This window comes from Haliotis rubra, unplaced genomic scaffold, assembly GCF_003918875.1.
Source record: "Haliotis rubra isolate DU_JTF1 unplaced genomic scaffold, ASM391887v1 Scf371, whole genome shotgun sequence".
NCBI classification, from domain to species: domain Eukaryota; kingdom Metazoa; phylum Mollusca; class Gastropoda; order Lepetellida; family Haliotidae; genus Haliotis; species Haliotis rubra.
The window spans coordinates 757,063-829,151 of record NW_025767048.1 but is presented as its reverse complement, the minus strand read 5'-3'; the positions used below and the strand labels follow the sequence as shown (position 1 = coordinate 829,151).

General features: G+C 39.2%; 1 protein-coding gene across 1 annotated transcript; it reads left to right on the top strand.

Moving 5' to 3' along the window:
* Positions 1 to 32,455: 32,455 nt before the first annotated feature.
* LOC124285961 (homeobox protein SIX6-like) lies at positions 32,456 to 42,713 on the top strand. The gene is given in 3 exon segments (XM_046722260.1): positions 32,456 to 33,004; positions 33,006 to 33,277; positions 41,568 to 42,713. Coding segments are annotated over 3 exon segments (837 nt in total). The 5' UTR covers positions 32,456 to 32,662; the 3' UTR covers positions 41,791 to 42,713.
* The last annotated feature ends 29,376 nt before the right edge of the window (positions 42,714 to 72,089 follow it).

The window sequence follows — 72,089 nt, the reverse complement described above, 5'->3', positions numbered from 1 at the left end:
GTGACTGTGTATCCTTGTCCAGCGATTAATACTATGTCCCATGAAAACATTATCCCACCCTGTGGTCTCGTTTAATCAGCGTGAAAGTGTGCCCTCACAACGACTGTTCTCCGAGTCGTTTACCATGAGTGTGGACCCTGACAATATATGTCCTCCAAGTAGACGGACTTGATCAGTGAGCATTTGCACCCTGAAAACGTATGTCCTTCCAGTGGACAGGCTTGATCAGAAAGAAGGAGTTCTGTGACAATGTGTGTGCTCCAGAGATAGTCTTGATCAGTACGGGTGTGTACCTTCAAAACACTTGTCCACCAAGCAGTCCTGCTTGAAAAGTGTAAATACGAACCCTGATAACGCGGGTCCACCCAACAGTCTTTGTTTAATCAGTGAATATACGCAGTTGACTACCCAAAACAGAAACTACCGTTATGACAGTTGTCTTTCTCACACAATAACTAGTGGAAACATTAGTCAATGGTCAGCGCATTGTTACAGAACATCTTATTGAAGCATAGTTCGAAGTTGTACGGCCATACGTGCATTTGGACGAGATTAATGATTCAAGGCGAGATGAAGAAGTCTGCAGAACATCCTCGAGTACTGACAGAAAATGATACAAAACAATGACCGGATAAGCGAATTCGATAACATCGGCTACTCTGGTGATTTGTTCCCAACAAAAATTACAACCTGACCAAGGCAACTGCCACAAAGATGCCAATACAGCAATACAATGAAACAACCGAGTTTCTTGGTCTTCCCAAATACCCCGGGTGTATGTTCCGAATGATGACACGCAACGAAGGCGTCAACAACTAAACTGCGGCTAATGGCATATTTCAGTGTAATAACAGATATGAGTGATGGGGCGGGTGAGGAATAGAATTCTCAACGCCTGTCACAAACACGACCAGCACCTCAATGGGAATTATACAGGTGCTCAGTAGGGAAAGAAGTGTCAGTGCTATAACGATAACAACGAGATGTCAAGATATTATGGAGAATAGATATTGTCAACACCGACCGGTGTCTCAACGTGTGGACAACTTGATATGTATGATTACTTCATAGGAAACGGGTGTCATCGCTTCGTTACCTCATTTGCATAAAAAGGAAAAGAAAATCACACCTCATTGACCCTGAAGAGTTCCATTCACGCCTTGAATTGCCTCCCCTTGAGTGTGTCAATAACCATTGTCCGTGTTATTGGGAAATAATTACGCTTCAGTCATAACTACAACCATACCGACATGACGGGCTGTTCCCATACACTTCCCACCATGGTATAACAAGCGTTGGTGCCTGCTGAGAACCTGCTGGAGTCATTATATCTCGCCCTGTTGGTTCCCACTGACCACACCGAGTCCAGACAAAATGTTTTGACTGGGCGCAGTTGCTTCGCATCAGCACTGAGCCGTGAAACTATCTTGGCTTCGAAGTGCTAACGAGCAAATGACATATTTGTTTACTCTAGATTGATATTAAGGTTGGGTTTCATAAGACAGGGGGATCGGCCTTATCGGTGTCTAAGCAGGATGGGAAAGGCTGGGATCTTAAAAGGGGTAAATTGAGCATCTTTCGATACCAAATTGCTTTTATTCCGAGCATAACCGATTTATGTGCCCCGGTGGCGATCTGACGGGAAGTTATGAATTGTTACAGGATTTGTGTTGCAGCCAGCCACATCAAAAGAGGAGAAATGGTCATTTTATTTTGGTTTTGATTGTCAAAACACCACAGTGCCCATAGGGGTCTCTGCATCTCTGCTAGAATCAATTTCCTTCCATATCAAAGTAGTCGGCCTGAAAATTGGTTATGACAAAGATAATCTAATCTTGTCTGTTCTCCATTCGCCGAATCATTTCCAGGAATATATCACGAATCAATGCACAGAACTAGGAACTTTACAAGATACAGGTGTCTTTGGCCTAACGAACTTTACATGGTAAAGAATATGTTTATCCTCAAATAAATTGTCAAACAGTAATCATTTTTATACAGATCTTTAAACTGTTCGTCGTAAAGTTACGTCGATTCCTATTTCTATGAGAGTATGGGTTAATTTCAAATGTAAATGCTGTTATAAAGGGTGGAATTACTGAATAGCTCAGTAAATTACCATTATGCTGTATACTTGTAAACCAACGGGCTCGGAATAAATTTTCAATGTCAATATTACACTGAGAAACAATACGAATTATCCCAATTTCAAATTAACTCAAAAGGTAAAAAACATGAATATCAAACTTAATATATGTCTGTCTGTCTGTCTGTCTGTCTCTGTCTCTGTCTGTCTGTCTCTGTCTGTCTCTGTCTGTCTCTCTCTCTCTCTCTCTCTCTCTCTCTCTCTGTCTGTGCGTGTGTGTGTGTGTGCGTGTGTGTGGACAGAATATATTGTCTTTGCACACGGTTGTGTCGAATTTCCGTTTGTATCGAAATGATTGTCAGGTCCATGCCAGTTCCTCAAATTATAATCGTAAATCTATTATATAATACATTTTTGTTAACCCGTTTTATCTATCATTTAAACTATAATGCAAGGGTTGCGTCACAGCATTGTATACGTGATGTACTATTGGCCTTTGTGCCATAAACCACTTTATATGTTACCACGTTATATATTTGTTGTGGAATGTTACTAACACTAATAGTATTGTATTTATGTATGCCTTGTTAATGGAAATCTTGCCTGTTGTTTAACGCCGAACGGATCTTCTGATCCATTTAGTCGCCTCCAACGACAAACATTGAGTGTCAGTTTTACCAGATTCTCCTGGGATTTGTTAATGAGCCCAATGTTTTCTTTAAAGGAAATTCACATGTTACATTGAAAGATATTTCTCTTCAGCTATTACAACTCATTACATTCCTATACATTAATTTAACAAACGTTTACATACAAATCAGCGAGGAAAGAATGTTAAAGTTTTCAGTAACAGAAACTAAAGTGCATCGTACAACACCAAGATGTGTCAAGAACATGAACAGACAAAATATTTCATTCAACCCACACAAGGATAAATCAGCCGAAACCACGTGTCATGCAGAAAAGCGATGACACGACGTTATATTATCATATAATTTCAGAGTTAACGCGCGGCAAATCGCTCTTGTACACACCAATATCCGCTTCGGGCGATGAAGTTTCAACGAATAAATGTAACACATTTCTGTTTGTTCACACCAGTCGGGTAAAATGGCCGCCAAGTAACGTGATGCTCTACGTCTAAATTTTTCTATTTACAGAGAAAACAAAAATGTTGACAACAAGACGTGTAACCATATTGAAAAGCTCGAGTCGTATTTCTTCATTCTGATCCCTTCTCCTCGAGGTGTAGCCCACCCGGGGCACAGAAGATATGCCATGTTGTGTTAATGAAGCGATTTAAGTAGCGCAGCCCTAAACTTTCAATAATCAGACGGATCGGGGAGATATGACCTTCACCTTTGACCTGCTGAAGGCGCGCGCGCGCTCGGCGGCAAGATGCTGTTTTCTTTACAACTATTAAAATACAAATAGACCAAACTGACACGGCCAGATTATAAACTTCTCATTAGTGACTGGGGAGCAGGAAAACAGAACCTCAAGTTGTCTGAGTAAAGAAAACAGCAAATTGGCCTGAAAATGATTCCCGAAATGACGTGCTTAACTAAAAAGGCAAAGGAAAATTTGTAACGGGTGTTTGAATCTGTCTGAAGAGGGGTCATGCTTTGGCCAGTGTACACCGACTCCAAACATAACCCGAACTTGTATTTCTTTCATCTTCTATGTTGAAAGGAACGATCATAATGTGTGAAAATATGCTTTTTGTATAATTGTTTTCTTTGCCTTAGATTACCTCCTATCACACAAAAAACACGTTTCTCTGTGTCAAATGACTTGTCACATCTGCTTATACAAAGGGACCGACCACAAATATTCCTTCCAATTGTTCTCTTGAATAGGAACCAAAAATAGTCCTTTCTTACCACCAAAGCATATATTTCAATCCACTCACTACAAACATTTCATTACAATTATAATTTCTGGATAATATCAATAGTTGCATCAATCTTTAGACTAGATGATGACTCAAAAGTAGTTCACAAGGAAACTTTGAATTGACGCATTAATTTTGCGGTGAAGCAATCTTTGTACGTCATAATATAAGATATTTCCCTCATTCTTTAATCAACAGAGACATGTACATAACAACATGAACAATCTTGAACGGTTTCAGTTTATTCCTTTCTATATCCTTAACTACTCTGCGATTACCTGGTTTACATAGTGAATTAGACTTTTGAAAATATTGGATTTTGATTTTGACGCATTCAAATGCATTATTCGTTTCGTTTACTAGTTCCACATTTATGTGTTTCACTAATCTTTGGCTTAAAATCACTTAAACGAACCAACAAAGAGATTTACTGCATAGGAAATATAAATGTAAATTATGCAGTATATGTGTACCCCAACATGCTCAGAATAAATTACCATATCATTATTACACTGAGAAACAATAAAAAAATTCTCGATATCAAATTAAATGTAACTAAAAAAGTAGGGGTTTTTTTTAAATGTGAGTATTGGCATTGTTCCTCCTCTACGGCATCTCACGTGCAATGTATTTGTATGTATTCCTTCGTGGAGTCATTTTGTAATCAACACCGGTGTTTTTCCCCACCGACCCCCGGGCAGCAGAACTAGAGGCAGGTAATGATTTCAGGTTGTAAAAAGATACCCCGCCTCTGTGTTTAAGTCTTGGCCACAGGGGAAAAAGTCCCACAGTCTGTATTAAAGTTTTGCATTTCGCGTGGATGTATTTAAATCATTGGGTTTGTAATTAAAGATAATTGACATATTATTCTATTCCACTATTAATCATCTTCCGCAAATAACCATTGGATATTGTGTTTTAGCTTGTGGCGGAAAGCTCCTGAAGATGGCACGTCACTCGATGCCTTAGTGCTGCATTCTGATGACCCTACTAGGAAGTGATGACCATTTGCCTTCTAATCACACCTCATTATATCTTCAAAGTAGACCTCAGTGCCAGGAGACACAGCTTTATATAAACTTTACACTCGACGTTGAATTAAATTACTTTGGTGGTAGTTGCTTCAGCTTTGTAAAAAAATATATTTCTCAATTTGATTCACCTTCAAAATGATATAAATAAAATGTTTTGTGTTAACGTATATATTTCCCTAGGAATGCAAGTTCAATAGAGAATGGTGCTACGAAACCTTCAACAATGTTGCAGCAGAGGAAGTCAGAAATGGGCTCCACCCATTCCTTCCATGAAGAGCCTCTGACCCCGGGGTCCATGCGGGACAAGGCTACCCCGATGTTCTGCGAAATATAATAACGTTTACATACACAGCTGTGATAAATTTGATTGGTTGATTTATGGAATTTGTTCAATTTTCCAAACTAACGTAGTCGATGAAATAAAGTCATATAAACGTCTTATCGACATAACTGACAATGAACTTTCTTGGGGCTGAGATGGTAATGAGAATGAGATGGTGGAGATTACTGTCAAAACGCATTATGATACAAATATGCTCTAAGATGTGTGACAACTAATCTCGTAACACTACTACTAACAATAATTCGTCACGATATGGCTGAGATATTGCCGATGCGGCGTTAAATATCATCTCACTCACTCAATAACAATAATAGGGAATGCCAGTTTTAAAAAAACAGCTTCTTTTTGATGATACGATTGAATTTGGACTCAACAAATGCAATACACTTCATTTTAAACTTCACCAGGTAGTGAATGATGATGTATCGTCACGTAACAAGGGTGAGGAGTAATTGAGCATCTTTTGGACGATCAGGCCAACACCTGTCTTGGAAGCTCCAGAATGCCCAAAATTCAAGACAAACTCCTGGCTGAATATTCATCTCGCTCAAAGAAACTCTGGAATTCAGATCTAAATGCTCGAAACAAGATCAAAGACACAAATATTTTTCCTCTGCCATTCCCTCCTGATACCTTTGGAGAAACTGACTGGCCAAAGCAAGAAATCCAGAATCTGCCAACCTTCCAAACATTAATATGCAAAGTCCGTGATTATCATAATAATACTAAATGTGCAGCTGAAATGTCAAATAGAGTTGATATGGGTTTTTTCAAATTCTGGTGTTCTTGTCATTCTCTGTTCATGTAAATGTATTCTGTGATTCATACCTGTATTTTACTTTGAAATAAAAGTTTAAATAAGAAAAAGACATCCAGAATCTTGAAGGATCAAGTCTGACATCAGAGCCCACCACGCTCGTTACCTTCTCAATCATTTACATATGCTAGTCAATTCGGGTAGTTGGTGGTTGATTAATGTGGAGGCTCTTCATGGTAGAATTATTTTGTGAACCTTTCCATGTATATATTCATCTAATGATCCTCTTGTCAGGTATGTGAAGACCAGTGATGAAAGCAAGAGCTTAAACAGGTATTTTAAGCGCACCAGGGTTGTTGGACAGGATATAAATGTTGAAGTTTCATCTGAGTCAGTTGTCTGATGAGACGCTTTCTGGAAACCATTTCATCGTGTATATATGAACTGTGTGGAACAGAATAGCAATCCAAACGACTCCTTCGCCTGTGAGGTTTTTCATTTTGTTGATCGAAATCAGTCACTTCTCATTCGAAATGTCGACTGTGTCATGAATTAGCGGAGACTGTCAGAGACCTTGTGACTGGTTATCCCTTCTCGGCATGCATGTGACACCATGAGTTGTACCCGCGTTGCGATATTCAACATGTCCAGGGCGTTAAACAAAATTGTGATTTTAAACCTTTTTGGAATAGGCCCTTATACGGCCTAAGACAAATTCTTGCCAACAAACCTGATCTTGTCATTTTTATAAAGCCAGTGACATTATGTTATTGAATTGTCCCATTTGACAGCAGTATCATTGGCAAGATTAAGGAGACGAATGATAAATATGCAGAACTGGCCCTTGAATGTCTCACTTATATCTCAAGTACACTGTCGTCAGGCTTCCCATTGTTCTCAGTGTCCCTGCTCTTGATGCAGATCAAAATTGTGCCCGGGTTCTCCACCGGGATCAGAGCTCCCCGAATACTCGACTAGCTCTGAAGGCTGCAGAGTTTGGGAGTCTCCACATACTACAGAAAGTTGTTGGTGAGTTCGACAAGGCAACTCTTCCTGGGAGAAGTCCCATTCCCTGTCTGGATGGGCTGCGTATAAAGGGGGCAAGGGCCCTGAGCTGATGATGAGCTTAACAAGCCTGACTGTGCCAAGACTACACGAATTCTCTTTGTTGCATCCGGTTATTTAAATCTGTAAAATATAATAATTAAACCAACGACAATGCTGCTGCTGCTGCTGCTGCTGCTGCTGATGATGATGATGGTGAAGATGAAGATAATGCCCGGATGACGCCATGAAACGCGCAACTATGACCGTGTGTCTTTACTTTGCATTGCGCTCCTTGTCAAAAAAGAGGAAAGAAATAACGCTCATTAGGAAAGCTAGCCAATTGTATATGCATATTCTTTTCACGGTATCCTTTGAAGACATAACATCCTCTGTGATTGACGGATAATTTCAAATTATTATTTTCGACAATGCAATTCGCATTAAAACTGTTGCATTATTTATATCTTGAGTATACACGATCAACGTGATTAAAGCGTATTCAAAATTCATGAACATGTAATATTCCATAAGACAGTTTCAAACAATAATATTTATACAAGACAATAACTTTTGGATTCCAAGATTGCCCTGAGATGATTAGTAATAGTTATAGTGTCAGCACGAACAATTCCCAGTCGGAAATCATTACCTGAATCCATGGTCTTGCCCTCTGGTCCTTCCTCTTGGTGGCGGGAGTTTGTTTGACTTCTATGATGTCCTTAACGGTAAACATACATCAACAAACAACATGTTTCCACCCTTTTATGATGTTTTAGGGAATAATGTTATCAACCTAACATTGAATGGAAAGCAATTAAGTGCCATCCTGCGGACATTCGAGGGCGAGAAAGAAATTGAAGGCATCGATAATTTGACCTACAATTATATATAATCATATCATTTATACCCATATCCTCAGTGATAGATCGTGATAGATCAGACATTTGTGGTATTGTACTATTTCGCTGTCTGAAAGTGGATATTGGATCAAATCAATGTTTTCAATATATATCAAATAATTAAGAATGAAGGTATATTCCACATAACAGAAATATTCGTAGGAACGTTTGAGTTATTGTTTGGCTGCAAGCAAATGGTTAGTGCCTTCGTAGAAATATACCTACACTGATTCTAAACAATATATTTGCCAGACGAAACTGCAAGGCAGTGTGTTCAAAAAATTCTTTTACGAAGTTTCTATTACAATATATCGGACAATAATAATGGTGTTCAATCATTGTAGGGAATCGAACCAGGGCGTAGTGAGCGAACGCTCAACCATTAGGCTACTGACACAGGATGGTGGTATATAGGCACCGACCACGGCGGACATCATTGGAAGTGATACTGTAAAGCCTTTCTTCAATCACTGAACGGGGCACTGGTTGCCAGGTCACCTTAGCTGGAGTTTACAGTTGTCCCCTCAGTCGTACCACAAACCTATCATAGTAAGTTCGAATCCCAGATTCGCTCTTATGTTTCTAAGTTGGTTAGCACTCACGACATGCGCTAAAATGGTAAACGCCTGATCAATTGCTTGATAACGAACGGTGTTAGCGTCCATGTCAAAACGTCGCATTCAGTGCAATAAAGACGTTGTGTATCCATAACAATTGTTCCTTTTCATCATACGAGCTTCTGAATGGCAGTTAGAAGTCTAAGGCCTGCATCTCTTCGGGTTTTGTTCCCAGATTAGAGTACACCCGTTGATATAATTGGAATGGCGTAAAAGAAAACTCACTCATTAATTGTCTCGATGCCATTATCGTGGTGGTGTGTTTGATAATAGCTTCCACTTCGGTCCATCTTCAGCAGGTTTTTAGGATCCGAGAAAGCAAGGTTAAGAAAGTGAAATAGCGCCACGACAGCAAGTTCTGTAATATATACTTCAATATCACATACCATGATCTGTGTTGAGCTATTAAACTATACGATTTCTCCCTTCACGTGTCACGTATTACTTTTAATGTCGAGCAGATAATCGCCTGTGTGATCTAACCCAAATAAATGCTTCACAATGAGATCGTTTCGACTCCCAAGATGGCCGACCTTCGCCTCCTGGCTTGACATTTTCCCCGTGTAGTGTTTGTTTGGCCGCTATGTAACACTACTGCGAGATCCCGCCCTTCCTATCACACACCACTTCGCGGACAAACATCAGCTGGGTAAGGTTTCAGTCCCCCATGGTGAAGCCCCTCGGGTCGGAGCTGTTCGCTGTACCCCAGGTAGACACGTAGTCTGTCTCACAGTCCCTGAACCATATTATTTTCCCCAATGCTTAGCACTCCCTGCAATGCTAAAGCCCTAGATAAAGCAAGTCTAGATTCTGAATCTGAATCTCTGGTCTCACTGGGGCTCCTTTTCAATTTAAAAGGGGTTTATTTGCTACTGTCAAATTTATATGTATTCAGGGACAAAACGTTAGTCTAGTAGACACGTTACCCCAGATCTGCGCACGTGTACAATAAAGGGGGAGCATTGTTATGAGCTTGTAGTTCACAGGCATGCAGGAAATCGTACCGGAGACTAGTTTCTAGACTTGGCTACTGTCTACTATATTTGAAAATGCGGCAAGATTTGCCACATATTCTAGACTTGCATGGGCGTTCTTTAGATTCTGCATGGACTCTATCAAGAAGTATGGATTGGATTCGTAAGGTTTGTTCTGATGATGAAGTCTGATTTGGCATTTATACTCATGCCAATAATGGTTGTCACCCCCTTCAATTTTTTTAATTGGAGAGGGGTTGGGGCGGGGAGGGGGGGGTGTGACAACCATTATTGGCATGAGTATATTATAGAACGCTGCTGTTGGTGTGAGAAACGGGTGGTGTTTGTTCTTACAACTTGATTGGTTTATTCTGCTGGTTAACTGCTCAGGCTTGTTAGTGGCGACAGAACGCTGAAATTGGAATGAGTTTTATTCTGCTAATTCAGGCCTTAGACATGTCACTGACAGTAAAACGATTCGATCTCAATGGTACTGCATCGTGTAAGGATATGGCTCATTGGTTAGTGTTTCACTCCGCACTCGGCAATATTCCAGCTATATGGCGGCAGTTTGTAAATAATCGAGTCTGGACTAGACAATCCAGTGATCAACATCACGAGCATCGATCTACTCAATTGGGATGGGATGACATGTCAAAGAATTCAGCGAGCGTGACCACCCGATCCTGTTAGTCGCCTCTTCCGACAAGCATGAGTTGCTGAAGACCAGTTCTAACCCGGATATTCACGGGTAGCATCGTGTACGGTGTGATGTTTCGGTGATTCAAACATTGCGTGTACCCATTGCGTCAGACGGGTTAAAAATGTTATCTGCCCGAGAACGCATCCTTTTTATTTAATGAATTAGATAAGCTGCCGTTTAAAAACGAGTATTTTGTGTATATATTCCAGGTGACTGGGAAATGTAATTCTTGCCCTATGCATGAATATCTTTGCAATATATTTTTTTCAAACATTATCAAATTATTCAAGAGCATCATTGACGTCGTTGCCTAATGTGAATTAGGTCATTAGCACCACAGAGCCCATGGGAGCAACTTCCGTTCGTTTATACACAGATACACGTCAGTAATAACTGCCAGGAATTCTATTAGATGATAGGGAGTAAGAATACCATTTTTTTGCTTGAATTTCTTTCTTTCCTTTTTTGCAGTGTAAAATTACTGTCTGACGTCTGTATATTTAAGTTAGTTTTTGCATCTCGGATGTGAAAAAAATACTCTAGATTTTTATCTTTCCCTGCTAATAGCCTGTTAACGTTCGATAAACTCTAAGGGACATCTGACATAAAAGTAACACGTTTCTTGAAGAATTTATTGTTCTTCTGATACGAGTGAGGTAACAATGTAGGCTGTGGGAGTAGTATCTGGACATATCTGCCTTGGCGATGCCATTAAGCATCTCTTCACGGAAAGCTCTGCACAAGATGCCGAAAGAACTCAAATAAAAATTAGATAATACGGTTGGGCAAATGAATGTGGTGCGGGTTGCTTTGCATGAGTACGAAACTGCTGAAGTCCAATGTTGGCAAAAGCGCAGGAAACGTATCCCTATGGAGTCATCTACTCCTATGAGTTAATGATATAAGTCGTTATTTCAGTAATAAATGACGGTCAAAGAAAGACCTTTAGTTGAAATCCACAAATTACGGGTGCTGAAGGACCATACACGCAGTGTATCGTTCGACGCTTGTGTTTAAGTTCTTTCTGCTGCCTGCACAAATACCACTGTAGAACAACTACGATTGGTCCGGACCTTCATCCAGAGTGAGTGAGTGAGTTTAGTTTTACGCCGCTTTTGGCAATATTCCAGCAATATCACGGCGGGGACACCAGAAATGGGCTTCACACATAGTGCCCATGTGGGGAATCGAACCCGGGTCTTCATCGTGACGAGCGAACGCCTTAACCACGAGGCTACCCCACCGCCCCCTTTCATCCAGAGCAATTAAGACTGGTTCAAAGCCTCCAATGGCTTTCAGAGCAACTGGTTCAGCCATTCTTTCCTCCAGAGAAACAACCTCCAGACCTTCATCCGGAGCAATTCTTCCTCGCGAGAAACTATGACTAACCCCGGCATCTATTTCATGTACATTTAAACGTACTGTTATGCTCTGGAGATTGGTACCTATCAACTACGCACCGTAAATTCTTCTTCTACGCATTGTACATTCCACCCGTACAATTTCGCAATTGTATACACCGCGCATGTATACACTGGACATTTTATTTCAGTTCTGTTAAAGCAACTGCAACGTGTCCAGAACGTCTTCCAAAGAATTTGTCACTGATCCAGACCTTCCTCGGGTGCCATCTTCACCCATCCTGGCCTTCCTCGAGATTAGCCTTCAGTGATTCAAACCTTTCTTCAGAGCAATTACAACTGGCCAAGACCTTCCTCAATGGACATTGTCACTGATCTCGACCTGCCTTCGGAGCAATTAGCACTTCTCTGGTCCTTCCTCCAGAGCAACTCAACTGATACGGGCCTTCCTCCAGAGCATGTATTACTGATCCAGTTCTTCCCTGTGAGAAAACATGACTGATCAACCAATGAATCAACTTAGACTTACGCAGACTAGGCACGGTAGATTCATCGTACAGCTACGTCCTGCAGATTACATCCACAGAATTACCCACTGCGTATTCTTATCTTACAGTTCTACACTCTTGATTCCGATACGCCTACAATTACGAACTTTTATTACTGTCCTTTATACATTCCACCCCTACAATTTATTCACTGCAACTTTAAACCTCACAATATCTCACTGTGGATTCCAACCATACAATTATGCACTGTAGATTTGGTCGTAACAACAACGCATTGTAATTTCTACCCGAACAATTCCAATCCGTATAGTCTGTCTTCACAATTACCCACTGTTAATTCTACCCACGTGTCGGAACGGTAGACCTTCATCCAAACTAACACTATCTTCTTCAGTACACAAAAGTCTATCCTAAGCGGTACAATTCCAGCAACAATACCAACCACTTCACTCTCACTTATACCAGTGTTATCCAACATGTCAGTATTCTTGTCTCATCTAGGACCCCTTAACACCGGCTGAGCGACATTCATCACAGTGCAAGAAATTACAAGTGACAAATTATTCCAACTGGGCGACCTTGGATTTAATGATTAAAGAACACTTTAGGAAAACAAGCACGCACCCCTCGTCCAGCCTAAGAGATAGGGAGACGTGCTTCAGTAATTAATAGAATTCCTCAAACTCATCTCTACGTCTGATGACACGACATTACGAAAACTCCCTAAGGATCTACGGGGGCTTTAAACGGTTCGGCGTCCCTGAAAGACAAGGAGGGGTATCTTTTGATCCCTGTGGTGGTGACACCCCTCCATAATGATGATAGTCGCGGTTGTGTACTCTCTGTCGAGGGTGAACGTCAAGTTTACACACTTGTACCACTGAACGAGGGTTGAAGTCGCTGGTGGGGCCACTGTCACGCAACATCTTGCCTTTTTCTTTTGCCTAGGCGTAGGAGAAAGTGAAAAATCCATTCCCCTCTACCTTTGTTCCCGAAAACAAGCGATCAATTGTACACAGGATGTTGCAAACAGGATTATGGTTGATAGTTTCTCAAGCGTCATTCACCATTGTGAGTTGTTCGACTTTTTCAATGGCAGCGCTGCACGAGAGGTCCGCCCGTGATTCGGTCGGCGCCATCTTGCCCGGTCCTGCTGTGACGTCAGAGTGACAGACACCTCCTGGACGTTATATTAACTGTGCTTAGAATAACTAAGTTAATGATTTCATTAGTGACTGATGATTGGCGAATAATGTCGTAGCTTCGTGTGTTATCCGGTCTGTTACTATGATTTCGTGTTTGACTGAGCTTCTACACATTGTGATGAATGGTAGGACATTGAATGGGCTAGGTATCATCTCGCTGTCAAGGCTTTATCCAACAACGTTTACTTCGCTAAGTATCCAGTGTTCAGCTTGGTTGATTTCGTGGTATCAGCTACCTGTCACAATGAGTGAGGACACATCACAAACCTTAGAGACTTTATATGGATACATACAAACTTATATGGGTATATAGCGAGATAGGGAATTAGGATTTGAGCCGCTTTGAACAGTTATCTTTTAGTAGGACTGGAAGAACATATTGCCTCAGGTTTCACTGAAAATTAGTTTTCGCTGGACACTCTGTTAATGATTGAAAATGGCTAATAAATATATGTTCGCATCCTCACTTCAGAGTAAAATCACTCATTTGTAACCTGCCGATGGAGATAGATACTTTGAGGTAGCCCCGAGTCCCGTCAAGGCCAGCCAATGGGAACATGATGGTGTCTTTGTGCATAATGTAAACACATACTTAGCATTGGATTTCTATGGTAGACATGTAGAGGATATTTCCAGATTTTCAAATTTCAGATTTCCAAATTGACAAGAATGAATACATGAATACAACTTCCTAATCTAACGTGTGCAATATGTTCCCGCTTGTTCTGCCTAGGGACACAATTGACAAGCCTTTGCATGTGTTTATTACGCGTGTCACCGATTGGCAGAGCACGCTCACTATTTCGCGAACACCTAGTATCATCACTATATGATAGCGATTCGTAAAAACCACCTCGAAGCAGACAATCCAGTGATGGACATCATGAGCATCGATCTCTGGATTGGGGATAGGATGACATGCACCAAGTCCGCCAGTCTGATCGTCCGAGCAATGATTGATCCCCATGAGGTCCTGTCCCGACATGATTAATTACAAACCGCCGTCACATAACTGGAATATTGCTGAAGTAACTTTGAACATCAAACAAAATATGACATATAACCGTACATCCAATTTTTCACGAAAATTTGGAGGAAATACACACACATACACACACACGCGCACTTAAAACGATGAATTTACTTAAGTTATTGTTGAAAAAGAAACAATTCAGTAGTTAGTATGTATTGACAATTTAGTACCAGGATCCAATGTCCAGCTTGTAAAACAATTTAATCTGATTTTATACCTGTATTTTCCACTGGGAACCATTCCCTCGCAACAATTCACGTAATCATTGTGTTTAGATGGTTTCACATGTCGAGACCTAAAACTCCAAACAGATGACACTGGGAAGAATAGGACAACTTCTTCAAATGAAGATGTCAACTTAACTCCGCCACATCACAGTTACATTCCTTGTATAATAAACACATAATCAACTAAGGCCTCGTAAACGTGTCTTATTCAGGCCGGGTGTTTTCACCGCTGCATCAAGCATATGGCTGAGATGTCAACACGAACACCATCTCAGTTACCAGCGGGTCTTTAAGGAGGCAGATTTGTGTAATATTTGGAAAATAAGAACGAATGTTGTTGATTTCTGCTCCGTGTAAATACATGTAATAAAACTTTCACATTGGATACGGAGAAGCATAACATCTTGCACGTGGTTTTAACTTGAGATGTTGCTGCAGCTCTCCTAATAAACAAGGTTATCCTCATCCTCTGACTAGAACTTTATGGGGTGCTGTGGGGTCGCATTAACGGCTTGCATATTTAAGAATGTGGAGATACTTGGTTGAGGAAATAGGACCGTCTCACCTGCGTCTCTGTCAATATTTGTTCACAAAATATCGTTTGACATTTGAATAACAAGAATGTTTCCAATTCTTAATTAAGTGAAAAAGTTGTTAGTGTGGAGTTTTTAGGAAATATTTTGTTTCGTTGTTTCTGACATACATATGATTTCAATCAGATACATAGGAGTTACATGGGGATGGTGGGAAATTTGAATTTCGTTTTATATAGATATTTGAAACATTTTACCTTTTACGTTTTATTTAAATAAAGTCAGAAGAGCTTTAAGCCAGTAACTGGGGACAATGGATTGCAATTTTATTACAAATATGTTTTCAGTGTACTTTTTGAGCATTGACAGATATTCATAAAACTACTTAAGTGCAGAAAGATGGTTAAAGTAATATATATCACTTAGCTTCCGAATCCATTGGAGCCGGGAAGTTGTTCACTCTGTCATCGGCCAAGCCATTTCGTAACTGGGATATCCCAACCACAAAACTGCCTTCCGGAATAATGGATCCAGTTCTGTACTGTTTCTCTATTTCCCGAACCAATTTGTTAATATTTACGTATGATATTTAAATAATGTTTGTGTTTGAAACATTCGCAGGATTGTACGTTACTCCAGATGATCACAAAGAAAGATAGCATTTAAGTTAAAAGGTTGTCTGTTACTATCAACTAGAGTTTTCTTAATCGGTTTCCGTTCCGTATATCACATTGTGTCTACGAACACCCACGTTTCGTTAGAACATGCATACAGGCATATGAAATGTATTTAATAAATGTGGATGAACTTTGTTGCAGTATATGCAAGTGATATGCTATGATTATTTCAAATGTTATAGTAGTCGGAACAGATGAGAGATTGTAAATAAACTAGGGAAACTACGGAAGGGTAGTAGGGCCACGGTGATTTTGTTTAGTCTCATTATTTTCTACGTAGGAGATACTAAGTCCTGCGTAGGAGATAGTAAGTCCTACGTAGGAAATAGTAAGTCCTACGTAGGAGATAGTAAGTCCTAAAATGATAAAATGTAATATCTCCTACGTAGGACTTATACTAAGGACTTAGTATTTCCTACGTAGGGATAGTAAGTCCTATATTACGTCCTGCGTAGGACTTACTATCTCCTACGTAGGAAATACTAAGTCCTGCGTAGGAGATAGTAAGTCCTACGTAGGAGATATTACATTTTATCACCGAAGCGCTACTACGCTTCCGTAGCAAACACATATGTCTGATGGTGGCTAAAAATGAAAGAAACAAGAAACATTTGTGATACATTTTATACGGGCATCTCTGTTGTGTTTTGGGACTTAAGTTTGCAGCGTTTCGGCGAGTTTTTCAGTGAACGTACTGATGACATTTTACTCTATTTGGGGCTTTGGGGTAGCCTAGTGGTCAAAGCTTTCGCTCGTCACGCCGAAGACCCGGGTTCGATTCCTCACATGGGTACAATGTGTGAAGCCCATTCTTGGTGTTCCCCGCCGCGATATGGCTGAAATATTCTTATAAAACGGCGTAAAACCACACTCACTCACTTACACTATTTGGTCAGATCCAGTTATCAAGTGAACATTTTTCTCACGTAGTGTAAAACAAAAAAATATGTATGTACGAAGTTCCTGGGAAGAGAAGACCACACGTCGATGAAATAATCGTGATTTTTACCCGGAGCAAACACTGTTTCAAAACTTGTGCCTCGTACTATTCGTTGTTTTTACGAATACCCTCTTACTAAAATATGGACAGAGAGATATGATCTCCGACCCTTTAAACTGAGTCCTGTTCGTCATTGTCATGACAAGGAACATGAACCCAAATCAATGACAGCAATCTTGCAGTAATAGGAGCCATTTTGACGAGCAATGAACACTTATTGTCCTAATCTTCTGCCGCATTGATGTGTATTCATTCAGTGTCAATACAGGGAGTTGTAGCTGATTATAATCAGTGTTGACCAATGGTCATCTAATGACCTTGAGACGACGTGACCATCGATCTTAGATACTTGTGCAATATTTCCCGGAAAAATTACACCTCAAATCTGCGCGCGCCGGTTTCGATATAACGCCAGCCGGAAGTCGTCTGCTGCAGAGTAAACAGAAGTAAAATGGCGAATAATTGGCAGTGATTATTGGCGGTAGGAGTGTAGCGTTCGGTTGTACTGGGTTGGGAGCCATTTTCAAGGCGAGTGAAAAACATGTGCACACTAGGCGAAGGAGACCGAAATTAATTAGCCACAATGTTTATTTTGAAAACACGTTTCCGTGTCGTATTTTAAGGTTCTCTCTACATCCAGACGGCGTAAATAAGACTCATTCAAATGTATTCCGTATGTTCCGGCTCAGACAATGGGGAAGTGCCGATCGTGTACGTAGCCGATAAATATTTATATGAGTTTCCATGCGTTTCTTTGATTGGTCTAAGATAACAAATTACACGTGTTTGTGAAGTAAAACGTTCATAAAATTACACATGGCCAATGCACCGTTAGAGTGATAAAAAATGCAAGCTTGTGAAATATCTGATGCATGGCCATACATACAACGGTATCCGTGCGTTACATGGGAGCAACTTAGTTTAATGTTTCCCACTTTGCTATGATTTGATCCGTTTACAAATTGATTAACACTTAAAACACTCATTTCGTCGAAAATTCACGAAAATACTTTGGCAGACCTGAATGGTTTATAAAGTATAACTGCATGAACTAATGAAGAACAAAGACAATAACACCACCAAGCACATGATCAACGTGTCAGGCATTGAACTATGTACATAATAGAATGCAAGTGCCTTAAAAACAAAAAAATAATCTCAGCCTAAATTGGACTGTCAGACACTTAATTATATTTTAAAACGACTAAAACATCGAATATTATATATTCATTAAAACGCGTGATAACTGTTATAATGTGTGCACCTTAATTATTATTCAATTAAATTATCATTTCCAGAGACGCAAAACAGAAACATTCAGTTACTGTTAGCCATTACAAAAACCCTCGTAAATATCCGATGTAATACATATGAAATAATTCAGTTAAAGCAAACTGTTTCATCTCAGTAACCTTTCCAACAACTGACAATACATATCCATAAAAGTGGGGAAACATATCTATTATCCTTAAGCATATCTACCAGAGTCTAGTTCACGATTCATACAACAGCCATATGGATATGAATCACTATCAAGCAGTGATAATACCAGATCATTTCTAAACAAGGAAGCATGTCCTGCCCTACCATAGGCACCCGTCACAAACACATGCAAGGGCATGTCAACAGTCCGCATAAATAACAAAATGTTTAACCACGTTAATTTCTGTCTTTCAACGATATATCTCGTGTTAGCTACCATTTCACTAAATCACCATATAACTGATCTAACACAACATTTAAAAAACTTCACTGTCACTTTTTTTTCGCATTGTATGAGGCAAAATAATACGTTATATCTTCCCTACGTTTTAACATATATATCTTGTACTGTTGTCAATCTGCTTGAACACGGAACAAGGAATCGGCGAGGGAAACGTCGCATTAACGAAATAAAACAAGTTAGCATCCATAAAATGTTTCGTTTTTGTAAAAGAAAGAAAACAGAAACAAACAAATACAAACGTTATCAAAAGTTCCAGTCCTACCGGTTGAGAGATGCTCACAGATATGATGCATATAATAATGGCCGTATGCCCTTATGAAATAAATTACCATCGAATAATCCTTTCTTATTTGTTTACCATCAAATATGGATGCATAATTTCTTAATCTCGGCAGCGTATAATGACAGGATACATCAGAAATTAGATGGTTGTGGTCCTCAAATACACTTCCAGTTTTCACGATGCTGACCCTCTTCCACATACAAATACCACAAAGACACTGTATTCCATTCAGGGTGAACTTAAAGCGTGGTCCATGTACCATAAATCTTAACCGTATACTCTATTCGCTTTCTGTATTACTGTATGTAGGTTACAGATGTCTATATGTCTACCAACTTTCAAAGTCAGTTTAAACTTACCAGGATTTTTTAAACGTAGTATTTTTGGGCTTTTAATTTTGGCTAAAATTTCCTACTATCGCCAGGGACTGAAGGGATGGAATAAATCCATCTAGGGTCCATGCAGGTAGCAAAGGTACTGTATATCCCCATGGTCCCTGGTATGGTGATCTACCTTCAGTTGTTCGCGATCAATAGCCTGTTCTTATATTGTATTGTCCTCTACAGTTCAACTATTTTAGATTTAAGCACTAGTTTTAAATCTATATCTGCGATACGCTAGTTGTTTTACTGTCCTTCGTTGACAGGTGTTTATAATTTATTTTTAGTCATTATAAATCTATAATTTGTTTTAGTCACGATATGGCTGAAATATTGCCGATGTGACTTAAAATCTTAACTCACTCACTCACTATGTGTCTACCGGAGAATAGTTGTAATTCTAACCGCTTTGTATCTTAAAGAGATGAAGAGCTTAGCTTGACACCAACAACTGTACCAGAGCTCACATTGAAAGAATATTGCAACTGAAATCATGCCATTTCTTTCTTCAAGAGGGAAGCTATTAATTTCTACATGATTTCTTTTAAACTCAATGCTCTCCTTGCTTTCAAGATCTGTATCAAACTATATTTTATATTCACATTTCCTATTCAGAAAGCGTATCAAAGACAATCTTCTTTCTAAACCATCGACATACGAAGAGATAGCAAAGAAATATTCTATTGTTTGAGGCCTATTAACATATGATATACTTGCAATATTCATTTCTACTTCTCAATATTTTCCGATACTTAGATTCTTCTGAACCATGTTCAATAGATCTATCGTCTGTGGGTCTATCAACAACTGGGGTGTTTTGCACCTATGAATATTTCATAATATAAAGCGTATGAAATAACATTAGTGCCACTCTTTCAAGTCAAACGAGAGCATGTCGCGTTATTTTCTATGATAACATAGCTTCTATCCCTCCGGTATCAGTACATTAGAAGTCTAAGGTTAGTTTGTTTTGACAGATGATCTAAAATTAATAACTTCATATTGCTTGGATATTTTCACTGAATAGAATATTATAGACGGAGCAAATTGAAGTCAACTTTTCTTAGTATAATTCGTATAAAAATGTTGCGAACCTCCCCGAGGTGAGACGGGAATGCTTATATTCGCTATCGGGCGGATACAGGCTCGTGCAAAATTGATATAGTCATTAGTGGCGCGTTAAAGACTCTAAAAGAACGTTCAAATGTCATCTGTTGTAATTTGATGAACCCGCCCATAAACAAATGACCTGGCATAGTCTTTAGTTGTCTCAACTTCCTCAGTGTGTGCCACTGTTAAGAAAATGATTAATTAATAACTGAGAAAGAAATCATCAGTTTGCAATTACTTTGCTGTGAATATGACAATACGTTACAGAATCGAACATATTTTACACAGAATTCAGACTTATTTCCATACAAATTTACATTGGATATTTAAATATTCTGTAAATAGTTACTTAATTTAGCTATAAAATTAATTTACCCGTTTCAAACATACGGTGAACTATTCTCAACCAAATGCTATCCAATCTTTATGGGTTATTTCACATTTATTTTCTATTATGTATATTTTCATGTTGTATATTATTTAAAAAAAACTGCTTCAATTGCAATCATGTTTTAGTACTAAAATCTTATATCATCATATATCAACCCCCTGAATAGCTACAGTTGAAATAGTTTAACTGCTTCACAGTGGCCTCTTATACAAATTTTATATAAACTTTACTTAAATCTCAAAACAACATATAATGTCGGGTTTCATGAATTATTAATTAAAATGTTACAGTAAGTTAACTGATTTCAATGATAAGAAGTTTCTTTATAATCTTCAGCAATTCACATAAAGTTTCAATTCAAATCATTTTATTAAAGGAAATATTTGCTTTTTAGTTTTCAGTCATATTTCCGATGAATTCTTTTATTCTTGTTTACGATAAACAGACTTAAACAGGAACATATAAAGGTATTTTCTTTGTTCATAAACAAAATACGGTAACATCACACAGGCGGATAAGAAACACAATAGATTTTTCAGAACCACGTGAACCGTCTGCACAAAAAGAAAATGCATTCAAAACTTCCTTAGTTTGTTAACAAAAAGACACAAAAGTAAACTTGTTATTTTACAGGAAGGAGAGCTACAAGAATGCAAAAATAAATGACCTCAGGGATCAAATGCGGGTGTCATATTTTCACACGGTCCTTGCCCCCCGCCGCTTGCCTCACCCCCCACAAACACCTGTGGTAACAGTTGTACATACATTACACCTTACAAAGCCACCCCGTCGTGTGTAAGGATCGACCGTTCAAGTATGTGTATTGGTAATTGACTTATGTTTAGCTCTTCCTGTTGCGTGGCTGGATCAGCCTGACACTCTACCACTATGAGGTCTTGTGGAGGTCTTGCAGAGGTCATGGGGTGGTGTGGACATTGCGACGTCTTCATCCCCATCTGCCGGATTTGCCACCACGATGTCTTTGATGATCTATATTCCCATTTTTACTATTTCGATAGTGTTGGGCCCCTTCTAATCCAACGTGTGATTCATTATGCTTAACGCGTGGGAAAACAATGAAACTTATCTTAAGAGTTAATCCAAAGGCACTAAGGTAACAGCTGAAGAGGCAGTGTGGAAATGCATTGTTTTTCCTTTTATTTCATTTTTACATATATCTTTGTGTGTCTGTTTGAAGTTTCTTTTTCTTTTTCTATTTTGTTATTGGTGAACGGAAGATTGGAAAATAAACGAAAGGTCTATTTACAAAGAAATATAAAATAACGCCAAGGCATAACCAGTTTTGATTATCCGCCCAAACAGATAGTAGACATAAAAGGCATAATAACAAAGACTGACTGACTGACTGACTGAGTTTGGTTTTACGCCGCTTTTAGCAATATTCCAGCAACATCACGGCGGGGGACACCAGAAGTGGGCTTCACACATTGTGCCCATGTGGGGATTCGAACCCGGGTCTTCGGCGTGACGAGCCAACGCTTTAACCATTAGGCTACCCAACCGCCCCTAATAACAAAGAAGCTTATATTCATGGATCACTGAAAATCTGCAATGATGCATGTTTATAGCGAAGTCCCGTTAATCCAAAGTGTATTATTTCAAATGGGATGATACGGATAAACAAAGATGTTGAGTTATGTACAAAGATGCCCTTTGTTAACTTAGGGTCAGATAGCGTTGTTGAGTGCATCTTGTTTTAAGATGTCACACTTACAACGAAATATGCTATACATTTACATTTTTTACGACAGTGGTTGATAGAAGGAGCAACGCTGCTTCGTTGGCACCCATAGGCAGGCAGTGAAACAACCATCTTATCTACAAGGATACGCACTGCTAACATATGGGTTGAACAAGTAGGAGCCATGTTGATATGTCAAGTAAATCATTAACATATATCAAAATAATATTATGCAAAGTGAGCGAGTCAGTACGATGCAAGCTAGATCAATGTCGATGTTCAATCCACGACCAAGAAAACCGTTGAGGGCATTCACAAGATTTATGAGTCAGTTCAAACTTTTCAAAGACCCAATCTACATTTTAGTAATTTGTTACGTGGTACTGGGAAGACTGTCTACCCAGAATCCCATAGAGCAATACTATATTCTTCAATTTAATATCAATGAGTAAAGCGCTTCATGGTTCCGCATCATACAGTTGACCTTCTCAAACCCAGCATCACAATAACTTACATCGACTATTATCATTATTATATGAATAATATAACCATTACATTAGAGAGTGTGTCGGATTGGACCATGTCCGTTGTACAGAATGGCTACATTCTACTCTAACAGCATGTATTCCTTCAACAAACAAATTTGGCTGAGTATTTATCAGGTGTACTGGCAGGGACAAGTCCCTTGTGGCTCGCTAACACTCAAAAGCTACGGGCTGTATCAGGTAGGTTCGCGTGAGATCATTCCCGGCGCTCCATTAGCGCAGCCGCGGACAGATGAAACGGAGAAAGTAAATTTCTCGTGGTCCGTTACAGGGGTGGTTGTCCCATAGGAAAACGGGACAATAGCTTGGTGATTTTACTCAGGCTGAATTAGGATAGTTTGCTTGTCCACTCGACAGGCCAGATTTAGGAAGAATAATTAGATTTACATTACCTGTCGTGGGGAGTATTGTTACAATACAACCAGAGTCGGGTTACAGATTATCTCAAATCGGTTGCAGATATGTGCATATCTGGTGTGGCGCACCAGCGCATCATATACCAATTATCTTAAAACTTGACTCCTCTCAACGCGAACAATGCTCAACTCTGATGATCAACGCTGTAATCCCCACGTTCCATCATCAGGCGGGATTAACCCACTGTAAAATATGATCCCGTTGCGGTTCTGATCTTTGTGACATTAAATCTTTTTCCACCGGGACTAGAGCTTGATTAAAGAACCTTATAATCAAACTACAGTCGAGCACGAGAGATCAAAATCCTGCCAAACAAATCCGACAGAAAATACTAAGTATCGTCTGCTAATCACAGGCTTCCCGCGCGCGCCAAAATCTGAAACGAGCAGACGATATTTGAAGTCGGATGATCGATGGAAAACCAAGGTTCAGCCGGAACGATCGCTATACGTTGAATAGGGATTTTGTATTTCAAAATGGTAATTTTAGTCTTTATCGTTATTCAAATGCTTACCGTCGATGTCAAATGACGTTCTGAAGAAGCGGCTCGAATGCCTGAAATTGCACCTTTAGGAAGTGCAAACCAATTTTACTGATGCCATGCCTCGTGAATTCTAGATATTAATTAAACTACTCGGTATTACAAAAACACTACCAATTAAAAACGAACTTGGTTCGACTGATATTGTCCGATGTAAGTGATCTATCAAAAGGCAAAATTGTACTTTTTAGCAATTGTTTTTAGTATTTGATCAGGGCGGTGGCGGATGAGGGAAATTGACGTTTGCGCCAAACATGTGTTTAAATGTAAATTAGAATTGACAAAAAGGGGTAATATTCGTCCACACGACAAAAGCCGAAAATACTAAACGCTAAGATGTATTTTGCTAACCCGATATGGCTTTCCATAACCCGTTATTATATGGTGAAGTTTTAATAATTTGACGACACCGACAATGAGATTACTTGCAGGCGTGCGATACAGATGAATAGCAACACTGTTAACTAGATACTGGTACTGCGCACTTTAAGTTCAATCAAAGTTCAATCGCTAAATGCACATGCTTTTTTCTGATGTGTAAAGCCAGGAATACGGGTATTGATGGTGCTTTCTAGTACAGGTGATGTTATTTTACGTGCAAAATTGAAATATCACTGAGAGATCATCTTCGATAATCAAGTGTAGGCTTTATCTTTGGATCCATTCGCTTGTCGTTGCTTCATTTTCGATAAATGACACGAGGATGATAACACGACGTCCAATTAAAGCACGCGAGTGAAATATTATGTAAAGAGAATGACAGCACAGATCGAGGAGACATCATCACTCTCTGAAGGAAGATGCGGTATTGAGTTTGATCCACGGCATCCACTGTAAGAAAATAGTGAGTGAGTTGGGTTTTACGCCGCTTTTAGCAATATTCCAGCAACATCACGGGTGGGGGACACCAGAAATGGGCTTCACACATTGTTCCCATTTGGAGAATCGAACCGGGTTTTCGGCGTGAGGGGCCAACGCTTTAACCACTAGACTACCCCACTGCCCTGTAAGAAAATAAGATGTTATGCCCTGGCTTACCGAGGATGCTCAGATACGTCATCTTCCATAATCGTCAGCAAGGCTACTTTATAGTCATAACTCAATGCATTCGGGGCAAAGTACACTTCCTATCATTGAGGCAGTAGCCTAGTGGCTAATGTGTCGTTCGTCACGCCAAAGGTCCCAGCACGATTCTCCATACGGGTACAAACTGTGGAACCTATTTCTGGGGTCACCAGCCAAGATGGTGCTGAATTGTTGGCGTAACACCGTAGCCACCTCGAAACGTGATGTATTTCTAAATACACATGTATATAGATCACTATATGTCCTTGTGTTGGTCAATAAATAGAGGATATTCTATGAGTACCCATGCCATACTATGTTTACGACACGAGTGCCTAAATGTTGGTATTTCCCGAGCGAGAGCGAGGGATATGCCGACATTTAGGCACGAGTGTCGTAAACATAGTATGATATGGGCACGAATATAATATTCTGTTTATTACCGAAGTCGTCAAACTGAGGAAAATAAACCCAAATCTACTTTCAAACACAGGCTGGCTATCCGCCGTCGCCGCTTGTAGAACGCAACGTCACAGAAGAAACGTGATGTCATAGCCTTGTTCATGACGTCACCATGACAAAGTGATATTTTGCCCTAGGGCATCGTATGAAAAATATGAACCCCGATATGTTCGCCCTCGTAGGTAATAATGCTAAATCATGACAGTGCGGAAGCAACGGTTTACTGCACGGATCCATACTGGCGAAATAAAACGATCGAAACATATTATAAGAACCTATACCAAACAGCTTTACACAACGTTCACAACAATGAAGGTTCGGACAAACAATTTCAAAAGTTACTTGAAATCGCTTATGGACGATATATACCATGACTGATAAGAGAGTGAAGTGTAATGCCATACGTTGTCCGCATGAGTTAGAATTCGCCCCCATTAAAGGTTGCTTGTCGTAAGAAGTGGCTTCATGCTCAGTTTCGGTGACTATTTGAGAGTATGTCATTACCGTGCACCGTTGCATACTAAATCAATCAATGGAATGGCTGGTCGAGATTCGATGATTTTCAGACCACCGTCATATAGCTGGAACAGCAGAAAAGAAACAGAATCCACTCCTGGAGCGTAGTCTCGGTCGTCTACATACCGATATTCCGTACTGACGTAATTCGTTTTGATGTGTTGAAACAATTAAAGGGCCTTTATGTTTTTTCAATGTATATTCGTGTTATACTGCTATGTTCTGTATATGCAAGTATGAACTGGCGGTGTTTTGAATCCCTCATTGCAAACTTTCGTTGTAATACCGTTGGTTGTAATGCCACATCTTTCCTAGGCAAGAGTGTCTGACATTAAGGTTCCTCGGCATTCTTGCTTCAAGAAGACGGTAATGCCAGTAAAAACTAATAGAAAACTGTTAGAAAAAGTCGCGGATGTGTTCAGCTTCTGTTTCCATAACACAGTGGAATTACATGTATATTGGAAGTGAAAGTTGAAAATTAATAGTTACTTATAGATAAGATTGATAAACAATAAAGACATTATCCAAACACACATCACCAGTTCATACGGCAAAATCTTCTCAGACTTCTAAGGCATGTTTTGGACATATTTATTATGACGTGTATCCTCTTGTGTAAACTTACATTACAATGTCAAGCATCAGAGCAAGCATACATGAATACACCACACCAGTAACACCACCGTCAGCGACATATTAACATCAGCAGGAATTCTTCTAGGTTACTAAGGGGCGGTGGGCTAGCCTTGCAGTTAAAGCGTTTGTTCGTCACGAAGAAGACCCGGGTTCGATTCCCCACATGGGTACAATGTGTGAAGCCCATTTCTGGTGTCCCCCGCCGTGATATTGCTGGAATATTGCTAAAAACGGTGTGAAATCATATTCACTCACTCTAGGTTACTTACCGTATACAGTATACACACTTTGTATAGGCACTGTCAATGTTGTTCATTGGGTGGAGGGTCTGCCGGGAGAGCGGAGGATCAGTGGATATATAACAAGAGACTGAAACAATGGCATTTGTTGTTGCCCTGGCTGGCTTTCGGCATTGAGGGATGGGTTCAGCTCGCATTCAGTATACGATGTCTGGAAAGTGTATACATTTAACTACGGCAAGGTAATCCACTGGGTTAGCACTGACAGAAGTCACGATGAGTTCAAGCATAACTACTCGTTACTCGTACTCGTTATATAAGTGAAACAATCTTGAAGCGACCCAATTTCACCTCATCACACATTGTAAAGCAAACTGGTGCGTGTGTGACATCAACTTGGCATCAAAACGCGTATATGTGCAGAATATACATCTAAATTATTCAAGTTAACCTAATTGATTAGTTGGTGGTCAGTGCTGTGTCCCCCCTCTTAGGTCAGTGAGGTCAGTCGAGGGCAGTGTTAATTATGCAGCATGAAAACTACATGAGATCTCGCAGGAGATGCAGTCAGGTCTGTTTCTAGAGCTGATGAAATATACATGGAAGTATAATGCACGAGATGATATCAGCACTTGTCTATTTCTAATCAATCAACATGTGGATTCCGGAAGTTAGACTGACGACACGACGACAGCAATGACACTCGCTGCGTTGACGGGTGTCAGTGCATCTATTACAACTAATTACATATGAATGTATTAAGCCTTGTATGAAAGGACGTATTAACATCTCTGAAAATGTATATTGATATGATCATACAACTTTTGCTTAAATATTCATTTCTTTGTCTGTTTGTTCAACGCCGTACTCAGCAATATTCCAGCGATGTGACGGGGGTCTGGACCTGACAATCCAGTGATTGACATTATGAGCATCGATCTGATATACAATGCATCAACCATGTCATCAAGACCAATTCTGAACCGGATCATTACGGGTCTTCAAATACACATACTAAATGAATATGCAACTGTGTTATGAGAATCCATTTATTGAATGTGGTCATTTCGATGTTTTAAGGTTCAAAATCATGGGGGCGGTGGGGTAGCCTTGTGGTTAAGGCGTTCGCTCGTCACGCCGAGGACCCGGGTTAGATTCCCCACATGGACACAATGTGTGAAGCCCATTCCTAGTGTCCCCGCCGTGATATTGCTGGAATATTGCTAAAAGCGGAGTAAAAGTAAACTTACTCACTCACTCAAAATCATATTTTGAAATGTCCTGGTTATGAATGTTCTGGCATCATTTTCAGATAATCACAACAAAATGGGCCAAGGGCAGTATCCCTGTTATAATCCTCACGGTGCCGCGCCTGTCACAGCTTGTCCTCTCCCCCAAAAGATTTCATCCAGAATTTAAATAAACCCACAGTGTTGAAAATATTTTATTCCTTGGATTTTTATAGAAATTCTGTCCCAATGTTCTTTGTAGTGTTCTATGTGTGTAGAGCGGTGGTTACAACTGACATAGATCTAGTTGATCCATGCATCTCTAATATACGCACAGATTACGTATACCTGTATTCGTACTGAAGCTGCTGTATTTGTGGTTTTGATAAATATACAAATCAGCAATATTTGAAACCTAAAGTACCACATATTGATAAAATTGCTAAAAGATAAACAATAAAACAGTCAGTTTTCATGCTTCGAAATTAATAATTCCACTTAACAGAAAGAGTGAACGTTGCTTCATAACGTTTGATTATTAACTGAAATGAACTTTCAGTAATATTTTTAAGGTATACATGTGTACCTACAAAGTAGATAAAACGAAATTATAATCAAAGTTCATACTTTACTTTTAGTATTTATTTTAACGCGGTACGCGGTAATATTCAAGAAATAAACCTGGCCTCTAAATCTGGACCAGACAAACAAGTGATCGATGTTATGAGTAATTAATCCATCATGCCGCCATGCAGGGCACGATGACAGGGACATCTCTTCACCACCCCCATCTATGTGGATGCCTCCTAAGGACAAGCACAGGATGTTGGGGACCTGTTATTACGAGAACGACTACATGGGGCAAATATTTTTAGCGTAATTATTTGTTGTTGATTTATTCAGTGCTGTTAACGGATACAATGATTTTGATACATTTTATAAATAAAAATATATCTATTTTACTACACAATGATTCTTGAAAACTTTTTTCAATATATGTACATGTACTTTCAGTTATATAAGATAGATTAGATAGTTATAGCTGTGTTAATAGCTGTGGCAGAGGGCATTTAGAAGCATGAAAACGTGTTGATTGTATAGTGTTGTTTGAAACCGCTGTTATCACTCATTATTCAAAACGTTCTCATATGACCTTGCGAAGTTTAAAAGAAATGAAAATAAACGTAACCAAACTGTCAGAACATAATCATTAACAGAAAGATGTCTCAGTTTGACATATCAAAATATGATATTCAAATACACACGGCCTGGCATTTATTAGTACCATAATATTTTATAAGTTCCGCAACCTACATTATTCGTTTAGTATCACGTTACGTTTGTTTGAGCGAACGTTGATGATATCATATGGTAGAATGAACCCAGTTTACAGCTTAGCGTTACAATCTGTAGAAGGAATTCAGTTTATAGTTAAAAGTCGTCTTATTTATCATCAGTTTAAAAATACGTCCAACTTAAGGTTTTTCTACCTCGAGGTTATATATGCTTGGCGTTAGCGAAATTTCTCAAATCAATGTACGAGGCGACAAAAATCTGGGAGGTTTGAAACGACAAGCTTGTGTGCTACACCACTGAACTGAACTATTGAGTTACTACCGATTGCATGGCCCGGGCAGCTTGTTAATTAGCTCCTGGTCAGTTTCGGCAAATTAAGACAAGACAAATCGCCAAATATGAGCTGTAGTGAAATAGACAGTAACATGTAAACGATTTGATTTGAAGCCCGAGGGAAGTGGTGATTAGATTTAACGATGGGCAAACTCGGGCTGCTATAGATTATTAATTTTCACAAGTGATTTTCTAAATTATCATGTTATGAGAAAGGGGTTAGCACATTTCACGAAGCCACATCGCTGTCTTAATCATCTTAATGACTTGAGTCTTTCTTTATTTCAGAGAAACTATTAAAGCAAAATGAAAGATTTCCAAAATTTTCTCTTCAACCTGTGGTAATATCGTGTGTAAAAGCTCTTAAGAATGATCATTACTTCATAACAATATAGAATATACGTACGCCTGCCTTGGTATTGACATCGTAATTGTTACAGATGACGTGAAATGAACACCATATTGAAATAAACATTCGTTATGCAATTAACATCAACAAAGATTCGTGAGGAGCTGATATTAGTTCCCTTCTTTTTCTCTCTATCAAACAGCTTGGACGGAAATATATTGCATTATACCTTTACATACTCACATTATGATTTGAGAATGATATTTAATAATTAATAATAGTTGATTGATAAGAAAACGGGAGATAACAGTCATCTCAGGGAAGCATTATCTTAATCACCGTAATCACAGAGTTAAATTAGTTGTGTAAATTACAATCCATCAACCTATAACTATGTTTATTATATGAAGATTTATAACGCACACCTGGAACACCTGCTGACCATGAGATGAAGAACAGAGCACAATTTCCGTACTTGTAATTTGCGTGGCACACTTGTGTGATGTGGATCATTGTTTTACGATGAAATTTTAGAAGCAGAAACTTTGGAATCGAGCACATTTATCATATTTTAAGATTTTAGACAATTACAATATATGTATTTACTATGAGTGAGTATGGTTTTACGACGCTTTTAGCAATATTCAAGCAATATCACGGCGGAGGACACCAGCTTCACACATTGTACCCATGTGGGGAATCGAACCCGGGTCTTCGACGTGACGAGCGAACGCTTTACCACTAGGCTACTCCACCGTCCCAATTTTCTATGTGTATATATTAATATTTACGCTTCACATTTATTTAGATCAGTTAGGATGTAGTACATTCAGTTCTTGCCACTTAAACATAATATATAAAAAAAGCTCTTGAGTGATAACGAGCTGGTGTATTTTATTCAGTTGTTGTTTGGGTAATTGTAGATAACTAAACCTTTACCGAAATACATTTTGTATCATCATGAAATATAACATCGAACACATATTGTGATATATGTAGGTGCTAGCGTGTGTGAGAACCAACATAAAATTTAATGTTAGTAATTTATAACAGCAGTCAACAGTCGATAAATGAATGCATTTTGAGTATGGGGACATTGATATATAGAGAGGGGAGGAGGAAGATATGCAGAGGAAGAACATAGAGAGATATGTGACGAGATGGGGATGCGGCTGATCAACATCAGTATAAACAACTACAGAAGGAGATCCTTAATGGTCATAACGTTGAGCCATAATTAAATAATGCTTAGTTTCAGACAATATAGTTACTAGAAAACGCCATGACATTGTATGTCTTTACATTAAATGTCACGCAAATATTACGAAAGGGGTATGTAAGTACAAGTTTAGAAGCATTTGAATAAAACCCATTCGACAAACTTTGCATTAATTCATGGCAAGAGCTGGACTAAATGATCTTAAGGATGAGTTTTGTGGGTTTCATCCATATCATCCTGTCTTATTACACGTACTAAAATATGTCGATTGTTAATATATTGTTTTTTCTTTGTGATTATGGACGAAGAGTTTCAGGATATGTGTTTCAGAAGTTGTCGGTTTTGTTTCTGGATGAAAATAGACGAAGCGTTTTAGAATACATGTCGAATGAAATATATTAAAATAATTCCAATCTAAAATTCGACATTCTAAACTTAATTTCATCGTTATATGTGTTTCTATCTATGAATGTGTGTAATCTGATTTTTCTGAAATTTGTCGCCATTTAAATGTTTTCAGTACATATGTATTTCATTCTAGCAATTTTCACTCATAGCATTGTTTGTGCGCTCAGAGATTAAATGATTTAATCAACGTTTACTTAATACACCAATATCGACATTATGGAAGAAAATCATTTAATTCCCTGTCAAAACAGACTGGAGTGGTCATTTACGAGATAATATCCTTATTAGCAATGTGACAAAACATCCAACGGTGAGAATCCGCGACAATTCAAGCGTACACTGTCCGTGCCATCTATCCCACGGTGTCAAGGGACCCAGATATCCCGAATTATAAAACGTAAATCTTTCCAGAGATCGCAATCCCTATTATTACCACTACAGACAAAACTTCAACATTGATGACGGTTACCGATCCCACCAGAAACCATGTGTTTGCTTCAGCTGAGAAGCGCAAGGCTTGTGTTTACATCCCAAAGCAGCTATCTTACCGCTAGCTAATCCGACCAACCGTACAAGCCGCACGGTGTTGGCTGCGAGCGTTTGATTGACAGCTATCAGTGATGATTGACAGTGTCTCCATGACGACTAAGTGAAGGATCTGCCCTCGCCCAATCGTTTAGAAGGCAATTGGCGATTGGGCTGCCTGATGTATGTGATTGTAAGGCCCGATTTCTGCAGCCCTTGTGATAAAAAAGTGACACATTAGGTGATGGTGACCACTCCCCAATGCTTTCTGTTTATAATAGTGTCGATGTACGATCGCGCTTAAAGAAATAACATCCTAGGAAGGGACTCGACAGTTACCAGCGTTTCTTTAGCGTCGACGGAGAGCCGTCACACCACCCGAACAGGACTCATGTTTGGACTTTGTGGAGTCGATACCCCCTTACTCCCAGCGATGTTCCCCCTCCCCACCCTACACTTCACACCGCAGCAAGTTGCTAAGGTGTGTGAGACATTGGAAGAAAGTGGAGACATTGAAAGATTAGGCCGATTTTTGTGGTCGCTACCCGTCAATCCGTCAGCATGCGAGGCACTTAACAAACACGAGTCGGTGCTCAGGGCGCGAGCTCTCGTGGCCTTCCACACGGGCAATTTCAGAGACTTGTACCACATTTTAGAAAATCAAAAATTCACGAAAGAATCCCATGCCAAACTTCAGGCGATGTGGCTCGAGGCTCACTACCAGGAAGCCGAAAAAACTCCGAGGACGACCATTAGGCCCTGTTGATAAATACCGAGTCAGGAAGAAATATCCCCTACCCAGAACAATCTGGGACGGCGAACAGAAAACCCATTGTTTTAAAGAACGCACACGGAATCTTTTGAGAGAATGGTACCTTCAAGACCCATACCCCAACCCCACGAAGAAAAGGGAGCTTGCCCAGGCCACAGGTCTAACGCCTACCCAAGTTGGGAACTGGTTTAAAAATCGAAGACAGAGAGACAGAGCGGCTGCCGCGAAAAATAGGTAAGAAAAGCTTTGAAAATATATATTTTCCGCCCATCCATTTCTGAATATCTCATGTACACATAAATGTTTAAACTCCAATTCTCCTTAAGTTATGTTCCATAAAAGACACTTTGTAGGACTGTTAAATCGATGAGTAAACTGTGTATCAATACTTCTATGTATACCCTCGTCCCGAAAACTAGATAAGAACATGTCATGTAAATATTAGTTTGTTCATTTCTTCATCATATTATTCAGTATCTTTTAGAAATATCAAAAATTAGTTTAATATTTTATGGAAGTGTATTCGTTTTGAGTGCTATTGCAGACAGTACATATCTATTGTGCAGAAAACACGATTCACGCGTGACTAGTTCATACATAATAACATATATAGAACGTTCAAGCAATACAGAATTTGTTTAATGTGTTCTGTTTGTATGGAAACGTGTCCTGTTTACTCAATAATTCAATTTTCCAAAAATATCAATTTAAGACTACAGGCGCATCAAACATCAATGTTTTCATTCGTCATACTACAACTGCTTGAAAGCGATGTATGCTTTACTCAAATATGTGAAACCCATGGCCTCAATTATTTCACATTTAGTCCGTATTTGTCTCAAAAACAAGTTTATTGTGGTGCACTTACTGTACACACAACCCATGCAACATTTCGAGAATATTAAGTAAAACTTTCTCCGCACCTGCCACGTACGAGGAAATAGCTTGACTCAAAATTCAATAAACTGCTTCAGGCAAAACTGTACAGTCTAGTAACTGTATGAACTGTAATGGCTTAAAATAATTTTATACTCCATGCACTTCGCGACATTGGAGGGTCGTATCCATATGCGGCACGTAAGACACGAGTAAGCTGTTGTGAGGATATTGATTGACATTACCTGATAATTTTGAAATCCTCTTGTTTCATTAATATTAATTTTTACTCATTCAGCATCTATAATACTTTTTCATATATAGAACTTATTACCGCACAGTTAGTAACAACGGGTGCAAGTTGAGCAATGATAGTCGTAATATTTCTTCAGGTATGTGGATGGTTTAATGCTAATAAGCGTAATTCGATATGCGTTGTAATAATGTATTAAATGTTATAAATTATTTCTGATTTTATTACAATAATTTTTAACTAAATTCCACGTTGTCGCTCATGTGACGGAATAATAAGGACTTTCAATGTCATTGCACTTGATATAAGACAGGCGTTATTTCAATATTGCCAGGCTTTCTGCCTTAGTTATATGATCAGTTTTCCTGACCTTACCGCTATACAACCAAATGCGATTCGTTCATCTAAATCACAAAACTAGTTATTGTTAATGGTAGAATCATAAATTGTTAAATTACTTTTGACTAAGAAGATATTGATACTACATGAAAGTATCAGGATACAAAATAAAATGAGGGTCGTGTTAATCATCTTGAGCAAAAGGATCGGGAGTAAGTTGTGGAAATACACATCGGGATTGACAATTGATTAACACACTTGCTCGTAAATACATCACGTTTCCAAACTCTGTGTCAATTTCGTTCACACGTTATACATTCTCAACAATCAAACGCTCTTTCGAGTAGATTACTTCATGCAATTACTTATCAGTTTCGTACCTGTCGCGTGATAAATACTACCTATGTGTTAATTATAAGAACACCTTGTTGAACAAGATCACTGCCTTCGAAGAACATGCGGATAGCAGTCTTGAAGACGGCGTGTTCGATTAGATCCTTAGGGAAGAAGGTTAACTTAGCAGCAACTGCTCGTCGCCAAATAAATTTTTCATATTTGCCCGCAGATACAATCCAATCGAATCTTAATGTTTGACCTCATCCGTACCTTACATTACATGCATGGGAGGCATGGCAAGAGATTAGGCAATATAAAAACACGGAATCAAGTCTTGCAAGTGAAGCAAGGGAATTTTAGAAGTAACCGTTACCAATATTCTCCTAAGATCATAGCTTCTTTGACTTTTTATAGGAGATATAATTTAGAAGAATACTTTCAGATCATTTCCCGTATTAGAATTTCAGCCAATCCACTTTTATACATGGTTGAAGATTATAACAAAGTAAAAATCAATTTTTCATAGTAATGATTATAAGCCTAATTTTGTCCAAGACCGTACCGTTTTCTTATAAATATGAGTTTGGTCAATAAAGCTGGAAAAAATAACAAATAAAAACAGAGTCGACCTTTGTTAAAATAAAACTCCTGTCTTATACCAAAGTGGAATAGTATTGTTATTTCTGCAGAGACAGATTATTTTATTTTATAAAATATATGTTTATGCCATGACAGGTAATGAACAGACAGGACATTTAACTTAAGTGATGAGGTATCTTTGACATCACATTGTAAATTCAGTTCAGTGTATTTGCTAAATAAACTCAGATATTTAATTCCTAAATCCTTACTCAGTGTGCTGTAACTATGAAATATCTCTGTATCTTAGATACCAATTAATGTCCTTTGTGTTATAACATACTTCCGATTTGATGGTAAATCTTTGTAAAATGCGATAGGACAATTCTAGTTTAGATATTGGAAACCGACGACAGCAACTTTCGTGCAATATCAGCATCTAGGAGACAATCAAACCTCTCCACATTGACATGTGGTTGATTGATGAGATTTCCACAATACAATTTCCATCGGAAGCAAATTTTGAAAATGACAGAACACTGTCTTGTGTTAAAATTCTCCCTGGAAGCACGAATAGTATTTATAAGACAGCCGCGTTGTCATTTCAAAGTGATAACAGCAACCGAGGGATAGACCTGTCCATTATATCCAAGTCAATTCAATTTTCTACTTTATCAAATCTGCCACTTGTTTAGTGAGTGTCTTATTGTGTGCAAATATCTTCCCCGTTAGTTCACATTGGCTCACGTGTCACACTGTAGATGGTAAATGTTCATTTATTAGAAGGTGGTCGCTGATGTTTCCAATGTAATATACAACGACACATCACACACGTGTTTATCAGGAAGGTCCCTATCTACTCGTTCCGTTAACATGTAGTTATTTAAAAAAAGATAAAATTAAACCTGTAGAAGGGTTTCCGAAAACAATAAATAGAATTCAGGTTCATAATGTGGGGCCAAATTAAAGATAATATTGTTCCACTGGATGATAACAAAATGAGTGTTTATTTCATTTTTATCATGTCTTTGACACGTGTTAGCGTTTGGCCATTGTCAATTTCACACCGTGAATGATGTACATGGCACACCTGTCTATTACTGTGCGATGTCTATACAATAACGATTACGGCTAAGATAAACACATCCCCGTTTCCCCACCTTACTATTTACTTTAGCCACCCGATAATCTGATACTGTCACCTCCCCCTACCCCATATCCCCTCCGCTCTTCCCTCTCCCCCCTCACGGGTTACGTTCTCCGGTAAGAATACTAGACGTCCATAGACTAACCCGTGGGAATAGTGAGCCGTGTTGCTTAACGAATTAGCACATGAAATCCGTCTTGATTGTCTTATTGCGCTATGTTGCTTGCTAATCTACAACACCCCCTAGGGTAGCGTTTGTTATACGTGTAAGCTTGAATGCTCCTAACGGGGGACTGACACGTGCTTGTTTGAATTATATATTTTCTACGATACTTCGAATTCTTTGCTTTGTTTCTTATAGAAATATTAGCGTTAAGAATATGACGACGAACCTGGCACACCTACAGCCTATGTTGAATACAGGAGTGATGGGTGATAACGAGTCTTGTTAAAATATCGACTTTAAAAAAGATATAGAGATGCAAGCGTGATTGTGGGTAGATGAGATGTGTTCCTGGATGACAACGGAATTGAGATTGTAAAAAAATATCTTCGTGTAAGAGAGTTCAGTGTCAGTTTACAGAAATGGCACGGTAGACAGAGCGGATTTATCTAGAAACGTTTACTCAGAAAATGAGAGGGGTTTGATATTTGCAATTGACATGTCAAATACATCATAGATATCAGCGGGGACGAGTCTGATGAAGCTATGGGGACTAAAGCTTAATTGTAGCCTAAATGATAGATTATGACCATGGGATCTAGTTGAAAGGTTCCAACCCTTCTTTTAAGCTAAATTCCGCATTGAAAGGGGCAGAATTTTCCTTGAATGGAGCTTTAACGAAGCAACCCTCGAGCCCCGCTCAAGTGCGCTCCGACTGGTCGTGTGTTTGGTTAGCGAAGGCCGATCCAACGGTTGGACAACTCTTCACTGGTAAGGGTTGTATGGGAGACTTATTACACGGAAAACATCTCACAACAAGAAGATAGAAATGTATAGCCAAAGGAAACTAAATGAGACTACTTGTCTTTTTTCCTTAATAATATCTCTGGTACCTGCTATCGACACGGCTCGGGCGACAAAAAGATAGCGATTTCACCGAGGTTTGAAATTGACACGGTCAAGCATCAATCAATGGTAAATGACTTAGGTGTCGCGCAGTCACGACTCGTAGGGTCCGTGATTGGCGGAAATTGTTGCAAAGTTGACGCAACTTTTCGGTATCCAGCCAAAGTAAATTCTCTGATTAATAGTGATATTTCCGATGTTGGTTTTGCGTGAAATGCATCCAATTTCTCCTGCAATTGACGAAGGTCGGTTTCAGCTGATAAAGACACCTCGGTTCCAAGCCCTTAAGATCAGCGTATCGATAAACAAACGTGCAAGTAATTACAAGAGATGATATTCCTCTGAAGATGAGCCCTTTAACAATGTTGAAATGAACAACGGTTTTATTGCCGAATCGCCTCAATTAAGCACGTACCTCTGAAATTGACAATCTTTAAACTTGGCCGAGGCTGTCTCTCGCTGGCTTTGTTCCTCCGGCCTCGGATCATATAATTTTTGGTGAATCATTTCAAACAGTTTTTTCTGTTTTGTTGATATTAGAATGAAGCCGATAATAGTAATCGACATTTCATGAAATTTTGTTTGCACTGGCTAAAAAAGTTGGAAAAACTTTCGGATTAAGAAGTGCAAAGATCTTCTTTTCGAACATTCACAAACCGGCATTAAGTTACACTTACACCGTATTAAGTTACACTTACACCGTATTAAGGAAAAGATGCAAAGCATTAACATACTTAAAAATAGCAAAAATAATAACTCTGACGTATTGGTGTTCATATATGTACTAATGAAAAGGAAATGAAACAAAAATACAACTGAAAATTCAACACAAATTTGTAACAAAGGTGTTTAAATTGATAGTAAATATTTTTAGATAGGTAAGTATACATCTCTTTCATAAGTAATTAAACATGAATTGCTTGTAAAATATCCATGTACATGCAACTTTTTCAATTATTCATACCTGATCGAGCATTGTTTACTTTTAATTAAGTCAATACTAAAAACCAACAGTTACACATACAAACTTGATTTCAATACCACTGGAGGTTTTGATTAATATTTTATTGTGCATCACCAATTTGACAGGGATATTTGTCTACTGTCATAAAAAGCATGGTATATATACACAATCGATGATCATAAATAGCTTTCCCATTAGCCAACTACATGATCTGTAGAAGATGCGAGGAGCTATAGAATAGTGGCATTGTCCGTGTCTACATTGGACACATTAAATACGAATGAAGCGCATCGAATATTCATTGAAACGGAACTTGGTTTAATACAAACATGTCATAAATATTTTATATCATGTACATTTACACTCCGCCTACTCTCCGTGTTTATTTATGCAAAACGTCTATTTCATTTCATTGTACATTTCAAATGAGACTATTTTCAGTCAGCAATATTATTTACGTCAGGTTCATAATGTATTAGTATGATGTAGTGTTTAATAAGTCAATAATTTGAAACCATGATGAAAACCTCCCCAATCATATAAGTATAATAAAGTGTTATTGCTCTATATGTGCACAATATGTAATAAAGAATGCAGTGTATATTTGAAAGAACCCAATGATTACTGTGATAAAGTGTTGACATACACGGTGCACATTTGTACAATATAAATCTTCATCGTTTTGCCTGAATTTCGTTTTTACATATTCATGTTTTAGGAGTTACAAAGATGTTACGGTTTCTTATACATTCCTGAACACCTAATTCTGACAAGCATTAGAAAATGAAAACTTTTCGTTAGCCCTTTCTGTACAGCTGGGAATTTCGATTTATTTCAAAACGTTTCGAAACGATCACTGAATATCTATGTAGTCAAACAGCACTGGAAGCAATGCTCTGTTCACGAATCCTGCAATACACGGGGAACACTGTTGCCAGGCTCGATTGATAATTTGTAGTCCTATTATTTATGAATCATCGTACTTGTCGGAAATTGTATAGCTATTAGTGGGGGTCAAGTTTGACACGTAATAACGTGTTTTCGTTTCAGTTCGGTATTTAAATTTCACCTAAATGAAACATCAAATTGTGATATACTCGACCTTCCGTTTATAATATATGCCATCCTACACGCAAAGCCGCAAAGTGATTGCAATATCTTGAAGGCATCATTACAGAGATAGACATCATATCAGGACTACGGAAAATCCTTGGCGACAGTCAACCCGAGCAATTTAGCCGAATGTCATGTTGTTGTGAACCTGTCAGTTTAGATGGTAGTAATTGCCTTAATTCAGAAAAAAATCCGAGCAAATCAACTGCAATACCTCCAGCAAAAAGGTAAAGTGTCACTGAGTTCGACTGGCTTTTTTATTGTAGTAAATGATTTGAGACTGAGTCGAAAAATGTGCCACAAAACATACATATGCATACAGTTTTCAAATATTTCCCGCGCTATGTTAAAATTAAACTTTGTCAAATATAATTATTTACGTATGCACAAAAATTATTATTGTAACCCAGTGGTTATAATTTACCATATGTAATGTTTTATGCAAGTCGTGGTATGTTAAGATTATTATCAGGGCATTATCGACATAAAACACAGACTTTAATGTACCTGATGATTATATTGAACACAATAGTACATTATTGAACGAATGCGCATATATCTTTGCTCAAACGATCTGAAGCGAGTAGGACAAGTTATAGAAGCTTGCTTTTATTTCATTCGTACAATACGGTGTACATATGATATAAAATCGAATACCATATTGACAGACTAATTAAGAGAAAGTCGTTGAAATCCTGATTTTATGATTCCTATTTCCAACGAAATATCATCCTTTCTTGATTATAAGACAGGCGTAGATGTCTTTTTAAACATCTGCAGACAATTTGGTCTTGCTAAAATCAAAAGTGATCTTAACTTGATAATTATAAATATTTTGGCAATGATATTGTCTTAAACATAGATTGAACAATACAGGATGAAAGGTGTAGAGAATGAATGCAGCATCGTCGATATCGAATACATCTCTTCACTATTAACCGAGTTCATATATATAAGTTAAATTTCATGTAAACAAAATATAATCATTACGAGTTTCTAAGATGACAACAATTTGTATAAATTCAAATATATCCATCAATGAAATAAGTGATCGTTTAAAAATATTTCCCTCTGAACAAACCAACGTAATTAACATATTTCTGTACAGCACTTATTTTCCCTGGAAAACGTTTTACATATCATTATGGTATTCGTCCAATAAATTAATCATAAAAGTCAGTATTATGGGCATTCCGGCAAATCTCGTTATTACAGATTTGGAGATGTGAATACACTCTGTGAAATTCAATTTCTGAGATCACTATAACTGCTTTCCCGTCTCATTCCATTTATGCAATCTAGTTTGAACGATAAGGGGCGCTGGTCCTGTAATCCTCTTCACAAAGTTCCATTTATCAGTCAGTTTTGATTAGATTTGATATTTTCTCATTTTTTCCAAATTATATGAGATGTTAGATAATGTAAACCCATTACAAGATATTCGCCTGACTGTCCACTGACCGCTTACACTAACAGTATTACACGTCTCAGTTGAGATGTTCTCGGACGCTCAAAATCTCACGAGACTATGAACGACGTCGGCATGTGACTATACACGATTTTTAAATTTACTTTATTTCACTGTTTTAGATTTTCGTGCGTGTGTATTTTCATATCTGAGAAATTAATATTTGTTTGAATTTATGAAGTAATCTATTTTGTCCAACAACGTATTTACATTTTAATAATATTAGAATTAATATACGACTTCTAATAAGTAGTGTTTACTCAACAACAGTCTACAAAATTATATCTGCAACGAAAATTTACTATTTGATTACGGTAAAAATCAAATGTTACTATTTTTTCTGTTTTGCAAATACAATATTTGTAATTTTAATTTTTCAGATTACAGCAACAGGGCCCGTTATCAGCTGCAGATAGGCTCAAACTTCAGTCAGACCCAAGCCTGTCACGTGATGACATACGATCGTCGTCGTCGGCAGACGCCGGAGTGTGTCAAATGGACTCGGATGATGACGATGATCTATTTTGTGATGATTCGCGTAGTGATACAAGTACACCATCCACGAGTGCGGAACACCAGGACATTGAGCCTCACGCTTCATGATCAGCCAACCAAAAGACAGGTTACATCCAGTCATGGCTAAGCACCAACGTCGAAGACATCACTCAGGTATCGTCTGCTTTGCACGTTTCATCACGTGATCAACGCCAACTTAAAAGAGTGAAATGACGAAATATTAAGCAAACCCTCCAGCAGACGATTGCCCATGGTGGAACTTAGTCTCACTCAAAGTGCTGTCGTGACGATTCCGGCTGCAATATTGACAAATTTGTTCAGTCTTGATCATCAATTTAGCTGTCGTCTGCTTACAGTTCTGTTTGTCTCTTATTGGTCAGTCTCGGCTCGTGACGTCATGTTTATTTTGGGAGGAAACTTCCCTTCCGCTTGTTGTAATGGCAGTATCTTTAAAAAGGATGTCTGACAAAGTTGTGTCCCCTTTGTAGCCTTGAACTTTAAGACAGTCACTCACGGAGAAGTCAATATAGGACCGAGCTATATGGATCATTGGAGTCCTTCATCTGGTCACCAAGCCAACTGCTAAGACCCGGTCTATGGAGAAGTCAGTCTAGGACCGAGCCATGTGGATGATGGAATCCCTCATCTGGTCGCCAAGGTAACAGCTAAGATCTGGTCTGCGCCGTTCCTCTCCAAAGACCAGATTCCGACTGTGATGAGACTGATAGAAAAACATATATTTATGTGTTATCAAATATATGAGTATCAACGAAGGAGAAATGTCGAACGAAATTTTGACAGTCTCAAAATATTGTGCTAATCTTTGGCAAACCAAAGCAAACCATTGAACTAAATTAACCCCAAATGTGTATATGTACATATTTAAGTTAATGTCTTGAGAACCTGGTGGGATGTTAGATTCTCTGTCAGGCGTAATGAGATCAGTCCAAGCGGTTACTCTATACCACAATCTCATTTTTGTTATTAAAGTATGTTATAATCACAACTTATATCTCTGTTCTGTTTTCAATGTTTTAGCACATACCGTGGGTTATTACACCACTGTCATCATAGAGAGAGCTTATTTGCCCTTTTTTAAATGAAGTTTAATCTATATGTAAAACAGATCAGTATATTAAGGTATTCCGTATGTTTCGAATGATTGTACTTCTAACTGTCGTGTAGTGGCTTTTCACATAAATGCTGAAATATATCGTCATCATTGCAAATTCTTTGATGAAGAAATCACTTACAAGACTTTGGATTGGAATCTCTTCTGTTTGAATTTAAACCTGCATTCATATCAACTACGAAGACTTTTTAAGACATGGTTTAGAAACTTCATGGAGAATATTTTATGCACACTGGGTAATAAACACAAGTATGTATATGGGAGTAGTATAGAGGTCTTGATAACACCTACTGGGATGCATTCTCTTCGTAACAGTTTCACGTTTTGTTAAATGTTTCTACATCAACATGTTTCAGTTTAAAATTATCGTTAACTTATGATTGCCAACACAGGGCCGAAGATAGTAGCTACAAGGGATAGCATTCCGATGTTTTCTTTATCAATCAGTTTATAGTCAGTTTTATCTGTTGACAAGAAACACTCCCACACGTAAAGCACTGTTCTTGATGTGTTTCAAGACGCTTGGCTGGGTCCTAAAGTATCACACATTTAAAGCTAACGTGACCGTGATCATATGAGTTTTTGCTTATCGGAAATTATTCATAATGGTAATAATAACAATAACCATAACGACTATATAGCATCAGGATTCATCAATACTCCGTTTACTCAGACCAGGTAGCTTCATGCTGACAGAATGCCTTTTGGGGTACCCTCAATATTCTTAGCGTTTCGAACAGCTTTCAGACACCCGTAACGATGAATGTAAGCAACGAGACATTTCATCTTAATATTTAATCAGAACGAAAACAATTCTGGGAGGATTTTACTAAGAATGTGTTTTCTAATTTATTTAAAAAAATTCATTGTGTCCAACACAACTGCTGAAAAGAACATGGAGTTTTGTGTTATGTGTTATCCAAACAAATAATAATATTATCAATAACTACTTTACCACAGTCACGTTTGGCTTGGGTGTGTTATGATAAGCTGCTCAACGTCTGAACTTTGACACTTGGATATGTTAAGAAATTATCGCTGACAACTGAGTCAGCTGACATGAGCATTAGAGTGATGAATAAAATATATATACCCAAGTGATGGGTAACAGGTGATGAAGATTAAGGCCTAACACGGAAATGAAATATATTGAGAGATTGCCAAATTCACTTTGCAGTTCAGGGTTTTCTTTTTAACAGTGGAAAGTAACCGTGTAAATGAAAACAAAATCATATTTCAACTTCCTTCGTAAGAACTATGTAAGGCTGAGGAGCTGCCTTTTCATGAATCATATTGATAAACGTGGCAAGTTATATTGACACTGGGAGTTGTACCAGTTGTAAAAATAATCATCCAAATATGTACTTAAAATAACTAATATATAAAAGGTTTTCATAACAAAGTTCTATGTGACATTTGATGCTAGGATTTATAAACGACAAAATCCTTGTCACATCCACAAGAACTTGCCAAAAACAAAGTCGATTGTACGATTTCAACTGTATATCATGAGCATGCATGTTTATGAATCCTCATGAAATAGTGATGGTACCAGGTGTTCGCGAAAAGTCATGTGTTGTGCTTGAATTAAACAGACATTGTGAAAAACGGCAGCCTTGCGTACTATTTATTTTAAAAACTTAATCCGTGGGAATATTAAACATATGTTTATAATCATCTACGTTGGTTCCGTAGTTTAACTTTATTTCGTTAAACTCCTTTTGGTGATTTGATCACTTGTAGCTTATTGAGAAAGTCAACCCAGTGCTGTGCCTTGTTTGAGTAACTTTTATTATGACTGAATTCAAATTTCACACAACCCGACAAACGAAAGGATACAAGCACCAAGTATGAACAAGTTGTACACAACCGCCTTATATACCGACAGGCTCAGGTTGAAGCGTGCGAATCAGCTGGTCAAATTTGAGTTACGTTTATGTGATACACCATACTCAAGAATCACACATAACAAGTATCAACAAAATGCGGTCTTCGTTGAAATCGTGTAACCTGCGAACTATGTAAACCTGGTAACAATGCACGCAATGACTCTCACCTAAGATTGCTTGTTTCTTACATTAGGATTGCCCGCTTAACAACAAAGTAAGTACCGAGGTACGCTAACATACTGACCATAGAAACGCATGCTATTGATACTGGCCATTGAGGAAAATCATAACAATAAGAGGCATCTCGTGTCATCACATACCATTTTGACCGGTCTTTTAACAGTGTCAGTTAAGACCAATCTTAGACTCATGGCTTACATTATGAAAATTTCAGAAATATGAAAGCACGTTTTTGTTTTACCATCTTGCATTGAATGTGTGTTTATTGCAGGCACTGCACTGTATGCAAGCACGTAATTTAAAGTAAATTTGAATTTGAAACATTGCAGGAAAGGAATTAGCAAAGTAATACAAAAACATACATTTGTCTGGGCACTGAGAGTACTGTCCGACATTTAAGTGTGAGTGATGATTAACATGGGTGTTCATGAGAGGCGGTGGGTGATCACGGATAGTCGTTGGTGACCATGGAGGGACATGGGTGATCACGGATAGTCGTTGGTGGCCATGGAGGGACATGGGTGATCACGGATAGTCGTTGGTGGCCATGGAGGGACATGGGTGATCACGGATAGTCGTTGGTGGCCATGGAGGGACATGGGTGATCACGGATAGTCGTTGGTGGTCATGGAGGGACATGGGTGATCACGGATAGTCGTTGGTGGCCATGGAGGGACATGGGTGATCACGGATAGTCGTTGGTGGCCATGGAGGACATGGGTGATCACGGATAGTCGTTGGTGGCCATGGAGGGACATGGGTGATCACGGATAGTCGTTGGTAGCCATGGAGGGACATGGGTGATCACGGATAGTCGTTGGTGGTCATGGAGGGACATGGGTGATCACGGATAGTCGTTGGTGGCCATGGAGGGACATGGGTGATCACGGATAGTCGTTGGTGGTCATGGAGGGACATGGGTGATCACGGATAGTCGTTGGTGGCCATGGAGGGATATGGGTGATCACGGATAATCGTTGGTGGCCATGAGGATATGGGTGATCACGGATAGTCGTTGGTGGCCATAGAGGGATATGGGTGATCACGGATAGTCGTTGGTGGCCATAGAGGGACATGGGTGTTCACGGATAGTCGTTGGTGGCCATGGAGGGACATGGGTGATCACGGATAGTCGTTGGTGGCCATGGAGGGACATGGGTGATCACGGATAGTCGTTGGTGGCCATGGAGGGATATGGGTGATCACGGATAGTCGTTGGTGGCCATGGAGGGACATGGGTGATCACGGATAGTCGTTGGTGGCCATGGAGGGACATGGGTGATCACGGATAGTCGTTGGTAGCCATGGAGGGATAAGGGTGATCACGATAGTCGTTGAGTAGCCATGGAGGGACATGGGTGATCACGGATAGTCGTTGGTAGCCATGGAGGGACATGGGTGATTGTTGGTGATGGAGGGACATGGGTGATCACGGATAGTCGTTGGTGGCCATGGAGGGACATGGGTGATCACGGATAGTCGTTGGTGACCATGGAGGGACATGGGTGATCACGGATAGTCGTTGGTGGCCATGAGGATATGGGTGATCACGGATAGTCGTTGGTGGACATAGAGGGATATGGGCGATCACGGATAGTCGTTGGTGGCCATGGAGGACATGGGTGATCACGGATAGTCGTTGGTAGCCATGGAGGACATGGGTGATCACGGATAGTCGTTAGTGGTATGGAGGGACATGGGTGATCACGGATAGTCGTTGGATACGTCATGGAGGGACATGGGTGATCACGGATAGTCGTTGGTGGCCATGGGGACATGGGTGATCACGGATAGTCGATATCACGGATAGTCGTTGGTGGACATAGGGGGATATGGGTGATCACGGATAGTCGTTGGTGGCCAGGGACATGGGTGTTCACGGATAGTCGTTGATAGTGGCCATGGAGGACATGGGTGATACGTCGTTGGTGGCCATGGAGGACATGGGTGATCACGGATAGTCGTTGGTAGCCATGGAATGATATGGGTGATCACGGATAGTCGTTGGTGGCCATGGAGGGACATGGGTGATCACGGATAGTCGTTGGTGGCCATGGAGGCACATGGGTGATCACGGATAGTCGTTGGTGGCCATGGAGGGATAAGGGTGATCACGGATAGTCGTTGGTGGCCATGGAGGGACATTGGTGATCACGGATAGTCGTTGGTGGTCATGGAGGACATGGGTGATCACGGATAGTCGTTGGTGGCCATGGAGGGATATGGGTGATCACGGATAGTCGTTGGTAATATGGAGGGATATGGGTGATCACTGATAGTCGTTGGTGGCCATGGAGGAACATGGGTGATCACGGATAGTCGTTGGTGGCCATGGAATGATATGGGTGATCACGGATAGTCGTTGGTGGTCATGGAGGGACATGGGTGATCACGGATAGTCGTTGGTGGCCATGGAGGGACATGGGTGATCACGGATAGTCGTTGGTAGCCATGGAGGGATATGGGTGATCACGGATAGTCGTTGGTAGCCATGGAGGACATGGGTCTTCACGGATAGTCGTTGGTAGGCCATAGAGGGACATGGGTGATCACGGATAGTCGTTGGTAGCCATGGAGGACATGGGTGATCACGGATAGTCGTTGGTGGCCATGGAGGGACATGGGTGATCACGGATAGTCGTTGGTGGCCATGGAGGGACATGGGTGATCACGGATAGTCGTTGGTGGCCATGGAGGGACATGGGTGATCACGGATAGTCGTTGGTGGCCATGGAATGATATGGGTGTTCACGGATAGTCGTTGGTGGCCATAGAGGGACATGGGTGTTCACGGATAGTCGTTGGTGGCCATGGAGGAATATGGGTGATCACGGATAGTCGTTGGTGGCCATAGAGGGATATGGGTGATCACGGATAGTCGTTGGTGGCCATAGAGGGATATGGGTGATCACGGATAGTCGTTGGTGGCCATAGAGGGACATGGGTGTTCACGGATAGTCGTTGGTGGCCATGGAGGGATATGGGTGATCACGGATAGTCGTTGGTGGCCATGGAGGGACATGGATGATCACGGATAGTCGTTGGTGGCCATGGAGGGACATGGGTGATCACAGATAGTCGTTGGTGGCCATGGAGGGATATGGGTGATCACGGATAGTCGTTGGTGGCCATGGAGGGATATGGGTGATCACGGATAGTCGTTGGTGGCCATGGAGGGATATGGGCGATCACGGATAGTCGTTGGCGGCCATGGAGGGACACGTGTGATCAATGGTGGGCATGATGTTATTGGAGGCCACGGTGGATCCATGGTGGACATGATGTTATTGGTGGCCACTGGTGATCCATGGTGGACATGATGTTATTGGTGGTCACGGGTGATCCATGGTAGACATGATGTTATTGGTGGCCACGGGTAGTCAATGGTGGACATGATGTTATTGGTGGTCACGGGTGATCAATGGTAGACATGATGTTATTGGTGGTCACGGGTGATCAATGGTGGACATGATGTTATTGATGGTCACGGGTGATCAATGGTGGACATGATGTTATTGGTGGTCACGGGTGATCAATGGTAGACATGATGTTATTGGTAGTCACAGGTGATCAATTGTGGACATGATGTTATTGGTGGTCACGGGTGATCAATGGTGGACATGATGTTATTGGTGATCACGGGTGATCAATGGTAGACATGATGTTATTGGTGGTCACGGGTGATCAATGGTAGACATGATGTTATTGGTGGTCACGGGTGATCAATGGTGGACATGATTTGATTGGTGGTCACGGGTGGTCAGTGGTGGACATGTTGTTACTGGTAGTCACGGGTGATCAATGGTGGACATGATGTTATGGGTGGTCACGGGTAATCAATCGTAGACATGCGGTTATAGGTGTTCACGGGTGATCAATGGACGTCACGTGTGGTCATGGTAGGGCACTTGTCATGGAAGTTCAGAAATGTCACGAGTGATCACCACTGGTCACTGGTGGCCAAGAGAACCCACGAAAGGTCATGGCTGGTTGTAATGGAAGTTCATGACGGTCAATGGTAGTCACAGATTGTCATGGGTCATCACTGGATATTTACGGAGTGCTATAGGTTGGTCACTGGTGGTTAAGAAACTTCACAAATGGTCTCGGTTGGTCATGATATTCGTCGATGAATAATGTCATATCACATTTATGGTAGGTATTGACTATTTACTATTACCTCACATATATCTAATGATAGGAATATAGATCCAATACATCTACACTAGAAATAGTGTTGCCGATCCACTTTATCCGGAAATATGTGTTGTACATGTATGGAGTGCAAATAGTTCATCCCATGACCTCTAAAGTGCGTACAACATTTTCGATATTGTTCACATAAGATGTTTCACATTTGTATATTTGTTACAATCTGCGTCAGTTATTTACATAGCAACATATTGTTGGTGTATCAGGTTTAACAGTATCGATGAAATCATCAGTGTTAACATGCCTGATTGATTTATACGAGAAAGGAAACGTTTGTAATTATTCAAGCATGTTGATGTTTTCATAGCAACAGCTGGAAATATGATATAGCGGAAACTCATTTTTTATTTAAAACTTGTAGTTTTTGCAATGTATGAATTATAAAAATCGATGTATGAAAACGCACCACTGCATTTGCCTGCAGTATGTCATGATTTCCTGTGTGGTTGTTAGTTCATGAACAAACTGTAATGACCCAAGGTTAAATATCGCACGTGATTGAATGTTAATTGCACGTTGCCCTTTTTGTTGCAATATGTAACAGAAACAGGTAATGAAGTTTCATTCACAGTTATCAAAATATTTTCTTTTTTTCGACGTTGCAAAATTGACAGTTAATGTTTTGGCGATAGGTCATCTTTCAGATTTTGTAATGATGAATTGTGTAATTACCGATATTACATTCGCAGTTTTATATTTCAGATAATACCATAGTATCAAAACATGCTGTTGGCGTGTTTCTATACTGAGGAAACGGCTAGCAGACCAATCTGCGTCACTCGTTTATCAACATGCCATATTCTCATGTAATGTAGCACTGCTTACTTCGACTTACATAGAGTTGGTTCAGTTTCATGACAAAACATATTTGTTTTTCTTTACAAGTGTAGATATGCATTAATCCTTGATGCTAAAGAAGAGAATTTCTCTCTCATCACGATCCTTCATACAGCAATAAATATGTCCCCCAAATGTTTCCATATCATCCATTCATCTATCCGTGGGTCGACTGGGGGCATTGATATTCTTAAATAATCTCGATAAATTAACTTATAACTCACTCTCTTTACCTCTAACTTTCAACTCACTCATGCATTTCATATAGAAGTGCATCGATCCAAATTCGTTTTTATAATGTTAAGAATTTTGCTTTCATCAAGGGATCCTTGTTTTTGACCTTACCGACCCTGCACAGATCTGTGCCCTGTCCATTGTTTCAGTCTTCATCAAAATCTATACAAACAATGGATTAAGTCAGGCGTATCAAGTAGTCCCAGCCCTGACCGTTACCTCAACCAATCACGCGATCCAGACAACACTCCGATTAATCAACAGCTGTTTGGCTTTCACACGGAATCGGGCAAATTGAGACTGGGATAGGGCGTTCTTTTAATCCAAATCCCCAAGTCAATAAAGACGATCAAAGGTTAACCTCTGACAAAACAATGATCTTGTAATCAGTGTATTTGATCAGCGTTGATTAGATAGTGAATACACGGACATTATCAGGATTACGTCAATGCATATTCCGTTTCGGATCACGATTCCGGGTTTTCAGGCGATTCGTCATATTTTAAGACATCCTTTACAGTTCCCACGCTATGCTGGTTTGGATTAAGACTTAAGAGTATCATTTTTCCGGCTTTGTCCAGCAATCAATTTAAGATATTCAAAAACAACACAACATGTCAGAATTGCCACAGTATTAATATAGTGTCTCACAAAGGGAGTCTAAAACGACACTATGTGAAAAAGAAGAGGTAAACATTTCTCTATCGTAGTTTATTGGACAGAGCCTCTGCCCAGCGGAAGGTTGGTGGATCATTCCCGTGGGCTCGTCATGACAAAAGACATTTTGTTGACTTTTAGTGGCGAACACTTAAGTCCAAGCAGCCAGTTTAAGTCTGCACTTAAGTCCAAGTAACCAGTTTAAGTCTGCACTTGGGTCCAAGTAGCCAGTTTAAGTCTGCACTTAAGTCCAAACAGCCAGTTAAAGTATGGACTTAAGTCTATGCTGTCGCACACCAACTCCTCTCTACATGCATTACCACGAACGGCAATATTAAAAGGATCTCAATATATTTTGTATTTTACTAATAATTCTCTAAATGCTGTGTTGCATGTTTCTAAAATTTCTTGTATCGTTCTGCAGTCAAATACAATGCATACAGTCGGTGTCAAACAATGTGAACTTAAGTCACAATATGGCTTATATAAGAGTATGTCACCGATAACGACATAGTATTGCTAAACACACAATTCTTTCATGTCAGGTTTTCAAATTATTCGTATTAGAAGAACTGATTAGATAAAAGATCAATTATTGATTGGCGTATATGTGAATAAATGTTTCAATTAATTTTGTTCAATTTGTACTTCCACATGAAAAAGCAATACAGAACACCTTTGAATTATCTTAAATGTATTCATCATGAGGCTTGTTTCTTTCACCTGGACTGTCGGCTTAGTTTAATTTTCATTCTTGTTACTGAGTACCCGTTAACGTGCCGGTTCAAATATTTATTTATTATTAATAGATTTGTTTTTCATCTGCCTCTCCGCATGATATCTATACAACAATTGTGACAATGTTTATCTGCGAGCGCGGCTTTTTCTATCCCCAACATGCATGTTTGGTTGTGTCAATGTTTGCCTTCGTGTGTATGTAAGGAACAAAATTGTTATATCTTGTATGTGGAATAATTATATATGGTAAACTGAAATTTGCACATGCGTCAGTGATATGTGTTAGTTGCTGGTCATGTCTGTGCGACGGTAATCTCACTACAGACACACCATCAAGTGCGACACAAGACGTGGTCACTGAAATGAATGAAAATACCTCACAGATTCACAATCTTTATCAACAATTATTGACCAACATTGAGGATTAACACCCCCCTAAACAATCCCAACTACATTTTATGTAATTAGTTACAGATAATTAAAAAGTGAGATGACGGTATTTTAGGGATAAAACCATTTTCAAGACATAACATGGCATTTCAAGCAATTATTGATTAAGTGATGCTTAATTTAATAAAACACAAGGTGATTATCCTGACCGTTTTCCTTAACAGCCGTGTATCCAATCAGGACTCAATGCCAAATAACAGGTGATACCACCTAGTGAAATATTTCTCACATTGGTAACCGAGCTAGCGCCAGTGCCGTTCAGCAGCGTTTTACACCAGATGCAATCTTCCTATAGAAAGTACTTTCCCAACAACTAATTACTTGAGAGAAGAGATCGCCTCTCTTTTTGGTCTATCGATGTCAATATCGACGAACTCTCGCGAAACCACCCTGAAGTCTCGTTGTGTGGTCAGACATGGGATGCAACTGAGGACCTGTGTCATAATGCAAAGCTACAGATAGTAGAGTATATGTTCTCACCTCGTTAGCTGGCAAATTACAGGGTTGAGACGAGGACAAAAACTTTGACGTAACTAGTTGTATGTTGAGTGTTTACCTCCAGGCTAACATCGCCGTGCTGCAAGATTAGTGCGTCGGCAGTTCGAAAGGTCGGAAACGAAGGCTGGATATGAATCGCGTTCAAAGGGAATTCACACGCGACAAATCAGACGTTATGGCACATTGTTACTGATATATTTTCTTGTTGAAAAAGACGTATTTATTGTTTATAGGACAAAAGTTGTTATATCATAAAGTAAACTGAAGAGCAAAAGAAAGTATACGACTATGTTTGATAGAAACAAACAGGAACGGTTGTTTAATGGTGATGTATTTAATATAGGCACCACAGTTGTGTTTTTGGACCTTGAGGTTGCATTTTTCCAGCGTCTGTTTTCAGCCTGTGAATACATGTTGATAACGTTTGTAAGGTTTGGTGAAATGTAAAATATATTCTTTGTTTTGCCCAGCAGCAAATTTCCAATTTTCAAACATATTCTTTCTTTTGCCCAGCAATTCATTTGACTGAATATTGAAACTATTCCTTAACGGCTGTGATGTGATACGAAACACATTTACCTACCGATAATTGTTTTATTTCCAAGTTTGTGTGGCTGTTGCACAGCCTGCATTGTTCCAGCTGTATGACGCCAGCATCTAAATAATTGAATCTGGACCAGACAAACCATCGATTGAATTCGAGTGAAACAAACAACACATCAACACAGTCATTCAACTTGACCACCAAATCCATTTTTATCATTTCTCACGACAAATACTGATTATTCTCTGCCCATAGTATATTTTCCTGTGCTAATTGTAACATCTTCGCCGCCGAAAACAACACAGGACGTCCTATTATTAAACGGAGACAATATATATAAATCGGTATGAATATAACCATAATGTGTCGATTTGAGAAGCAAGTGGACTATTAAGCAGTTTTTGGACTTAACCAAGAACGTATGTAGACATATGGATAACATGGCTGCCTTTAGCGTTGTAGTGTTTCCTTACATTTGAAACTTCGCAAATGCTTTTATCAACGCTGATTTTCCTTAGACATAGGGGCGACGGGTGACCCAGTCGTCTATGGCGTATTTCGTCGATGTTCGAATCCCGGTCCGCCTTTATGGTATTTATGAGTCGGCGATATTCCAGCTATATGATCTGCTTGGTAAGGAGAGTTTGTACATGCATAATGGCTGCAAGAGTTGTATACTCCCCAGGGAGTTGAGATTGATATGCGATGTGCCGTTGAGATTGACATCCAATAATCGAGGGAAAAATACCAGCGCTTTGAGCATGCACTAGTGCGTGGATATGGGCGCTATATAAATATCCTATAATAATAATAATAATAATGCAGTGAAAAGTCAAGAAGGGTCAGACGTGCAGCTCCCGCTCCCGAAACGGACGAACATCTGTATATTCATCTCTCTTTCAATTTATTCTTAGGAAGTTCTAGCAATCCAAAGCGAGGAAGACATTTGTTTGTTATGGTAAGGTCACAAACAAAATCTTATTTCCATATATTTAGTTCCCAAAGCAATACAAATATGTGAATCCTGCATGTTTACTTTGAAAACGCCACACTTTATTAATTATGAATTGTATATTTGCATTATCAGTTACTATTGACTCGCCACGTTATTTCATTGCCGAATATTGTACAGTTTCACCAAAAATGTTGGTACTTGATAACTTCATTCAAAACGAAAATTGCCAGTCTTTGGAACTTGTTCAACCCAATTAAACGGTAAACCACAAGATGATTTCATTTAAGCAGAAACTATGCATTCATCTTCCAAGTTCCTTTAATACGCATGAAATGTACAGATACCAAAACATCCGGATCTAACAGATTTCACCATACCCACTGGCACACGGAGTTGTTAGTTCATTTTTAAATTGTCCACTTGTACGCACAAGCCCTCGTTCTGTTAACACTCACGTGGAGTTAAAAAGAATGAAAAACAGTACCGTGCGTGTGGTATTGTGTTTGCTTTGAAGGAAACCTTTTGCACATGCCATCAAAAACAAGTCATTTTACCTAACAACTTTGATAAAGCAATAAGTGTTGACGCTGGTATTCATGTCCGTATAAATGCTCCTAAAACTAACAACAATGTTTAGATCACCCCCACCAACCTCTCTCCCAACCCTCTCAGTAAACAACTGGAAATACAAATGTTGTTTTGAACCAAAGAAGGGTTACGAGTCCAATTAGTAGGCCCCTAGTCCGTGAAACAGAAACCACGCGTATATTACGTGTATCAAGTATTTGAACACAACCCGACGTTTTCGGCATTTTCTCCTTGTTGTTACAAAGAGAAAGATAGTTTTAGGGGTAATCTTACACTTGGACATATGTCTTTACACATGCAGGAATCCTTCAATAATAAACTAACATTTTTTCCTGGGAGAAGAATGTCAGTATGTGCGTTTCAAGTTTTTAAACTAAAGAGGAAATTGAGCTCTTATTAATGTCATGCATTTTTCCTGTTTGGGGCTTTTGTTGTTTTTGCCAGGTTTTCTTGTTGTATTTTTGGGGGATGGGGGGTGTAACACATTGTGGCTTTATGTAAGCGGAAATTCCATGTAAAATCAACCTGAAATGCAATGTTATACACTGTAGACATCTCTCACCTTGTGCATTTACATGAACCAAACCACATTGGTACTGTTTTCTGTCTCAGAGGTAGATAGGGATATATCACTATGCATAAAATGTACTTTAGTGTAAGGTATGTAAGAATTCAGTTGCTTCTGTACCTTTAAAATATAACTCGTTTGATAAGAGGTTTTATAACATTAAAACTATATATTTCAAATTGAGGGAGAGACAGATGGAAGAGTCACCGGCAAATTCCAACTCATCATTTCATCATCCATACACCTATCCAAAATCAATACTTTAATTACTCATCATTTACTCTTCCATCCTTCCATACATGTAACATCCATTTATCATCTACTCATCCAGTCAACCACCCATCTGTTAGTTCCTAATCCATTCATCATCTACCTGTTCATCTACGAATCATCCACCCAGCCATCAATACACCCGTTCATCCTTTCACCATCCTCCCACCATCTATTCATCCAGCGAACGACACTTACATCAGTCTGTCTATCAATCCACCAAACCACAAATCACCAATTCCTCAATGCCTCGTCCATTTACCATCCACCCATTGACTTATGAAGGAGTCATCTTAGCTGTTTATCTTATAGAAGTACATAGGTTCACTGAAATACGGAACCATGCTCAATCTATTTTGCATTCATCGGCTAATATAATACTAGCAACAGTACTACACAATACTCATTCTTGGTATCATCAGAAACAAAATCAGTTTGGTGTCACCCGAATACTCTTATTGGTTCAATGCCTTGTGGACCGCCTCCGTGGTGTGGTGGTTAGAGCGTCCGCCCGGAGAGCGGAAGGTCGCGGGTTCGATCCCCGACCGCGTCATACAAAAATACGTTAAAATATGGTACTTGTTGGTCCCTGCCTGGTGCTCGGCATTAATGGGTACATCAAGGACTGGTCGGCTCGGAGTCAGTATAATGTGTCTGAGTGGGGTATTCATGCTTCACTGCGGCATGGTATCTCAGTGGGCTAGCACTATAAAACCAGCTTAAGTCTTGGCTAGTACAAGCAGCCGCACATACACATACACATGCATGCACGTCGTCATATGAGCGAAATATTCTCAAGCACGACGTAAAACCCACTTTCACCTCACCTCACCTTTTGCTACAGAATAACCTTCATAACCCTTTTCAAGTTCAAACAAAATACAATCACAGAAAACAACATGCAGATTTATTCGTCATCTCCAAATAACCAGCCACATACCTGTCCATATTATGTAACCACGTACATTTTCACAAGTAATACTGTGAGAGGAAAAAACCGTTAGAATTTATTAGGTTGCCCATTGCCATTAATTACTTAAACTGACAAGGAGAATGCCCTGCTGTGTGAGATGTATTCAACAACCTATATGCACTGAACCATAGGCGTGTTTAACACCACCGGAGACACTTTATCCTACTTTTATGTGTTCTGCGAGACATCATGTAGATAGTTTAGCTTTAGTGAATCGTAGTATTTCTCAGTACGGCATGAATTATAAACAGAATCCTTTGTAATTACCTATGAAACTGTGTCTATATTTATGTTTCCCTTTTAAACCAAAGATAACACGTTCCCTTGCGGTTCTTTAACTAATATGTAATTTATTTTCAAAATGTGTCGTTGCCCCTCATGAGAATAATGCAATCACTTTAACCGCGAGGATTGCCATTATTTTAATCAATAACATATCCATATAAACATCACGTGAAAAAGGCTAATAAATGTAAGTGATATTTTTATTGTGCTGCTTTTAAAATTTCAACCTTTTTAACGGCCATCTCGAGTATTCCCTTATTTCCTTCTGGTGGCACTAGGCATGACCCGTTCGATTGCAATAAACTGTTTATATGCACTAATCACATTGTCAAGTTGTAAAGGAACGTGACACAGGGGATTTGCCTCTTCTTTTGAAATAACAATCACTTTCTTTAGCAGAGATTTTTTTTATGAATATTGAAAGTGAATATTTTATGTTTATGGATATTTTGTCGATTATATATATTTTTATGCTATGCTTAACGCTTTTATTCGTACAATTCTGATTATTAAGCTATGACCTATTATGTATCATAGCAATAGTTCACCTGCTACAAAGGAACCTGATCACTGATCATTGACAATCAGTCATACTAAAACAATAGTCATTGGTTTACGAGATTTTTAAATGCACTATAGAATTTTCCTCCAGACGTAAATATGAATTAATGTCAATATGAAAGAAAAACAAAACTGAAAAATTCCTGTAGTGATGATTTACATAAAACATTTTATTCCTGTATTTCACAGGATCTAATTCTAATGTTCATAACATTTTCATTTCTATTATCAGCGATGTGTTATTTTATACCTGTGAAACAAATGATTAAAACATTGTGCATTAGCACAAGTGATGTACAACGTGTTTTATGGGACGTCATCTCAGTTTAAATACTCCGATTAAAAAACACGTATCTGTAACACAGCGGAATAATCCATTACCAAGCATAGCTGCACCACATTCTTGGGGTTTTTTAAACAAAAATTGATTCTTAAAACAGCACATAAACAGTGGCCAGTTCCCTACAATGATATCGAAAACATGTCCCCTTTAAATATAATCAAATGAAAATTTGAAATTGAACCGAAATAATCTAGTTTGATTTTTAACCCCCATAAAACCGATAACGATTTCGAACTGCGATCGTAATGGCAGTCTTCGTATTCCCAATTGTCACATCCGGTCCACTCTCAACCTATAGATTCACGAACTAAACATAATTTCTGTAAACCAAAGCATTTCACTGATAAAAATCTTTTATTCAGCAAGGTATCACTGGTACTATCTTGTCTACAGATCGTAAGTGCGGTCACCGGAAGTAAGTCCCTCCATATTCTCATTACCCGCCGTCAACTACTGGTGGTACATATTTTCCAGTGAGCCGGGCAATGGTTGTCTTGTCAGGTGTCAAAGCTGCTCAAAGCCGGACAAATTAATCCAGTCATCTCTCTTTCAGATGTCAATAAACAGTAATTTGTCATCATGGTGGATGGCCGAAACTCACGGCAATCTATCAAACCTCTTCATGCGTCTTCATTCCCTTCAAAGACCCGTTTGTTCGCCAAGTTCGTTGCTCTAAGATATTATCTCGCATTAGGACCCCATTCCCGTGTAGCCTTTTGTGTTACAATAGCCGAAAAATACAACAAAATGCTCAAAATTAATTAAGTACCGTCGCCCAGCCAAGTAGAAAATCTATTACTGGAGCGGAACAATGAAGGACAAGCTCTCGTCCTTCGCGGTCAAGTCTCGTGCCGCGCGCGATGACAGTGGTCATCATGTACACAGAATGTCCACCGACTTGACCACCGGTTTCACCCGACCGTGGACACAGTATCGCCATGTGTAGGCAAAAAGCGATACTCCAAACCCTGGCAAAGACCACCCATTGTCACCGTGGCTTCATAATTGCTACCGATGGTTACTCGTGATGAACAGCTCCGGACTCAAACCTCGACTTCTTTGTTCAAAGTCATGGGAGTTTTAGAGATTCCGATGGAGTAAATCCAGTACAAATTACCCCTAATGACTACCCCTAATAACTGGCGAGACCAGCACGGCTCTGATACAGTAGCCTATTAGGTGACTACGTGGATGTTGCCGCTGAGTGATACCCGAGAACGTGGTCATCTTCTACCAGAGGCTGATGGATCGACTTACACAAAAGCGTGTCTGGAGTTACATCTGTCATCCCATCTCATCAATGTATAGGCAGGAAAGTGGCGTCAAAGGCTGTTCGCTGGCTTGTGTACAAAGTGTATTAAGCGTATTTATTTTTATAGAAGAGTATTTTAATAATGTAAATGATTCATTTTGTCTGTCCAATTGAAAAAGGAAAGGGTACTGACTAAGTAATTTTTGTAAGAAAACATCAGGTAAACAAAAACAAACGTATAAAAACATCCATGCAAAGAAAAGTAAACACGCATGTTAGAAGATGGATGAGTGAGTGAGTGAGTTAATATTTAACGTATGTTAAAAGATGGATAAACGGAAACAAACAAGAAATGGTTATTCGATGGTGTATTTGATACAAGTATTTTAGTAGTGTCTAGTGCCTCTAGTTGCAGTATTTTTATGATTTGATAAAGTTTGTAATTTGGGGATCAAATCCAATTTTCAAGGGTATGGTGTTTTTTGCTCGGAAGGGTATGTGGATACAGGACAAACTTTGAGGCAAAGTTTCAGATAGATATGTTCAAGAAAGCCACTTAAAGTCATCACGTGAAAGCGATGTATACAGTGCCGGAAAGCAATAAATAATCAACACACACGTGTATTCTGCTAAAAGACAACTTGATGAAGACTAGACAGCAACAAAGGACTTAATTCCCACAACAAATCAAGCATCACGATTTGGGTTGTTTCAGTACAATTTGGAAGTCAATAATTTACACCTGGTAAGATTTAATCGTGGGATTTTCCACCTTGACAAAGAACCACCATCATATGATCAAGTATCACGGCTTGGGCGCGATGAAAACCTCTTCGTTCTCTGTCTTCTGTAATGTTCTAATCGCATTTTCAAACTGAGGTGTTTTAATGTATTTTCACACAGACTTTGCCCAAGGGGGCCATATAATAGGTGATTCGTCGCTGATCTCGCCAAGTTCTCGTGTCCAGGTGATATCCCGAAATATAGTAGTCTCGGTGGCGTCATTGGTGCCATACATGCAATCTGGAAGTAGTAAGTGTGTGAATCAGGTGCCAGGTTTATGAATACAGATTTAATGCGTCGGTCTCTTAACATAACAACAGACAACTGGCCTCATGGTGGGTTCTGTATTATCTCTCTAAGGCAAATGAACATGCAATATCTGGAGCGCATCTTCGATTATCCTGGGGATTATATCTTCTTGTTGTTTGGTTAGGCGTTTTCAAAGGTGGCCTTCACCGTTTGGGATTTTGGCAGATCTATCCCTCCTCGGGATGCATGAAAATTGTCCCTCCTTGGGACGCATGAGGATTATATCTCCAGCCAATTGTTATAAATACCTTGTACCCATATGACATCACAGTTTCGGAAGTGACGTCATCGTCATAATTTCCCTTATGACCACTTTGCACAGCTTGACAGCAAATTGTAGTACATTGTTCTGTGAATCCGACTCAAAACGAACCTATGGTATCAAATGGGTATTTGTCACAGTGATCTGGAAATAAAATTACCTGGATAAACGAAGATGTATATCATGATTATTTTTTAGATGTGATTTTTCTCCAGAAAAAGAATGTTGAACTTCGTAGCACGCTCACATTTTCGCAAACACCTGGTATCATCACTATTTGATAGTGGTTCATGCACACTCATAAAATACTCAGAATCAAACACCGGATTCTCCTAGGAGCAGAAGGGTCTCAGAATTATGGAATGAGTTTTGCAGCTTCTATTTTACAATTTTATTTTGGTGTCCTGGAGGAGACATTCTACTGTTTGACAGAACCCGACTTTCGAGTTAAACGCGTTGATACGTTAACATGACGCATTGACGTTCAATAACTCCGCGATAATTCGATTTAACCGAGTTTAAGTTAATGAAAGATTACCGTGTATTCGCGCCAGCTGAATAGTGAAGCAGACCGACAGATATCATTCAACATTAGTCATTTACGAGCACTGGCAGACACCTTCAAAGCAATTCTGCTTCCTTGTCGGCTTATGGATCAAGTGGTCAAGTGGCCGCCATGTCTATTGAGTGGTGGACATCCCTTGACCATCTGTACGATGCACAATATTGACGTTAAAGTCGCTCTGATTACAACCCTCTTCAGTTACAACCTTGTAACTAAGCCCAGATAATGTCTCAGTTGACCACTAGGAAGTCCAGGAACTGGCCATTGTCCGAACAAACGATGAGTCAACACCTTAATTCGGACGACACAAAACAGCGATATTGTCCGCAGTCTAATGAAGACTCTTTTCAAGATAATTAAGGGAGGTGTTCACTCCGAGACGCAACACTCCCATTTTCGCCTCTGACACCTTTGTCCGTGACGTTAGAAATTGGTCAGTGTCCAGAGCATTCGCACGCTGGCCGGACGAACGCCCGGGGGTTCGTGCCCCCCTCCCTCCGGATGTGTCAACGTAGACAAACTGTTTTGATAAGGGAAAATATCCCGCACAACACCCCGTGACATTTGTAACACTGGGAAAGAATTGGAAGGAAAATTTGTAATGATTAGCATAGACGGGTAATGAACTAATTGGAGCATACCAACACAATAGGAAGGGGTTGTTCTCAGGATGTCATCGCACTATCACCTAGGTATATTAGGAAAATTGGTTACGAGATAGCGGTATTTGAAAATGTGATAGGATTTCTGGTGGTTGGCTGGTGACATTCTGCTCCCGCCCCTCTCGTTGCTGTGAGTAACGCAGTGTAATGCTAGTTGTATGACAACTGATTCTTGTAAGAGAACGTAATCATTAGCGTAAAGGGCACTGTCCGACGTTGTGGAGACATCATAGCTTTAATGACATGTTATGTCACGGGGTATGAGGACGATAATGCTATCAACACCCAATCGGTGTTACAGTCAGAATGTTAAGTTATCTAGGAATTGAAGGACATGTTGTGTAATGTATCAATTATTTCATATATGCAATTAGTCATTGACACCAAATATGATCAATTCGTTGTATGTTTCATCACAGTTCTGGCTTTTACGCCAAATGAAATCTTCAGCATATAATCAAGGTTATATTTCTTTAGAAGGATAGAGTAATAGCTATGATTTTAGAATTTCATTGTTCCTGTTGTTTTCACCACCATGGGGTGGGGTGAGGGTGTTAAATGGATTTGTTTCTTTACGGGACAGACTAACGTTTGGCCTCTGAAAATTGTAATTTTGACAAAAGCATTACAAAAAACATTTACATTTGAAAAGAAGCAGGCTGAACCTAAGGAAAATCATGACCTTCTTCAATAAAGGTTACTGCGTTGCTGAAAGGGCTTTGTTGGCGAGAATATGGTTCTGGGACTATGAGACAGGCTACTTTAATTATTTTTTGTAGGAGTGAATATGAAAGTTAACAGCAATCTCCTATAACTGTATGGATATCTACATGATGCATAACAATGCAGTGGTGTCAAAGGGTCCAAAGTTAACGTGATAAGATTAGAGTTAAGGATCATGAAGATTTGCTGCACGTTTGATGGGATCCTCACAAGCTGATACCATCTGTGTAGTTGCTGGTTGTGGTGGAAACAGAACCTTTGGAACACAATACAAATGTGAAAATATTGTTTTCAGGGAACTTCAGTAAACCTTTAAAATAAATGATTCCTTCCGAAATGTCTGAAAAACGACAAAAAATTACTAACACGTAAATTAGGACATATTTCTTTCAAACTGATATTTATTTTCCATAATTATATTTTCGGAGGTTGATTGTTTTGCAATTGTTACAACTCGGATTAAAGAGGATGGAAAAGTTCAGTGATACACAGAAACCACATATTCACTTTTGTTCTTATGATCGCCTGATCGGTTCTTTGTCATTTAGCCCTGTTTCAATCAAATCAATCAGCACGTCATCTAAGCGAACCAAGAATAGCTTAAATGGCTCAATCCCCAAAGCCTGGATCAGGTGAGCTATGTATTCGACGCCGGCTTATTAGTGATTTCCGACGTTGTAAACAAGAAATAACTCCCGAATCGCCATCAAAGGAGAAACAAAGGAAGAACCATCGGATACTGATGATTTGTACACTTTCACAGAGAATTAATATCGATTTTTGCCAATTCCCAGCTAATCTGTATGCTGAAAGCGGAGCCCCTGTCCTTGTTGTCTCCCTTTATTATCGCTCTTTTGTGTTAGAGGTTGTGTTACTCTTCAGTAATTGAAGACAGCAAAGTGTCTGGATCATTAGATAAAGATGTTAATCAGAACGTTCTTCCACATAGTCGCTTGCGAGGCAGTGTAAACGAGAGGTCACCCATTAGCAGAGTCTTGTGATTTACACGAGTTCCAACCAACCATGTGTTTACATTGTTGTGGTAGTTTTAAGCTCTGGTGGTTATTGTGAGCTCTCCAAACACCAGGCAACTACAGCCGAATTTAATAAATAACGAATTGGTGATACATTTTTATTGATTGAAATATTATTAACATGTTGCTTGGGTGTTTTATATTTTATTATCGTAAAGTTACAACTGAAAGCTATGAAAATGTATGTTTTAATCGCAGGTAATACTCAACTGATTGCAAATCTATTCTATTGCTATTCTATTCTTTTTTCGGCTATTTCAGCGATACCTCTTCTTTGGTTGTTGTTAAACATCATGAACACTGAAAACGATAGATGATCGAATCTGGACCAGACAAACCCGTGATTAATATTACGAACATCGATGCTTGTCGTCGGGGTACGATCACACCAAGCCTGATCTCCCGATCCTTCCCGTTGCCTGGTCGTAAGCTTTAGTTCCCAGGGACATATATTAATCAAGCGTCATAAACATCAAAACAATTTAAAATATGAAATATGACATAATGGGTGAAATGTACACGACATGAAGAGCACTAAGAACTATAAACATTAACTAAGGAAACAGTAGCTAAACATCATTTTCCTGCATACTGGATACTGTTTAGAGGGACTGTTCTCTTTAACACTGAAGATGTATGCCTTTCTTGTTCTTGTTTTTTTCCAGACAACTTCATCCATTAAGTTGACGGGGCTATCTGTGGCCCAGTCGTCTCAGGCGCTGCCACGCCCCGTAATCGGGGGTTCGAATCTTGGTCTGACCCGGTTATGCTTCAAGGTTTCTCGGGACGTCATCGTGGGTGTTACCAACATCGTAGACCCACCTTTGGAATTGTCCTGACACAACAAGCAGACACGTCATTATATAACCAGAATACTGTACGAAACGGCGTTAAACCCAAGTCACTCACTCACTCAAACACTCTTATTAAGTCACCTTTTGCGATAATCCGGAAGCAAGAAAGATCCTTTTCGAAAGATCTCTGTTAAAGGCAGAGTAGATTGTATGATTCCGACTCATGTGAATGTGTCTATGAATTACTACCAAACAGTGGTGATGCTAATGTACATGTACTAATGTTCGATACTAGAAAAACATCCAAATAATTGACACAAACCCTACGTTAATCACTGACTCGGGACACGGAATGTTTACATTACACTATTACAGACTGTTCAAACCAAATGTCAACATGATGATTAACACAAGAAGATTGCTTTAATCAGCATCATTTTTTATATACATATCCAAATGTTCGCAAATATCGGTATCTCTCCTTTATCCTTTAAAAAGGAGACATTAATGGTTTCTCGTTTTTCATCTCTTTACAGTTTCCAAAGAATGATATATATATCAGCAACCACTAAAATCCATTTATATATGTTGTAAATGTCATTCATCCACATTGCAAACATCAGGAGATTTGTGAACTGTGCGCCTGGCTTCTTTCACTAAATAAACAATATTCACCTCTATCTCTGTTTAATTTTAAAGAAGGTGTTATCATACAAGGCTAGCTTGTCAGAGTTACAGCAAACAACGGCCAGGCTGGCAATGTTGTATTGAACCACGCCCACTCACCAGCGATTAATATTAAGCCACACTCACGACCATCATGTGTTGGCGTGTCGAGATCCAAGTCCACTGGAAGCCGATTTCCAGAGGGAAGTTTAGGGTAACACTGACGCTTCGTCATTAGAAAGCAAACGACACAGGCCGACTCATTAATACAGACTAATACTTGACTGAAGAAGATCTAATTTCAATTAAGAGGCCAGTTCTGGTATTTTCGATAGGAACCTGGGGAAATCTGATACAAAATATTTACTATTCTTGCATCCAGTTCCTAAGACTAAGCTGTTTACCCAACTGATCCACTCCTATCGCCATCCAGACCAGGACAGACGGGCACACCCGAGCTCCTAATTGCTATATTGAGTCGTTGGCGACAATTCGAAACCAGCAATTTTCTGTCGATGGAGATTCGGTTTGGGTTTTCATGTTGGTAGCTACAGGGTAAATCTGCGCATAGAAGGATCCGAAACCCGCTATTTTCCTGCTTCTCAATGCAACATAATTTGCTGCAGTCCAGTGTGGTATTTATCCGCAGCGTTCCTCCTGCGGGATAGGGTATTCATTGAAAGTTTTGCAACGCGGGCGATGGTTTTGTTGAAGTTGCAACCCCAGTTCATCGTGTAGGGTATTATTGCCATTGCTTTTGTCTCAGATAGCCGGCCATTTCAAACCGACAGAGCCAAATTGGCGCCCATTTCCGAACAACAATTGCTCCAAATTTCAGTCAAGTCTTCTAAATTACCCGGGAGTAGTAAGCCAATGGTGCCGCTGGAATTTATGGACATCGATCGTTCGTAGGGTATTCTGCAAACACAGAGGTCATATCATAGTGACTTGTACATAGAACCTCGGTAAATCTGAGTATTTCCCTGTCTGTTGACAGCACTGATGCGCAACATGCACAGTGTTCCTGATATTGCTGAACAGGTTATCTCCCATTTGACAGACACCCAGTAGATAATCTGTTAACTGAACCGTAAATGTTGTTGTTTTAATGTGTCTGCGAACTGGCTGTCTGCGTAATGGGAGGACACAGATGAACACAGTTTCACTGGATGTCTCACATATTTATTTCTTCATTGCAAACATGTTTAATATAGGGCGTATGTTTTTACAACATGTTTTAAATGTTACAGACGTTTAGCTTGTGACTAGTGGCCATGTTTGCACATGTTCACGTATATGTCATTTACGTATCAACACTAACTTCACATTGTAGAAAACATGAAGATATTCATCATGCACACATAAAATTGGTTTCATATATGGTGCATATATTAAATCAGTTGTTTGCATAGTTCAAATATAAAATCGGATACATTATTACACACATATAATAAATAAAACGGATATCAAATGGAACTATTTTATTAACATATCATTTAGTTTATTTGCATAAGTGCAAAAACTACACATTACTCAATTTTAAGTATACACATTAAATGAAAAATACATATTAAAAATCACCATGCATGTAAAACCAACATATGAAATATTTACTTATTTTATACATGTATATTAGCCAAGATTCATTACATCACTCATGTGTAAAATATAATGTTTAGATATAAAATCAGGCTCATTGTGAAGGTAACGTAAAAATATCAATTAAAATGTTTTTATATCAGTCAAATTCATCATTCATTGCATCGTGCACATATCAAATCAAATGTTGGCATACTGTAGATACAAAATGATTTTCAATAAAATGTGCATATATGAAATGAAATGTTACCATATCAAATCAGATTCTTAACGTACGTGTTGCACAAATATAACATACATGTACATGTATTTGCACAATACAAATGCCTAACCAAATATCAAATCAAACATTTGCATGATACAAATGCTTCATCAAACTCATTAATTCATTTGAATGTTGCAAATATTTTATCAGTTTCCTTGTAGCTCTTTCATATCAAATTAAATTCTTGGAATATGTGAAATGGAAATCACGTGTTGTGAGTGGAATCAATTTCACTGCTCACACTCCAGATCATACACTCATGAAGACTCTACCACGTGAAGGTATTTGCTTCTGTATGTGAGATTCCCAACTCCACTGCACACCTCTAATCCCCACAGATGTCCGGGTATCAAGTTATACATATATATCTACTATCAGATTGTTACTTGTTGATATTACCCTTTTCATCTTTCAACTTTCGTCTTTGGTTAAGATACAGAGCAGAGCCTGCACAATCCTCCGTAATCAAGAGAGTTAATTTGCAGATTTGAGATTGAAGGGCAAGGTAACTCTATATCATATTATCACTTCCTCACTCCAGGAACAGTCTTCGCCTGAAAACTGAAGATATTAATGGTCTACTTCGGAATCATTTGGTTTTGTCAAAACAAATCACAGCCCCGGGGAACCACAAGTGAGTCAGAATTTGATCAAGAAATAACTAATATGTGACAAAAAACGTCTTCATTTGTGAAATATCTATATTTTCTTACTTGATAAGGATTGTCGGTGTGTGGCGGAGGATTCAGTTTACTTGTGATTGTTGATGGCCAAAAGTAGGCATGAATAATGGAATTAGGTTCCTGTTTATCGGACTTCACAAATGCGTGTGGTAACACAGATTGCTGATGTAACATATACTATCATGGGAAAAATGCATTAGTGTTGATATAATTCACTGAAATGAAATTATACCAATATTATATTATGCATGCTTCATACACAAAAAACGGGTACGTTTGTGTAAGAGGAAAATGGCTTTGTCAACTAACTGTAGTTCTTCAGTACTTTAAGAAGCTACATAAAAGAACATAATATTTATTAAATTTGCACAATGATTTGCATGTCCAATTGATCAGTATTATGAAATTATAGCGATGATTGATTTAAATTTGTATCACGAATTTGATTAGATCACAACTATGCAATTAACACTATAAAAGAATGCACCCATGTATTAGATAGAGGAAAACCTTGAAAAGTTCCTTTCCTGTTTTGGTGATTATTAGTTTGATATAATTCAAACCGAATCCCTCCTGATAGAGGTGTGTGATAGTTATCCATGTTATATTTTCTTTCCTTGGGTATTTTATAAATTATTGATGAACATAGTAACATATAAGCACTCGGAGCATAGAATGTGTTGATTAATTGTAACAATGAATTTGTTATCTTCATCAATCTTTTTTAACAGAAATAAGACAGAAATATGATCACAACGTAAATTAGATGTATCCCCAGACAATGGGCAGTGGTTGGTTATAAGAGATATGAATATATTTTGTGTAACAAGTTTAAATAAATCGGTATCTAAACTTACAAAATCATCTTGCCTCCAAAACGTACTGCGTAAAGCTGAAGTCATGCATTTGAAGACGAGTGAATTTGAACAAAATTTAATTTTACTATTCAATGAAATCTTCTCTCGAGTTTTACACACTGTTGTGCATAGGCCACTGTGGCAGTCCCCAGTAGCTATATAACACGCTTCGGTGGGATATGAAAAAGTCTTGAAACACGGACACATATGTGTAATTGATGACAAGATGCAACATTTAGTTAGGTCAGCGACTATTACTGCTCTCAAGCCCAAATTAAATAAAACAATTAACAAGCTTGCTTAAAATTCATAGAAATTTAATCCAATTGAGAATTTCCATAAGTACACATTGCAAGTAGATCGCGACCTCTGGCGTGGAAAATAGAGTGCTTTGGATCGACGCCACCTCATTACCGTCGTGTCAATAACACAATGTAAACTGTAGCCTTTCTCATTTGTCACTTTCTTTGTCCAGGGAATAAAAAACCCAACAAAGCCACCCCCAAAGAAGATTCCAAGACTCCAATGTGATACACTATCAGTGGTAGTGGCCCAACAGCAGATGGTTTCAAAACGAGGCCTTCGAGCAATACGAAAACTAGGATCCCCTGTCGAAACACGGAGCCTCTCACCGCCAATTTTCTTCCGCGCTACAAACGAGGACCCGCAACTCGCCAGGACCCTAATTTCACAGAGGCAAAGTTTGTTACAACTCTTTATGCGCGCGCAACCAAGCGACGAGAAACTTGTCAACTAGGCTAAGCCGATGCCTGAATAATTGTCTGCGTGAAATTCGCGCATTGAATTTCGCCCGATTCATTCACAAAGGGAAATGGCCCGCGCCTAATATGTGTTCTACCTGATCATTGTGTCGCCAAACTGTGATACTCGCTACTATAACAGAGATGCCACTCTGGGACCACTCGTTTCTGAGCGTCATGGAAACGGAGTAAAAAGGGGGGTTATTGTAGTAGGAGCTCTTATGCAATATGTTTTTCTGTCCTAATTATCATGTAGTTATTGAAACGTGAATATTAATGGTATTAAATGGGTTATAATGTCGCTGTGCTCGAACGAACTGGTTTAACATTAGTGCATATTACATTTATTACCAAAGACATTATCGGAATATTGGAGTTCTCCGGACAGGATTTTTTGTTCTATTTTGCACATTTTCCCTAAAACCTCCCTACAAACAAACCCGATTGACAATTCATACAGACTCATATCTGTTAGAGCGGCTCATGAGCTAAAAGGGTACTTAAACTTGAATTAAAGCCGTATTTGATTATTCAGTTATAATTGATCAGGGGAGGTAACTTTTCTACTTAGCCGAAAGTTATGCCCCCTTTCATCAGCAACGATTTCCTACATAAGGAATAAAATAAAGTCTTCTATTTGTTCCCTGTAGGATTGATCAGAACCAACCAAACCCGAGAGACTGAGCGATCATTGATACAAACATTAGGTTGATATCAATCATCCTTACGCAACCAAAACAATTGTCTAATATCCTTATCACAAACTCTATGCAAGGAACTTTGGACGAATGCATAAGGACGATGGCGAAACTGACACTGTCTTGTTACAGCTCATGTAGTCCGTTACTCGCAATGGGACCGTGGTATTGCGTCAGTTAACAATGAAATAGACAAATCGATCCGTGTCTGTTTCATACTCTGCAGCAATGTGTTTTCTTCTCAATAATGTTATTGTCTATGTCCATATCAAGCGAGTACGTTCGATAATTCCACACAGCTCGCTAGAACAATGCATAGAGGTGTGATTGAGAGAACTCGAACAATGATCAACCAGTAACTGTTTACAAAATAAACTCATGCGTTGCAGTCAAAAGGCCTCTTCAAACTAAAGTATACTTTCAGCGTCAGATTTGTGTTGTAACTTAACATATGTTTATTCTCACTCAGGGGGTTTCGCCTAATAAGGGCAATTATTCCTAACCTCGTCGCACCTGCCTTCAAGAGCGACGCTAATTGAAACAGCTAACACATTAAAGGAGCCGGCTTGTTAAACCATGTTTACGTCGAGAGGCTCTATTTACTAAACTTAAATTTTAAAATCGATATTTTTTCGGCTTCTGACATTTATTTTGATTGACAACGGGTACAAATGTACCTAGCAACCCTTGAGGTTTTGAAACGTGAATATGCATGTGATAGTCATTCATATATGGTATTTTCATGTATGGCATAGTTGGTACATTCGAGTACTCGACTATACGTATCCCTTTGGTGGCTGATTGGATTAAACAGATGTTTTCAGGGATTTTGTTTTGAGCTTGAAATCTATTTTTCAACAACTTTAACATAGATAATACTATGAACTTTTCCCCTCGTCGTCTCATTAAATCAAGTAGAAGTGTTAATGCAATACTTGCACGTTAAATGTAACGACAGTCAAAGCCAATTTTCTATGCACAGTTCGTAAATCTTTAATCAGCATTGTATTGAACCTTATTTTTTAACAGTTTTGTCCGCGAACATGGTTAACATTTTGTTAACTCTCTCATACTAAGTTCGATTAGAAAAGTTTGAAAGTTAGACATTGACACACCGTCCCCAAGGCCCGTGCAGTATCAGAATCGATTACATGTTGTCAGCTTTTCCATTTACCACGAATTGCATCGTATGTGAGGTCAGCTTCCAAATATTTGCATATTTGGCCTTAAAAACCATAAGTTGAACGAAATTGACATGTGCAATGAATCCCACGTTTGCCTTTGATGTGATGAAATCATCCAATTTCACTATCTGTCACTGCACAGCTTGCACGAACATCACGAACCATTCTGAAATCAGGTGTCATGAACATGGTGTTTATTGAGTTAATAATTTGCCTATCATTCCGAGAAGCTGGGAGTGTAAGGTATATAGCCCTTGGCAAAACTGAAATAAAACACTAACACCCATGAGACAAGCAGAATAGTAAATATACTGCCGCTGGCACACAAGCAATTTAAGTTTCTCACCTCGAGTAGGCAACAATTGTTGAGATGACATCTCGTTTTGTTATGGCTTGCTATGGCTTGTCATTGCAATTATATCATGTCATTTTAATTACTGGACCGTAAAGTATTAAGGGCTGTTGTAAATGGATCATAGTCAAGCGTAACTCTATATTTAGGCACCCGATCGAATCAGGCGCATATTCCAATTACAGAATTTGCACCGGCGATGATATGTCAACACAAACGTTTAAACATTTACCGAGTGCAGTATTGACGTTGTCTTCAATTATTTACATTTTTGCATGAATGAATATTTTTTTCAATGGGGCGCTAGTCATTTGAGGTTTCGATTTCATCTGTACAGTATTATTTGAAAATAAGATACTATTACACTTGTACATCATCGCCCTGCTGTAATTTCACGCCTTTTATTCCCAAACAAAATCCAATGATCGTCATTAACGACAAAATGTGGCATTAAAACTATTGGTCCAGTGACCGTTTATCTTGAATGCACCATCTCTGAGCACAACGCCGATTCTGCAGTATTCAGTGTATTCATGAGCGTAATCAGCCCCGTGTTCACGGACTGTGGAGACACCACGCCGAGTCGAACGTATTCCCGCGTCCGACCCTAACAAATGCTTGGAGGTCACCGCTGAATTTAATGAATCCGGGGTCATGACTATATTTGTTTTGCATGAAGCCGACTGTCACGGGTACAACTTAATTCGGGTTGGGCTCCGCCTCTCTAATCACTCGATCAGACCGCCATTGAAAAGAGGCTCGCATCCGTGGCAGTTGGCGCATGCGCAACAAGCCTCTCAGCTGGCAGGCTAGCGAGATTGAAGGTAGAGGGGGTAACAGTAACTGCATTATCGTCTTGTCTGTCGGGGTAATTCCGCGCTGTTCCTGCTGTGAGGGATATGAAGTCATTGTGTTTCAACCATCTGTACACTTAAAGCCAGCAGAATGTACGATTATGCCCTTCAGAGAACCAGCACTCAAGAGAGAAGATCCAAGCTTTCAAATTCCAGCTCAGTTTTAGAA